At 41.8% G+C, this 69,349-nt stretch overlaps 8 protein-coding genes across 12 annotated transcripts in view; 3 read left to right on the forward strand and 5 right to left on the reverse strand.

Moving 5' to 3' along the window:
• Positions 1-674: 674 nt before the first annotated feature.
• On the reverse strand, positions 675-10,300 carry LOC135500060 (testis-expressed protein 10-like). Its single transcript, XM_064791200.1, has 13 exons — positions 9,552-10,300; positions 8,857-9,050; positions 7,492-8,418; positions 6,923-7,045; positions 6,314-6,521; positions 6,032-6,164; positions 5,404-5,573; positions 3,491-3,739; positions 3,171-3,274; positions 2,717-2,797; positions 1,863-2,217; positions 1,658-1,782; positions 675-1,456 (listed from the first exon to the last, which is right to left on the reverse strand). Exons 2-13 carry the CDS (start codon positions 9,043-9,045, stop codon positions 1,367-1,369), a joined length of 2,754 nt encoding a protein of 917 aa, XP_064647270.1. The 5' UTR covers positions 9,046-9,050; positions 9,552-10,300; the 3' UTR covers positions 675-1,366.
• LOC135500062 (transmembrane protein 19-like) lies at positions 9,716-13,040 on the forward strand. Its single transcript, XM_064791202.1, has 6 exons — positions 9,716-9,819; positions 10,310-10,426; positions 10,602-10,739; positions 11,369-11,623; positions 11,918-12,133; positions 12,411-13,040. Exons 1-6 carry the CDS (start codon positions 9,726-9,728, stop codon positions 12,575-12,577), a joined length of 987 nt encoding a protein of 328 aa, XP_064647272.1. The 5' UTR covers positions 9,716-9,725; the 3' UTR covers positions 12,578-13,040.
• A 1,706-nt stretch (positions 13,041-14,746) lies between these two features.
• LOC135500061 (dynactin subunit 2-like) lies at positions 14,747-19,514 on the reverse strand. The gene is made up of 10 exons (XM_064791201.1): positions 19,431-19,514; positions 18,744-18,809; positions 18,270-18,524; positions 17,850-18,007; positions 17,527-17,683; positions 17,236-17,340; positions 16,912-17,061; positions 16,558-16,660; positions 16,269-16,360; positions 14,747-16,008 (listed from the first exon to the last, which is right to left on the reverse strand). Exons 1-10 carry the CDS (start codon positions 19,467-19,469, stop codon positions 15,922-15,924), a joined length of 1,212 nt encoding a protein of 403 aa, XP_064647271.1. The 5' UTR covers positions 19,470-19,514; the 3' UTR covers positions 14,747-15,921.
• A 6,490-nt stretch (positions 19,515-26,004) lies between these two features.
• On the reverse strand, positions 26,005-40,880 carry LOC135500689 (serine/threonine-protein phosphatase 6 regulatory ankyrin repeat subunit A-like). 3 transcript variants are annotated; one of them, XM_064792300.1, is made up of 20 exons: positions 40,744-40,880; positions 36,844-36,927; positions 36,339-36,488; positions 35,877-36,077; positions 35,528-35,680; positions 34,831-34,866; positions 33,069-33,272; positions 32,793-32,879; positions 32,489-32,682; positions 31,957-32,109; positions 31,300-31,509; positions 31,038-31,149; positions 30,498-30,572; positions 30,144-30,345; positions 29,726-29,931; positions 29,195-29,490; positions 28,052-28,281; positions 27,522-27,684; positions 27,158-27,390; positions 26,005-26,917 (listed from the first exon to the last, which is right to left on the reverse strand). In XM_064792300.1, the coding sequence occupies exons 1-20, from the start codon at positions 40,852-40,854 to the stop codon at positions 26,796-26,798; spliced, it is 3,222 nt and encodes a 1,073-aa protein (XP_064648370.1). In that variant the 5' UTR covers positions 40,855-40,880; the 3' UTR covers positions 26,005-26,795. The 3 variants fall into 3 exon arrangements, with proteins under 3 accessions (XP_064648370.1, XP_064648369.1, XP_064648371.1); XM_064792299.1 differs by lacking the exon at positions 34,831-34,866 and adding an exon at positions 34,931-34,990; XM_064792301.1 differs by lacking the exon at positions 34,831-34,866.
• A 56-nt stretch (positions 40,881-40,936) lies between these two features.
• Positions 40,937-45,348, forward strand: LOC135500691 (bifunctional coenzyme A synthase-like). 2 transcript variants are annotated; one of them, XM_064792302.1, is made up of 9 exons: positions 40,937-41,116; positions 41,576-42,182; positions 42,521-42,735; positions 42,906-43,037; positions 43,418-43,550; positions 43,645-43,857; positions 44,130-44,227; positions 44,461-44,607; positions 44,967-45,348. In XM_064792302.1, exons 1-9 carry the CDS (start codon positions 41,099-41,101, stop codon positions 45,021-45,023), a joined length of 1,620 nt encoding a protein of 539 aa, XP_064648372.1. In that variant the 5' UTR covers positions 40,937-41,098; the 3' UTR covers positions 45,024-45,348. The 2 variants fall into 2 exon arrangements, with proteins under 2 accessions (XP_064648372.1, XP_064648373.1); XM_064792303.1 differs by lacking the exon at positions 40,937-41,116 and adding an exon at positions 41,237-41,258.
• Positions 45,349-48,382: 3,034 nt separating this feature from the next.
• Positions 48,383-55,301, reverse strand: LOC135500692 (insulin-induced gene 2 protein-like). Of its 2 annotated transcripts, none has more exons than XM_064792304.1 (6): positions 55,209-55,301; positions 51,307-51,574; positions 50,643-50,767; positions 50,089-50,255; positions 49,772-49,871; positions 48,383-49,444 (listed from the first exon to the last, which is right to left on the reverse strand). In XM_064792304.1, exons 2-6 carry the CDS (start codon positions 51,521-51,523, stop codon positions 49,403-49,405), a joined length of 651 nt encoding a protein of 216 aa, XP_064648374.1. In that variant the 5' UTR covers positions 51,524-51,574; positions 55,209-55,301; the 3' UTR covers positions 48,383-49,402. The 2 variants fall into 2 exon arrangements, with proteins under 2 accessions (XP_064648374.1, XP_064648376.1); XM_064792306.1 differs by lacking the exon at positions 55,209-55,301 and adding an exon at positions 51,735-51,996.
• A 915-nt stretch (positions 55,302-56,216) lies between these two features.
• On the forward strand, positions 56,217-61,499 carry LOC135500218 (tubulin gamma-1 chain). Its single transcript, XM_064791514.1, has 10 exons — positions 56,217-56,372; positions 57,224-57,336; positions 57,750-57,986; positions 58,236-58,442; positions 58,782-58,868; positions 59,067-59,216; positions 59,384-59,536; positions 59,686-59,847; positions 60,131-60,322; positions 60,556-61,499. Exons 1-10 carry the CDS (start codon positions 56,324-56,326, stop codon positions 60,565-60,567), a joined length of 1,362 nt encoding a protein of 453 aa, XP_064647584.1. The 5' UTR covers positions 56,217-56,323; the 3' UTR covers positions 60,568-61,499.
• A 3,293-nt stretch (positions 61,500-64,792) lies between these two features.
• LOC135500353 (uncharacterized) overlaps positions 64,793-69,349 on the reverse strand; it is a 23,881-nt gene continuing 19,324 nt past the window's right edge. The window contains exon 17 of the mRNA XM_064791779.1: positions 64,793-69,349. This exon is cut by the window's right edge and continues 348 nt beyond it. Within this exon, the coding sequence (XP_064647849.1) occupies positions 67,447-69,349 (1,903 nt within the window). The 3' untranslated portion in view covers positions 64,793-67,446.

A 69,349-nucleotide genomic window follows, 5' to 3' on the forward strand; every position in this document is an offset into this window, starting at 1 on the left:
GATGTGAAAAAGGAATGTACTCTTAAAGTACAATTGATTGGGAATGATTCCACACAGAGGGGGTTAATTTTGAGAAAAAAAGTATATTCTCTTCATAAGGCAGAAATTTTGCAAAAATAAAATATTCCCACGGTCAGAGCCAAACCGGATGAGAGGGTTAATGGCAACCTTGTTCCTAGGAAAAAGTTAAAAATTTCTCGTTACACTACACCTTCAATTTTCATTTTTTAACCCTGGGTACAAGGTTGTATATTAACCCTTGTAGGCCATTTAGGTCAGACCGTGGGAATTTTTTTTTTTCATCGTCTGGGAGAGTATTTAACTTTTATGGCGATATTAACCCCTTCTGGGCTGGTGGTCTCTACTATAATGTCTGTCAAGAAAGGCTGTACTGAGTGACGGAGCATCCTCCTCTTTCATCTGATGAAGTCAAGATCTTTACTGTCATTGCTTGTAGGTCTGGTCGGAGAGATAGGCTTAGGTTCCAGTAGTCTCCTCAGATCCCAATTCACAGTGCCTCTCCAAAAGCAATTTTTTGTCCAAGATGGATAAGAAATGAATAATGAATGATCATTATCTATATCGGTTTTTTATGAGCCTAGTACATGCAAGTATAGATAAAGGATCTATCAAATACCCCCCAACTTAACATTAATTTACATTGCAAATGAATGAATTAATTATTGATTTTTATTCAGACCTCAGTAAAAGGTACATGAAAATTCATTTACAATACACGTGGCTTGGGCAACTGGCGACGGTGGCGCGGTCTCGCGGTAAAACTTGGAACTGAAAGTTTTGGACAAATATTTCAGTTCTATACTCTACCGCGTTACGGCGCTACCGTCGCCCCTGGGATGTAATTTGACTATTCCAGTCGTTCCAGGAGGCTTTCATTGTACCCTTGGACTGAATATAGGTGCAGCAACTGATATTTAAACATTTAGATTAACAACCTCCTAGGCTAATGTTATTTATCGATCCATTTAGCACAGCACACATTCAGTAGGCCCTTTTATCGAGTCATCTCACTATGAAAATGAACTATTCACTGCTGGCTCCCCAAAGGTTGAGATATGTAAACAACAAACTTGCAGGTGGACTTTGCTTTTAAATAAAAATAATATTGGCAAGAATGAATAGACAAACACAAAGAAAGTGATTTCATATCAAATTCATTTTTGTAACGCTCACAAATTAAGAAGTTATAAGAACATAGGCCTAAAAAAGATTTTCAAGAAAGATTTCAACGACATCAATTTTAACTTCCATGTGCTTCACCGTTACGCCTGTAGTCCAGTTTCAAATATACTTTAGAGGACCATATCAAAATTCACCAACAGTCACCTCAACTTTTCAGATCAGATTATCCCTTCAACATAACAAGCGAAAGTTCGTACTTCAGGGCAGCGACTTGTTTTGAATAGCGAGAATAACCAGCACCAGAGTGAAAATCCTGAAAAATGAGAAGAATGAAACTGCTTAGAAAGATGAACAATGGTGTGCAAAGGTTGGACATCTGACCTGATACTGTTATATATTTAGCAAAACTAAACAACGTTAGCTCTGGTCGCGTCATTGCAGTCGACCGCCCAAGCTCCACCAAATTTCTCCAAAACCATTCCAGCACTTTCGAAAATGTAAATCAATTGCTCACCAATATTATTTGAACAGTCTCCTTGAAATGCACTTTGTTGGTGATGGACGTCTTCACCCTGTCGGGTTTCAGCAGATTTACGAGGGCAGACAGCATGTGACAGCTATCAGCAGGAACAGAACAACCTGGAATAACAAAATAATGACGATGTAGGTGAGCTAAAAGTTGTTTAAGAGGAGTCTGTACACCTCGATGTCAAACTTACCGTGCAACAATGATGACATCTGATCGACACATACGTCAACAAGGCCAGGTAGAACCATCATAACATCTTCCATCAGCACCCAAGTATCACTAATCTGAGCAGACGACAGCCTGCCATTGACAGAATGTGTTACATCTTCTTCCATTTGGGACGCAGAAACATTTGTTACATCCACCTCCATCTGAGACACGGCGCCCTCCTCCGCCAGGACAAGAGTCGTCACGGCAGCCTTGACAACCACCTCCGATAGTGCATGGCAGACTTGTCTTTTGATTGCAGAATCAGCCTTGTAGAGAGTCTTGAAAAGTTCGAGGATCGCAACTGCACTTAACAGCGACAACTCTGATGACTTTTTCTGAAAACGACACAACAAATTAAAAGGATAGAAAGAGGATGTGGCCAAATGAAATATCCCCACATGAACCATAAAATAAGGTTGATTTCTCTTTGGTGTTACTATTAAACGCAGTTAGGCTAGCCATACTATATAATATGTGACCCGCTCTACCAAAACTAGGCGCTTGTCGCATCTGAACTTGACAGGTTGATACGGACTTGTTGTTCATTTCCCTATTGTAGACCTTTTGTTGAATGTGACCAAATCAGTTTGTAATAGATTTCACAAAAGGTCAACAATAGGGAAATGAACAACAAGTCAAGTTCAGATGCGACAAGCGCCTAGTTTTGGTAGAGCGAGTCACATATCATCTTCTGTGTCCAATCTCAAAAACGTTAGTTGAGCTCCATTTCGGTTAGACATTGACAGGGGCTATTAACATGAGGAAGAACTCATAAAGACTAGTCTTTACGTATTCTTGATATCAACGCAGCAACACCATCTTCAAAACATTTACCTTGAACTTCAGTATATAGGAGAACGTAATGGTCCAGACTTGTCCAGTGTTTGGCCAAAGATTAAATAACTCACACACCATCTGAAATTGGAGTGAAAGGATGATATATTTTTAGAACAAAATCCAGAAGAGTCACACAAACTTCTCGCAGCTTTGTTAACCTGCTGGACCTCTCTAGGACTGTTCTCTGCGTGAAGCCCAGCGTAGACCTGGCCGGAGGATCAAAATGTCAAAAAAGAAACCAGGGGACAGTAGGGAAACCTGAAGGCCAAAGCCTGACTCATGACATCCACCGACCAAGCATTTGATGCTGTCGCTAAGAAGACCGCAGAGAAGATCATAACCCTGGACCAATTTAACCAAGTTCAGACAGTAGTATAACGTTCACTTTTGAATAGAGGCAATCATTCTACTGGGTTTTTGCGCAGCAAGTGTTGGAAACATTTACATGTACCTTAATGAGTTTCAGTTGTCTCTCCCATCCATGTGCATCAACAACATTCAGAGAGCAAAGAGGGCCTCTCTCAGGACTAGAATTATTGCAGTCCTTTTGACAACCTGTGACCGAAATAAGAAATGAAATCGTTTAAATAAGTATCTAGAAATTAATTACTTTGCCAGAACAACACAGCCCCAAAAACAAGCTATTTACAGCTATCATTGAGATAAACAGACAAACAATTTCTCATACATTTTAGGCCTTTTTTCTTGTTTAGTGACATTTTTTCATGAAATGGACTATAGGTCCACAAGGTAACTTGATATAACACGTACCAGTACAAAGAGACAGCATGAAACTAAGATAGGCAGACGCCTCGCAAAACTGGTTTTCATGGTGATGATATCTATCATGTAATATCTGCAGAAGATATCCGACGTTCGTGATGTCGAACTTTTCACTGCGACAACAACCCAGTAAGTTGACCAAGTCGCCCTTGTCCAATGCCGAGACGGAGGGTAGTATCTCAACCAGCTTCCTCTGCTGCGGCAAGCGTAACCTCAGTAGGACGCCATTCTCGGGATCTGAAATATAAGAGAGAATTTCTGCGTGCAATTGCCTATTCTAAAACACATTGGTTATGATGGTTCACTTTTATAATGGCTCTTGTATTAGCCTCATTCTCACCACAGAGGTTTTGTTAAGACATGCATAACCTCTTGAGTAGGTAAGCAGATCGTCGGCAGATTACGCCTAAAATACTGTTTGAGGTGTTCTAGAAGAGGGGTGTTTTATCTGAACGTCTGTTCTATACTCGATATCCTGATCATAAATGAAATGGCCAGGGCCATTGTGCTCACCTCATGTGGAGGAAAGATGGATAAAGAGCATGGTATTGTGTCATGTAGTGTTAGGTTTGATGTAGGTCCAAGCAATTACAATTTCCCCAAAATGGCCAATTTACAGTACATTCGACCTCTGTGACCTTGAAAAGTAGGTCAAATCAAAGAAGACCCGGGTGACACATTGAATGGTTGTAAGAATTAGATGTACCTATGATATAAAATTGGTGCCAATCGGGCAAGTAATACTAGGAATAATGGCATTTTGAAGAATTTAGGATTTGGCCCCCTCCCTGGAGGCCAAACGGCAAATCAGATCGCACCAAACTTCGGTACCCGAGACCACCTGACCAAGGGGTACATGTGTACTTAATTTGTGATCAATAGTCATTGCAGATAAGAAACGTGCCATAGTTACGGCCTGACGGCCAATTTACGCCATTTGACCTCTGTGACCTTGACAAGAAGGTCAAATTAAAAACCTGTGTGACATATACTGTATGGTGGTTAGATGTACCCATGATATCAAATTGGTGGCAATCGGGCAAGAAGTTAAGGAATAATCACATTTTTAAGGTTTTTGGATTTTGCCCCCTGGTGGTCAAGTGGTGAATCATATTGGACCAAACTTCGGTCCCTGAGATTACCTGACTAAGGGGTAAATGTGTACCAAATTTGGGATCAATAGTCATTGCAGTTTAGAAACGTGCCATCGTTACATCCTAACGGCCAATTTACACCATTTGACCTCTGTGACCTTGAAAAGGAGGTCAAATCAAAAACCCGGAGGATATATGATGCACCTTTGCTAGAAGTACCTACCATATTTTTTTCAAAATTTCCCGACTACTATTAAGGGAGATATTGCATATTTTCACTTTTAACGTTTGGCCCCCTGGTGGCCAAACCATGAAACGAATCGGACCAAAACTTGGTCTCCAAGGTGTCATTACATAAGGGTACATGTGTACCAAGTTTCAACTCAATAGCTCTAACAGTTACGAAACGTGCCCTGCTAACGGACGACGGACGACGACGACGACGACGACGACGACGGACGACGGACGCCACGGTATGGGATAAGCTCACCTCTGCTAAGAGGTGAGCTAAAAATAGCGGCCAATACTCAGAAACTCCAGTATGCAGTACTCAAGTTTTTTGTTGATCGATATTTTTTTGTAACTTGATTACCAACTGGAGGCAGCTGCTAAGCTAAAGGACAGGGCATGGGAAGGCAGAGGTGATGGCATACTTGAGAAAGTGTGTATAGTCAGGATATAGAGTATAGGCCAGGCCTGATAAGGGTGTTGTGAAGATTAACACCACTGAATGGGGATTTTGCTCAACAGAGGAACAGGGGCATTCTTCATCAACCAACACGGCTACCTCAAATAAATCTTACTCACCAAGAATACCTTGAAGATATTTCTCAAAGCTGCTGCTGAAGTCAGCATGTTTCTGAGCAGCGACTTTCCCCATTGCCTCCAGGATCAGATTCACTGTGTTGTCATTGTCAAGGCTACAAGTCAGGAGGAATTCTGGGAGTGAGGCTAGCCACTCTTGCATCATGGGATAGCTGAAACACAAACATATTCAGATTTCAAGTTGTCAGTTGGGTTAAGACCTCTTTGGCAACTTAATTATGGCTTTGTTTGGGGGCAAATTCTGGGGGCAAATGTCCAGGGTCAGAAGTCCAGGGGTAGTTGTCTCATACCCTTTGTTGTGAGGATTTCAACTCCACATTGCATTTGCACAATGTAACTTGGTCCTTCAACTGAGACGTAAAACGGAGGTTCCTTGTATTTGGTCTCTATGTCAGGGCAAGCAAACGACACTTCCATGTGAGAAACATGAGTAGCTTGCATGCACTCAATCTCTTGCCGTAGAGACAGCATCACTAGGCCATACAACCCAACCAGTGCCTAACTGAGAGGCATATTCAAATGCTCATCCCACCTTGAAAGAGGAGTACTCACTGGAAAATAACACCTGCGAGGCAGAGCAAATGGTGAAGAGGAAGAAGAATAACGCTACCTTAGGTAATGTTTCCTGGGCAAGATATCCTCTAGAATGAGGGTTAGGAAGTTACGTCGCTCCACGGACGCATGGTGGCTACGTCTGTACATGGACCAAACGGCTTCCAGAAGGTCACTCAGGAGCTTGGATCCTAAAATAAGGGGAGAAGATGGGAAAAGTTGCACGGTAAACCCTCGACACGGCAAACCCCCCCCCCCCCCCCCCCCCCCGACAAAAATAACATGCTGGCAAAATAGATCAGTTTACAGTTGCATTTTATAAAATTCTGCTTTCACCTACCCTCTGGAAACTCCACCTTAACCAGTCTCCTGAATATCTCCAATAAGAGTTGACCCTCCTCCGCAGGTAGTCTCGAGCCCTCCGCAGCAGTGATGATAAAGTCCATCAGATTGTGAACCCAGTGGTTGTGCCGGACTTCCACCAGCTTCTCTTGGAGGAAGTAAACCATGATTTCACTGACGCGAAGGTTCAAACCCATCACTGACACCTGGTGGAACACAAAAACCCTTTTTAAAACAATGATATACGTAGACGTACGAAATGCCATTAGCGCTTATCTAAGCATTCAACGACAACAGCGAATTCCAAGTTCTGTTGGCATGACAGAAGCTTCAGTTATTTGGGGCACACTCCTCCAGCTAGATACCATTAGCATTAGAGACGAGAGATCTAACTGTTTGGATGATCCAGGTATCGAAAATCTCTCGATTACAGTGGTCAAGGCAAGTACCTGAGACAAGAATCAGTGAGTACAATTTCACCGTCAGACAAGCGATCTTTTAAGAGTTCATCACTAATAATTATCCCAGGTCGAAGCAATAAAAGTCACTCGTTTGCGGGGTGCATTTGATGGTCACGCCAAGATTTAACACAGAACTGTGACACTACCTGTTTGATTTCCACTTTCTTTGACCGTTTATTCCTCGTCAGTACCTCCTGACCGGCATAAGGGAAATAGGCCATGAAATGGTGGACGAACTCATTCATGTAGGTGTTGGTCAGCCAGGACAGCTGAAATATAACACGAGAAAGTTTAAACTATTGCTACAGTAGACATGACTAAAATGCTTCCATGAAAACATAAAGCAATTTAATCCACCTATGGTATTTGCACCAAAGACAAGTCAAACTCTTCATCCCATTCATATAGTCAATCAGGTCTGCTAACTCCCATCTTCGTCTTTAGCATTCATTCTGCATCATGGAGGCGTTACTCTCTAGAAGTATTCCTCCTCCAAGGCAGCTTAAGCGTTTTTATGTGCCACTACGTTTTGGCACTAATTGACTCATTGGCCTCTGCCTTCTTCTTATCCTGCACTGAATGGTCCTGCAGAAAATGAGTGGCCCAAAGTTGTTGTTTCCATGACAAGCTAAGCCTACATTCCACGTCTAATTTAGAACAAGATAAGACAATGAAACTTTTGCCATAATTTTTGTAAGAGGAACCAAAAACTTACACTTATTTCTTCATGATCTGAGGAGAGTCCCTCCACACACTGCCACAGCAGCTGTATGACCTTGATGATGCTCAACATGGCCGCCAAAGTGTCCGCAGCCGGTGCGTTACCGGGGACATTCGCTATCAACTGAGCTGGTGAACATTCGACCCAACAGTCTAGCAACAACGGCATCAATGTCAGGACAAAGTTTTTCAACTGCTCTGGCTGGTTCAGGACATCCTGCTGGGGAAGTTTTTTCATCCCTTGCTGCGGTCGGAGTCGAAAACCATTGCAGAATGGTATTGGGTAACTTAGTGGAATTTTTGGTTGGTGAAAAACGTTACGACCTCCGCAGCTGATTTTTACGGATGTGTCCAACGTTGTGTTTTCCTTGTCCCTGTCCTCAACACTCTTGGCAAGGGCTTGTAAGAAGCTGTACAAGCGGTCTAAAACCTTCACCCGCCACTTCTGTGCATGAACCTTGGTGTTGGGATTAATTGACAATCTCCTTGGTCCTGCTGATCCAGATTTCGTTTGCTTTTGCGTCTGCTTCGAGATGAGGTTGATGAAATTTGGAAGAAGCTGGCTACAATGGTCTATCAGGACGCTAGGGTAGAATTTCAACAAAATGTCAACTACGTTTAAGGAATCCGCTTGGATTTGCTCATCAATATGCGTCATTGCACAGCAGAGGTGAGCGTTTATCACGGAAAAGAATGGAGCAAGCGAACTGGCTGTTGTCTTTGGGAATAACACATTCAACAATTTCAACACTGTCTGACGAATGACGCCATCTTTGTCTACGAATAGCGCAGATACTCTTTCGATGATCGTTGAAAGATTTTCTCTGCCGACTTCTGGGTGCATTATGATCAGTTCTTTCAGCCCCGTCAGGGAGTCATGTCGGACAGTCGTGTTGTAGTGCCGTGTTTGAGAAAGAAGGTCCTGGAACAACAACAAATAGGAGATGAAGAACAGAATCACAAAACAAATAATCTTAGTGAGCAAATATTTAAAATCCTCCAGAGAAAGTGAGGTGAAGTCCTTGCTGCTGTCATGGAGGAAAACGGAGCAGCACAAAAACTTCAGAGGATGAGTACTGATGACCTATGCTCCACATGACAGGGCTAGAATTTGAGGTAGAGGGGGCCTTGGCTGCCTTGCATTTGTCTGGAGCACTGAGGCCAACTGATTAAATTTCTACCATACAAGGGGCAAGTCAGTGATGGCTTTAAGTTTGAAGTGACACAACGCACGGGAAAGCACAGTGGCCATATCCACAGTATTACAGTTTAATCCAGCCCCGACATTATTCCAACCAGTAATTAAGCACGCAAAGAAAATTCAAATTTTAATGATTTAATTTCAACAACTTGAACTCACATTTATGTTTTGTTTGCGCTTGTTGCTAGGTTGCGCAGAGTCTGCCTTCAGTTGCTCCTTGATGCGAATACCCTTCGACTGGAAGCTGACGTTGGTCACATTGTCTGCCTGTGGTAGCTTCTTCCCAACCTTGAACTTGACTTTTTGGAAGTCTTTCTTCTCATTCTTCTTTTTCCTACTCTTGACCATCTTGTCTGTGACGAAAATATTCAAAGAGATAAAAATTTAACAAATACTCAGGTAGCAGACTTCGGACAATGCCATAAGCCACTGTGACCCTTTGTTCCAAGTGAAACACATGAGCAGATGAATGGTCAGTGCCAAAACGATGTTCTTCGAGATAGTTGATTGAATAATTATATAACACTAGTAGGCCTAATAGATATTGCCCAACTCTCTAGGCCGGAAGTTTCAAACTTCAACTTGGTCGCTGAGAGCCCTGATATTAAAACAAAAAAACTCTGCAACTTGCAATTCAACACTGTGCATATCATAATCCCAAAGCACAGAATCCACCTTCTGTCATTGAATGTTTCAATTTTTTCTTTGGCGACACCCTGTACAACACCCCTGTACATTTTACACGGGGAGCTACACGTGAGAAACTTCACACGACAAAATCGAGAGAACCACAATCTTACAAGACATAATTTATTACTTCTACATTAGGAGCATATCAGCAGAATGATACAAACCAAAATTCTAATCAATAAAATAACTTCGTTGATGGTGAAAACGCAAGTTTAATGTTTTCAACACGTGGGCTTATTTTTAGATTCCACCATTTTTTTCCTAGAAATTAACGCCCTCTAACGGCGCTTGAATAAACCAAATTTCCTGGAAACTTGTCCATGGATGAGATACAGGCAATGTTTTTAGTCTGTTCTCTTGCTGTTTTCATCCCAATTTCGCTCTCATTTTGGCTCTTAGACATCCTCATCGGTATCTATGGACGCCCAGAAGGTACTTTTGCATGACAACTCAAGAAAAATCAGAAATCAAGGGGAAAAGAAAGTCAAAGTGTCAAATTACCCATCATCATCAATCACAAGCACTTGCACGACATTTGGCTTTTAGCTTTGCCCAACCTATCTGAACTGCATCTGAAACTACTGGGATTGATACCAGATTGAAAGGCGTGATGCTGGCAGCAGATGTGGTGTGATGGAAACATGTAAACGGTCAACAAAGACGATGCTGTGGTTTCAGGTGTTGACCGTCGGTTCCGTCGCGCCTGTATATGACGTTACGAGACATTTTTGAATCTCAAATCGGTGATCTTAGTTGTGGGTCGCTGGTAGCATACCAGGGGACCGAAAAAAAGCCGCTGTCCTTGATGTAGCCTACAATCGCTACCTGCCTGGGGAAGTTCATTGCTTGGGAAAGTCAATGCGAAGACAAGTACCAGGCTAAAGGAGACAGGTTTTACAAAAGTTTATTTTTCTATTTCTAGGATTTGAAAGTGAACCAGTGACGCCATGGCGATGTCTGCTGTCCATTCTCATCCCAATCTTGGTGGCAAAATGGGGGCTCGCCAGAAAGAGTCTGGATGCATCAGGAGCTATAGCTGGTACGCATTTGGAAAACACCATGCCTATTCTGGTATGAACTTGAATTTGAACTGGAACACCTCGCTATTAAGGACAGGAGTTGTCAGTCCCGAGAGTTTCCTTAATAGAGATGTTCTACTTTACAATGAACACGAATGGCATAGCCCTTTAAATACCACAAACATTGTCTTGCAGGTCTGCTTGTCGGGTTCATACTGACCATCAGCAATGCCTGTTTCTTCGCCTCACTGCTGGCATTCTTTGTCCTCGGGTCTAAAGCTACTAAGTTCAGGAGCAAGAGAAAGAAGGGATTTGAAGATGATTTCAAAGAAGGTACAGAAATTACTTTAGGCCCCCAAAAAACCAAAAATATTAGACGATTTCAGATGCAGAAGCTGCCACAGTGCCAGCAGCTAACTCGAGGCACTTTTCATCATGCCTATCACTCCATATATCAGTTACCCAGTAATAAGTTTGCTTTGGAGCCAACAGTGCAAAATTTGAAGGAAATTCACTCTAATTGGGAGTTCACAGCCAAATTACTGTTGTGAATGACAGTAAAGAACTTCGAAAACACTCAAAAACATATATACATGTCCTGATTTCTGTTGAATCGGTCTGGAACCGGCCAATTATCTTAATTGGCTATGATAAGTATCAAGTGTTAGTGTCTGTAGGCCTTTTTAGGAATGTTTCAAGTTTTAGAAGTATATGTGTGCTCTAATTTTTTCATTTCTGATTCATAAACAAACTTATTGTTCATGTTCCAAAAATGAAAGTACAATTATGTCCAGTACTTGGCTCTTTGCTTTTACTCAAGTTCACAACTGTGATATTGCAAACATTTTTGTTGCAAAAAACCTGCAGCTATCTCTGATGGTACCGCAATCGCAACGAAAATTATGTCGCGGCATCAAGGAGTTACTGTTTGTCTTATTCTTCTGATTCTCTTTGTTCTGTAGGTGGCGAGAGGAACTGGATCCAAGTGCTCTGCAACGGCGGAACGGCCGCTCAACTCGCTGTCATCTACCTCCTCGATAACGGACCAAGCGAGACAGCCATAGACTTCTCAAAAAAATACAACGCCTCCTGGCTGTCGATGGCGGTACTGGGTGCCCTGGCGTGCAGCTGCGGCGATACATTTTCATCCGAGTTTGGTTCAGCACTTGGGAAGGGCAACCCAAGACTTATTACCACTTTGAAAAAAGTGCCAAGAGGTATGTTTTGATGATCACATCTACCACTTGATTAGATGTTAAGTTTTAAATAACATCCTAATGAATCTGGCGCTACCAGTACTACTTACTAAGACCCAATAAAAAATTGCATTACCACTCACTATAAAATACTTGCACTACCGTACCACTTGTGAGACGAAACTTAAGTCTGAGTGGCGACATAATTCCATATAAACACTTGAATTCATTTATCCTTCATTATCTGAAAATATTGCCTCAAAAAATACTTCCCGATTATGTTAATTGATGTTAATTCGCTGTCTTTAATTTCAGGAACAAATGGAGGAATCTCCTTCTGGGGCTGCCTTAGCAGTGCACTCGGAGGATTACTTGTGGGCCTGGCTTATTATTTGATGATGGTGTTCATTATGAGTCCCACCGTCTTGTCTATGAGCCCGGAGCAATGGCCGGTCATTTTGGTGGGAATGTTTGCCGGGATTCTCGGCTCAACAATTGACTCGTTACTTGGTGCAACACTACAATACTCAGGTAAATATTGTGAATTTAAAAGCGTCCTTTTCAAAAGTACAAACGCATCTAAGAGGGAAGGTGGCAAGAATTCAAGTGGTCATTTTAGTAGGTCTGTGCGTTTTTACCATTTTTTACACATGGAAGGTCCTAAAATTGGGAATACTCTCAAGCATGACACCTCCAAGTTCAGATCAACGACAGCTTTTTGAATTTGACTGTACAGTACCAGCATTACTTTCGTTCAGAAATTTAAAAACAAAAAATATGTTGATAGTGTCTACTTTTACCTCTTCAGGTTATGACAAAGAGAGAAATTGCATTTCACATTCCCCAGGGAAGGATGTCGAGTACATTTCAGGAGCCGCCATCCTTGACAACGATAGCGTCAACCTCATCGCAGCGTTACTGACTGCCCTGTTTACGCCAAAGATTGCTTTCCACGTGTGGTGGTACTTTACATGAAATTGACTGGTTTACATTCGAAATCTGGTGTTATTAGCTACATGTAGGTTGTGGATTTCAAGGGATGACTATGATGTCGTTCCATTTTGTTTAGTTTTATTTTCGAGTGCTACATGTATGGAAACTCATGGCCAAGTGGTTTACACTGTTGGCTACCAGGCAATAGGGCCAACGTTTGATTACAGGGAGAACCCAAGCTTTGCTTGCATATATATATATTTATGTAAATAATTTCTGTAAACAACTACTTCGTTATTTCAACTGAGCATTTCTTTCAGTTCTTGATATGATCAGGAGGTACAATTGCTTAGTTGCACTTTGTCACAGCTGTTAAAGGTGCTGTGTGCTGCAGCAAAAATAAGTCTTAGTTATTGGTAACAGTGATATGTGCATGTAATCCTTTGGTTTTGGAGAAAGCAAAGTAAGATAAGCATGTCTTCGCCTCCTGTTTTGTAAAACAGTATTTTTCTAGGGAAATAAAAGTAACTTTTCTAAAAATTCATTTGACTGTTTCCTTCAAAGTTTTTGTTATTGCCTTCTCAGGGATCATGTTATCAAGTGTGTACATGGTCTTTATACATACTAGATGTTATGCATTGAACTAACAGTACTTGAAAGTTCAATCTGTTCTACTGAAGACTGTCTACAGTTTCACCATTGTCCGCAATGGCCATTGTTCCCCTCAAATCTGGCAACGACTGATAGCATTGTCCCCACCGCCAAGTCACAAGTGTGACTCCGTCTTCGACCGGAATAAAGAGTGCATCCAAATGTATCTCTCTTGGTGGGGTCTTAAGACTTCCACTTGTCCTTGCAAAGACATCAGGTACAAGGAGCCTTGGTTTTACATCTCATTTGAAGGATAAAGCAATTTCGGGTGGAGTGTCTTGCTCAATGACACAAAGATAAAACGGCAGTGATCCCTCGCAACGAAAGAACAAAAGTTGATGCTGCAGTTTTCATCAAGTGCTGATATAACGACGAGGTGGCGTAGTAATGTCCAAACTTGACTGAGGGTCCGGATGTTGTCTATGTGAACAAATAATCAATACATCTGCCCAGTGAAGCCCAAAACCCCAAAACTTGACTGGGGGTCATGATGTGGTCTATGTTAACAAATAAACAATACATCTGCCTAGTGAAGCCCAAAACTTGACTGAGGGTCAGGATGTGGTCTATGTGAACAAATAAACAATACATCTGCCCAGTGAAGCCCAAAACTTGACTGGGGGTCAGGATGTGGTCTATGTGAACAAATAAACAATACATCTGCCCAGTGAAGCCCAAAACTTGACTGAGGGTCAGGATGTGGTCTATGTGAACAAATAAACAATACATCTGCCCAGTGAAGCCCAAAACTTGACTGAGGGTCAGGATGTTGTCTATGTGAACAAATAATCAATACATCTGCCCAGTGAAGCCCAAAACTTGACTGAGGGTCAGGATGTGGTCTATGTGAACAAATAAACAATACATCTGCCTAGTGAAGCCCAAAACTTGACTGAGGGTCAGGATGTTGTCTATGTGAACAAATAATCAATACATCTGCCCAGTGAAGCCCAAAACTTGACTGAGGGTCAGGATGTTGTCTATGTGAACAAATAAACAATACATCTGCCCAGTGAAGCCCAAAACTTGACTGGGGGTCAGGATGTTGTCTATGTGAACAAATAATCAACACATCTGCCCAGTGAAGCCCAAAACTTGACTGAGGGTCAGGATGTGGTCTATGTGAACAAATAAACAATACATCTGCCCAGTGAAGCCCAAAACTTGAATGAGGGTCCGGATGTGGTCTATGTGAACAAATAAACAATACATCTGCCCAGTGAAGCCCAAAACTTGACTGAAGGTCAGGATGTGGTCTATGTGAACAAATAAACAATACATCTGCCCAGTGAAGCCCAAAACTTGACTGAAGGTCAGGATGTGGTCTATATGAACAAATAAACAGTACATCTGCCCAGTGAAGCCCAAAACTTGACTGAAGGTCAGGATGTGGTCTATGTGAACAAATAAACAATACATCTGCCCAGTGAAGCCCAAAACTTGACTGAAGGTCAGGATGTGGTCTATATGAACAAATAAACAATACATCTGCCCAGTGAAGCCCAAAACTTGACTGAGGGTCCGGATGTGGTCTATGTGAACAAAGAACAATACAGCAGATGAAGCAAAGAAATAAATTTTCATACATCCATTTTCCAAGGTATTATCAAAGTGCATACATTAAGCAAAGGGTAGGGAAACCCATCAATGATACTAACAACAAGATCTCTGCTTGCAAGGTCAATATTCCAATACAAAATAACCCCATGTTACAGGACCGTGGCCATGGGCACCAGACCGTCACACATAATGTCATCATCCTTTCACTTCTTTTGGTATTTCACACATGGAACATTGCCATGGTCAACAGAGCACCACTGTTCATCATCAGCAAATATCACATCATTCAAAACATCTTCAAATATCAGTGAATAACATCATGACACCACCTGGAAACATGATGGCATATCTTCTGAATTCTCAGGGTGTCTGAGCCATATATTGCCCAAGGAGAATACAGAAGTCTGTCATGTTTGTGTGCATGATTTATGCTTATATCCTTACATGCAGAAACCATTAATATACCCATTTTATTACATAGTCATGATTAAAAGTACATCAATATTCCATTTCTAAACATACCTCAATATTCTCAAATTGATAATATATATCAGACATGGATTATCATAAGTAAATGTCACATATTATTATCCATATAAATAAATAAGCATGTACAAAATGTACATGATGTACATTACCCTTCAAACTGTAGCCCATAAACCAAAGAGAAAGGCATATACGTCACTGTGACCTCCAAATGAATTGAGGCTGCTCCCATAGACTGTTCACTTGTGGAGTTTTTCCTTGTTCTCTTGTGACCTTTTGACGCCACACACAAAATAAACCCTTTTGGGCCTACTGGACGTTCCCACTGTTTGTACCAGGGAACTTGCTATAGAGACAATGGAAACAACACCAGAAGTAGTCAAGGTAACGGCCTCTGGGTACAACACGCTGCCAAAGCAACGTCACACACTTGTTGTGACTACATCTAGAGTAAAGTGACTAGGTCAAAACTACAAGCAGAGGTGGCAGTTCCATTCGTCAGAGGTTCTGAATGCGGGTGCACAACATCATGCACATAAAGTTGCTCAACCTTATCAGGTGCTGCACTCCTACGGAGGAATATCATCTATTACAGTCAAAGTTAAATGCACCACTATAAGCAGCATGTTTGAAAGGTCCAGTCCCAGTTGTTGTGAAAGTCTTTTATATTAAGTTTGTGGCCAGGATGTTTATTTCTTGACGACCTTCAGCCGCTGATCGAGACTTGAACAATTCCCTTGGATTGTGGTCATATTCTCCTGGAAGTTGCTCTGCAGCTGGAAGAGGGGGAGAAAAAGTTAGTTGGTTTCAAGTTTAGAAGTTCGCCCCCTGCCTTTTTTGTTACATTACTGATGTCCTATCATTCAATCATCCCTCTGATGACGTCACAAAGTACTGAGATCGCCTCTTGTAGTTTCAGGACACGTGGTGAACCCCAATTTTGAGGTGATACATGCAGGTGATGTCCATCGGATACGTCACACCATTTGCTTAATTTCTCCGTACACGAATTAAACTTATTATTTGTTCTATTTACCTGTTTCAACATGTCGCCATGACTCTTGAGGCTGGTGTCAATCTGTTGCTGTGAAGTGTCAAGATGTGTCAAGGCCTGGCTAAACTGCAGGGCTGCAAGCAAACATACAGACTTAAGATGACCCCAAAACTAAATAGGTAAATGTTTAAAAAGATAAGGACCAATAGGCGCAAATTAAGTCAAATAAGCCCACTGGTAAAATGGGCACAATATTAGACTACCACCTTCCCTCTTTATCAATGAATCTATTGATAAACTCTTAGTGAGCTACACTTTAAGATACACCTACCCTGTTCATGGAGTTCCTTGAGTGCGACTAATCTGTCTAGGATATGAGGTACAGATCCAGCTATACTCTCCCATTTCTTTACAACATCATACAGGGCAGTGATCTGAAATCAAGCAAATGATAGCCAAACATGTAAGAATCTTCCTTGGAATGAAATGGCTGAAAATGTCAATCACTAGCATGACTGGCAACTTGACCTAAAGAATTAAAATCAACTACTGATTTCCATATACAACAACAGTCTGAAGAGACTGTCGTCTGGCAGACATGCGCACTAACAATTCAACCAAAGGGAAATGACATTATGGAATATTTTGTCTAATAATCAGAGAAGCATTTTAAAGCAATGGTTACCTTAGTCTGTTTATCACAGTCCTCCACCACATCCTTCTTCTCGGCAATGGAGTTGAGTTTCTGTAACAAGCCAACCATCCGACCTTCGATCTGATCCAACTGATCAGGGTCGAATAAGCTCGTCTTGGCAGTAAGGCTAACGACAGCACCCTGAAAACAAATATCGCGTTTAATTTTCTTCTTGTAATTCAAGGTTCTTGGGGGTTCGGATAGGTGTATATGTCATTGCAGCAACTGATATTGTAGAAAACCGCAGTCAACTGAATAACATCTATTAGGAAGTCTCCATGCGAACTCCTAAAATTTGCTTTGCAGAAAACTTACCACTAAACTCTTGTTGGCAGCATCCTTCGTTAGTGATGATAGTTTCTCAGGATTCTGTCCAATGACTGCCTCCAGGCGTTCAAGTCTCTGCTCTAAATCTGCCATCTGCAATACAAATTGAATCAATCAATTTATTTGACTAGTCATCACTGTTTACATTGACAACTTGATATATTTCTTTGAGTAAGGTCCAGTTTTAAGGAGAACCATAAACCACAAGCTCTTTCTGCGTGTCATACTGTTTAAAGAAATTTGTTCGAAGTCGAGAAAGTTTGTTTATAAAAGACCTACCCTTGCAGTGTTGGCAAACTTTGCCTGCTCAGGTTTGTAGAAAAGTTCATAAGTGATCTGATCACCACCAGCTGGTCTCTCGGGAGACTTGCCTTTACCAGGACTTTTCGCTCGCATTGACATCTGCTTGAACATCTCAATCTGGTTGAGAAGTCTCCTGAAATGATTACCAAGAATTTTATTTAATGAGGGACCATAGCTGGGGGGGGGGGGCGACCCCACAAGGTTTACCAAAATGTGTTCTTGCAGATTATGGCCAATTTTTCCGACTGACGGAGGACAAAAGGTGTATTGAACTGCAAAATAATCTTTGGACTGCTTACTTTTGTAGCGCCCCTTGTGGGTCAGCAAGGTCAACCTTGGCTTCAGAACCCAGGATGCTCTCCAGATGCAGATCAGCCAACTGGTGATGAAGGAACTCCGTCTGCTGGGCAAGCTGGACGGGAGAGATTTCATCCTTGGAAGTGTCTTTCATACCATCCTGCAAACAGAATATGAAACGGAAATGAAATGACATAAAGAAAGTCCCAATCCCCTCTCACAACCACACAGACACACATCTTTCTCAAGCAGACTTTCTTTGGTTTTTCAGAATATTTGGTTCAAAAGGACCAGCGATGCCACAGAGTTTATTGTACGTACCCCAGAACTCGCTGAATCAGCCCGACGCCTGCAAAACAGTCAGGGATGACACTGGAATTCAAGTTAGGGAAGTAGAACTTTACTTTAGGCCACATGCTCACCTTTAGTTTGTTGACTTCGTCTGCCAGCTCCCTGATCTCATGCTGGATCCTCTGATATTTCTGGAGTGGTGTCTCCGCCTCCCTCTCACCAACAATCTCGTACTCGGACTGGACCACGTATCCTGTCCGACGAGATCTCGAGATTTTGTCGGAGAAGTCGAGACCTGAGGAATCCAGCTGCTTGCCTTTGAATTTTGTGAATGATTCGCCAACATTGATGGGGATCTTTTCGACACTTTCGCTGTCAAGTTCCTCCTGAAAAAAAGGAAAGTTTCTCTGTTTATTTGTTAGAGTGTCATCCCAATGAAAGACCTGATCAGTCATATATCAGGTCCAGGCACAACATCAACATATCTAGAGTAAGTTTTGCAGAACAACCAATTTTTTTATCATGTCAGCTGGCAAAACAATAATCCTGTAGTCGTTGAACTGGTTAGTGGGATTGAATATTGGTGTGGCCTATTTCATACTTACTGGTGTTTTAGACTGATCGGACTCAGGTAGGTCGCCACTTTCATAGACATCTGGCTGATCTCTTGCCTGAAAAACATACAATTTTGTCATGAATAAAATGGCTGAATGGAAAAAACAACTTATTGCAGTAATGTCAATAATTGTCATTATGGATATTTAGGAGACAATATCAGTCAGCTAGCTAGTTTAAACACACAAACAGCTCATTAGGCCTAGGCACTAACACAATTAACACAGATCGTGACAAAATCAATGTCTTGTTTCCTATCGACGTAGGCCTATCGCCAACAATTTTCTTCTCCACGAACAATTCAAAGTATTGTTTCTTACAATACATCATGTAGGCCCTATACATACATACACACTGGTTGACGGATTCAACTTTGATCAATGGGTGGTATTTGCTGACATTAGACCCGGTGTAAGCAGTCTGACAGCCCACCACCCCACCCCACCCCACCCCACCCCTTTTTATTTGGGGACCTGTCGAAATTCAGTTTTTATCCAAAATGTACACAAGCACTGCACAGCTGTCACAAATCGATGCTTCTTTTTCATGTGTTTACTACAAAATGAAACCATCCAACCGCACAAACTTTGGTCCCCCAAAAGGAGCATAGTCTACTTTTCTTGTGTGCCGATTTCAAGGGAAATCAATTATGGCTAAGAGAGCAATTTTGCACTTACAATGCCAGGTAACTGAGCGTATTTTGGATCGCTTGCCATCTTGTCAGTGGTCGCGTTCCGTCGTTCTCGTGATTTTCTCTGCTTGAGCGCCCTCTATCAAATTTAAAGGGCTTTCTAATGAAAAAAGGTTAGGTTCCATAAAAATCTATATTTCTCGCATTTCTGGCAATGAAACACAATGTCATTGATGCGTAATGGTCTTTCAATATTCAAATATCGATTAATGGCCGTTATCTACCCCTAAAAGCTAAAATAATCAAGGTTTTATTTTTTTCTATGGGAAGCCTCCGAGGTAAAAATTACTGATGTTTTTTACAGGATGTGCCAAAGAAATTCGATTCTGATATTTGAAATATGTTCGTTTTAAGATGGCTAGATATTGTTCTGCAACTGCATACCTCTGTATTGCTGTTTCAGACAGTTGACCAGGAAGTAGTCCCTTTACCACAGTAACATAGCTCTGTCGAAGATGTCCACGTGGAGCAAAACGGCTGTCCTCGGTCTTTACCGCTCTCTCCTCAGGAAAGGCGACAGTCTCAAGTTCACTGATAAGGAGTATTATATTCGGAGAATCAAGCAAGAGTTCCGAACCAATCAGCACGAGAAAGATGAAGAAAAGAAAACATTCCTTTTAGAGGTACAATTTAGCTGTCTCATCTATCTGTCCTCTTCATGTGCCTGTGATCTATCCTTGAGCAAGGTGGGCTCCATCTTTATCACAAACTCAATTGTTAACACTTTTCTTTCACAATCTCTGTACAAGAACTACTGATGGAGAATAACTTTCTGTCCACATCTGACATGCCCAATTTAGTCGTTTGGTAGTGTAAATAATTTCTTTAAAATCTTTTTCAGAAGGGTCACCATTTCATGAAGAAGAATGCAGTTGTATGACGACACTCAACCAACAACGAACACCGAGGTCATGGTGCTGTGTTGATATGTTCATTGCTCTCAAAAATTGAACTAGTTTGGATTTATACCACGGACAATGTAATAATCAGGTTAAAATAACTGCTATGGAACCATTTTCCCTTGATGGAAGCAACTGTGAAGTGACCATCAACAAGGATTGGATCATGAACTTTACAGAAAAATTGTGCTTCGGGGTTCTCTACCCTGCATTAATGACCAATCTATACATGGTTTTAGGCTGGCTCCAGACCGGCTGCCATGTCTAATTGCCACGGAGATGTGATATGAGTGGCCTCTTTTCACCTGGGTTCTCCTGTCCGACATCAGGATAGTGTACTGGTAAAGAAGAAATGAAGGACATAATAAATATTTTAATATGTGAAGTAAAAATCTTTTTCTATTTATTCAATCTTACTTAGCTTCTGATTCAACAAACTATACAAAGTTTAAATATTCTTCTCTTTAATTTATTGTGCAATAGTTCACAAAATCCTATACAACGATCAACTGACCTCAACTCCGCAATATTCAAAGTGAACGACACAAATATTTACCAGAACTTCTCAATCCGCACTGTAATTTAGCTCATATTCACCACATTCAGGATTACAATGTCCAATGTCATGAGGGGTCGTCCAAGAGCCACTTCCATAAAGAAAAGAGACCACTTGTGGCTTTATGAAGTCACCCAAGCTTTCCAATGAATCATACACTACAGAGTCTAAACTTCAGACAGAATCAAGTCGTTTGCATGAACTTTCCGTATAACACTGTCGAGGATAAAATCTTGGATAACTTTCAAACCTGGTTAGTTCCGAACAGAACAGTGTCAAATAGTTACATATCAAACTGGGATAATAAACAAGTAGAGACAGAATTCTCTGTAAGTCGCAAAGCTATCATTTGGAGCATCCAGGCTCCCCAGGTGGCGACTGTCCGTTGCCTCACGTCACCAGAGGTCTTCACGTTCAATCAAGCATTGTAGCTCTCTAAGAGCGTAAAAAAATGGCGGTGCCGGAGGTAACCGACAGTCACTACTTGCAGGCTCTCTTTTGTTTGTACATTGTCATTATTCCAGTACATTGTACCGGGAAATATATAGAGTAGTGTACAGGACTTCCATGGGACAGGCTCATGAACTCACAGTTTTTCTCAAACGACATGATTGATACAAGGACATCCGGGGAACTGGCCTTGTAGCACCACCAGCTCTGCACAGCTCACTATAAGGTTTGCATTCGACTTGAGAACATAACATTATGAAATCTACAATGACCCATCTTTGACCATTTAGTTGAGTGATTTGGTCCCACCAACCCAGTTGCAACATTCTATAGGGAAACAAATCCCGAGGGGAAATGGAAATGGAAAATGAAATGGCCAGGGCCATTGTGCTCACCTCATGTGGAGGAAAGATGGATAAAGAGCATGGTATTGTGTCATGTAGTGTTAGGTTTGATGTAGGTCCAAGCAATTACAATTTCCCCAAAATGGCCAATTTACAGTACATTCGACCTCTGTGACCTTGAAAAGTAGGTCAAATCAAAGAAGACCCGGGTGACACATTGAATGGTTGTTAGAATTAGATGTACCTATGATATAAAATTGGTGACAATCGGGCAAGTCATTACTAGGAATAATGGCATTTTGAAGAATTTAGGATTTGGCCCCCTCCCTGGAGGCCAAACGGCAAATCAGATCGCACCAAACTTCGGTACCTGAGATCACCTGACCAAGGGGTACATGTGTACTTAATTTGTGATCAATAGTCATTGCAGTTAAGAAACGTGCCATAGTTACGGCCTGACGGCGAATTTACGCCATTTGACCTCTGTGACCTTGACAAGAAGGTCAAATTAAAAACCTGTGTGACATATACTGTATGGTGGTTAGATGTACCCATGATATCAAATTGGTGGCAATCGGGCAAGAAGTTAAGGAATAATCACATTTTTAAGGTTTTTGGATTTTGCCCCCTGGTGGTCAAATGGTGAATCATATTGGACCAAACTTCGGTCCCTGAGATCACCTGACTAAGGGGTAAATGTGTACCAAATTTGGTATCAATAGTCATTGCAGTTTAGAAACGTGCCATCGTTACATCCTAACGGCCAATTTACACCATTTGACCTCTGTGACCTTGAAAAGGAGGTCAAATCAAAAACCCGGAGGATATATGATGCACCTTTGCTAGAAGTACCTACCATATTTTTTTCAAAATTTCCCGACTACTATTAAGGGAGATATTGCATATTTTCACTTTTAACGTTTGGCCCCCTGGTGGCCAAACCATGAAACGAATCGGACCGAAACTTGGTCTCCAAGGTGTCATTACATAAGGGTACATGTGTACCGAGTTTCAACTCAATAGCTCTAACAGTTACGAAACGTGCCCTGCTAACGGACGACGGACGACGACGACGACGACGACGACGACGACGACGACGACGGACGACGGACGCCACGGTATGGGATAAGCTCACCTCTGCTAAGAGGTGAGCTAAAAACACCTTCAGTTCAGAAGATGTAAGGTAAAGTGGTACAATTCTAGCACCTTCAGTGCCGAAAAGAACTGGCAGTACACATTATGGTATACAGAGGCTACAACTGAACCAGGGTTACAATTGTACCACCTTACCTTACATTCTGCCTTGCAGGGGTAGGCAAGCCCAATATATGCATCCAAGCATTGGGGGTGAATAAGAGGTTAACAGGTGCAAGAGCAAAGCCAGGGGACAGAAAACCTCTTCTCGAGTTGCAGGTCAGTATCAAATTGAGACCTCCTTCATATTGTGGACTGATGACATTCACTAGTATATTAAGCATGGGGCTAAAAGTGTGGTAGATTTCACAGTTTAGAGGAAAGCGTTGCTGAACCTATCAGAAATAGGAATTATGACAGTACTCCTGCTGAAAATAGTCAATGGGAAACAGGAATACGAGTGATACCAACCAAGATCTTACAGCATTGACTTGAATGACTACATGCGAGTCGAGTTAATAAGCCAGACTCTCGAAGACTCAATCATCATTACGATAACAACTATGTTTCAGTGTGTGGAGCTGTGAACATGGAACATGCAAGTATGAATTCACTCGGAAACCAATTGAAATCATTTCCACTCTACAACTATTCTACATGCACGGAAAGTCGAGACCAATTCGAAAAGGAAATTCATCACTATAACAGTTGTATCAAATTGCCTACTGTGAAGCTAACTTCTAGCACTCGATAGCTTACCACTCTTACTCTAAGAGCAGTGGAATGCGTCTACAATCCAGACTACAATTCGTTTTAAATATAACCTAAATATTTACTGCTATCACTACTTGTTAACAAAACAATTCACTCGATTCACACAATTCATTATCAACCTATCCAACACTTATGAACTTCTGTTCTCAATCCTTTCCCAGAGAGACAGCACTGCGTGATTTGAAGTCTTTTTCTAAGCGTTTGCTAGACTCACGCCCAATCTGTTGATGAATCAAATTGTTCTTAACAGCTGCTCTTCATCTCCACAAACATGATAAAGATGGTTATGATCCTAAAGTTCCTTGAGGCAATAGGTTGTTTCTGACAGCAATCTAGGACACCTCCCCCAGGCTGGGCTCAATGGTCATGGCCACCGTATTGCATGGGCAGACCTGTTGTTGGAATTGTAATCAATTTTGTAATCCAATCTTCCGATCAAATAAAATGCTTGTGAGCTTAGGCAGGATGCACCAAAAGCTCACTAGCACAAATGCAAAAAGAAAGAGAAAGGTCTGAGTTGAGAACAGAAGTCCAAACAAACCTCGATAATTCTTTGCAACGTGGACAAATTTTCATTGTTCTACACAGTCCGATACCATCAATCTATAAACCATATCAGACATCTACGCTGAGACTCTCGAATAAAAATAAGGACCTTCTATTTACATTTTATTACTGAAATATACACTCTGAGAGAACGCAATGAAATCACTCAAATAGGGCAGGCTCAAAATAGTGTGGCTCCAACAAGCGAAATTTGAAAAGCACACAATTTTATCACTGATTTTAGATTCTAAATAACAGTTAGAAATATCTTTTTAAAAGAATTCCAAACTCGGGATTGAGAAGAATTTTTAACTTTAATAAAAACAACTTGTATCAAAAACAATAATCATTCCATTTCATGGAAATGCGGTTAAAGTTTCCCGCCAGGTAGAGACACACCATAGAACCGCCAAAATAAACATGCTGCCTAGATAGGGCCAGAACTACTGGTCCATTAACCCCCATATCCAATAGTTGGACAAGCCAACCTGCATGCAACTATACACAGTTTGGGATCACACATTCGAAACCGGAGGGGTGCAAGCCTGATATCATTCAGTGCATAGAAGGAGTGAAGTGTCACTTGTTCAGTTATAGCTAACCCCTGAAGAAACCAAATTGAGTTGGTCCAAATCTCTGGAATTAATTAGTCAACCAGTTATTTTTTAACACAAACTTTTTAAACTGTTTTACCAACAAAAATCTGGTTGAGTTCATTTTGGTTTCAACAGAATAATTCAACTGCAATATTGAGATCCCGGGTAGATTTCAATACCAGTAACACAACGTCGAAAATATTCACAGAATTCGGATGATAACACAAATCAAGTCTAAAGACATCAACCTCGTTAGCACAAAGCTTTCACACACTTGGATCGAATTCCACATTTCAGTTTGAACGCCATTTCAAAGATTTAACATTACACTTAGTACAAATCGGGTTCAATCAAACTCACTAAAATCCGCTAGCCCTCAAAGGATAGTTCAATAAACAACAGCTTAACAAAATGGCACCTTTTCAAACACGGGGTACGACCGACAACAACCAACAAATACCCTGTTACTTGCAACACCATTATTGGTAAAATTTCGAAACGAAAACCTTCAAAAAATTCGTGGATCGTAAAAAAGATGATGTAAAAACTTCCCGCAATTTTCAAAATGTGTCTTGATAGGGGCTGTTCATTTAACAGCACCTACACACAATTTTCTAATTTGCAGTACCGGTACTATCATTCCACCCCCTTTACGCACATGCATATGTTCGTTTGAGCCCGGATTACCAGATTAAAGGATTAAATCCTCAGTGTGTTGGTGTATGCAGTCAATGACAGTGTTGACGTCACAATGCTTTACAATAAAAAATGGCCAGGGCCATTGTGCTCACCTCATGTGGAGGAAAGATGGATAAAGAGCATGGTATTGTGTCATGTAGTGTTAGGTTTGATGTAGGTCCAAGCAATTACAATTTCCCCAAAATGGCCAATTTACATAACATTCGACCTCTGTGACCTTGAAAAGTAGGTCAAATCAAAGAAGACCCGGGTGACACATTGAATGGTTGTTAGAATTAGATGTACCTATGATATAAAATTGGTGCCAATCGGGCAAGTCATTACTAGGAATAATGGCATTTTGAAGAATTTAGGATTTGGCCCCCTCCCTGGAGGCCAAACTGCAAATCAGATCGCACCAAACTTCGGTACCTGAGATCATCTGACCAAGGGGTACATGTGTACTTAATTTGTGATCAATAGTCATTGCAGTTAAGAAACGTGCCATAGTTACGGCCTGACGGCGAATTTACGCCATTTGACCTCTGTGACCTTGACAAGAAGGTCAAATTAAAAACCTGGGTGACATATACTGTATGGTGGTTAGATGTACCCATGATATCAAATTGGTGGCAATCGGGCAAGAAGTTAAGGAATAATCACATTTTTAAGGTTTTTGGATTTTGCCCCCTGGTGGTCAAGTGGTGAATCATATTGGACCAAACTTCGGTCCCTGAGATCACCTGACTAAGGGGTAAATGTGTACCAAATTTGGTATCAATAGTCATTGCAGTTTAGAAACGTGCCATCGTTACATCCTAACGGCCAATTTACACCATTTGACCTCTGTGACCTTGAAAAGGAGGTCAAATCAAAAACCCGGAGGATATATGATGCACCTTTGCTAGAAGTACCTACCATATTTTTTTCAAAATTTCCCGACTACTATTAAGGGAGATATTGCATATTTTCACTTTTAACGTTTGGCCCCCTGGTGGCCAAACCATGAAACGAATCGGACCGAAACTTGGTCTCCAAGGTGTCATTACATAAGGGTACATGTGTACCAAGTTTCAACTCAATAGCTCTAACAGTTACGAAACGTGCCCTGCTAACGGACGACGGACGACGACGACGACGACGACGACGACGACGACGACGACGACGACGACGACGACGACGACGACGACGACGACGACGACGGACGACGGACGCCACGGTATGGGATAAGCTCACCTCTGCTAAGAGGTGAGCTAAAAACGCAATGAAACTTCCTTTTGCCTGGAACCAATTACAACTTCAGAGTCCAAACTTAATACAGCTCTAACAACATGATGATTGGTTTGAATGTGATTTCACTCTGTGGCTTGTCCCTCAGTAAAACTCGGAGTCTGAGCTCTGAAGAGATCCAGGTCTTTCTTTCAAGTCTGGTTGGCTGCCTTCTAAACTGTCGAGATTATCTGGAACGTCTGTTGCATTTTCGTCACAAATTTTGCCTGAAAAGGGAGAAAATAATACCAATTCACCACCAGGATGACGTCGAGAACTGATAATGGATAAGAATAAGGAACTTCAGAAATGATATATATCGTAAAAGACCCCGATTGTCAGAATTGGGTACCAAATTGACCCATTCAGTCACTTCAGCACAGATGTGTGTGGTCCCAACACTCGACCCAATTTCATATCCTGAATTATAACGGCAAAGGACGGCTACGACGAAGTTTCAAACCTACCATTGAGTGTCACTGTGCCTCCTAGGCTTCTGCTCTTCATCATTATGGAATTGGTTCCAAACGGCATCATGTGCTCCAAGATGAGCGCCAGGCAATCTGCCACACGGTTATTCGCAGCACATGCCAACGCTGGCGTGTGTCCACAGTCGTCCACAACTAAAACACTGGCTCCTTTACTAATCAGCATCTGAACGGCAGACACCAAGCCATTCTTCGCGGCTAAGTGTAGCGGTCTGGAAACAAGAATTTTAAAGACTTATCATACACGTATGATGATGCTGGATGAGACGCTTCATATACAGGTGTTATCACATATGGTTTGCTAGTGTGTCATTAGGAAAAGCAAAAATGAAGTTTTACTCACGTTTTGAGTTCTATATTTGTTTTATTCACAATCGACTTGTCGCCTACTTTATCCAAGAGCAAGAGGGCGCCACTCTCGTCATCGAAAGCACAGGCATAGTGCAGGACGGTGTTTTTGTTTTTGTCGGTTATTGACATGTCAGCACCATTATCCAACAGAAGTTCTGAAAGTAGAGAATACAAGCAGAGTGAAAGCAGAATTAAGGCAAATGGTTTTCTTCTTTTATTGGTTCGTCCTGACTGATCACAATTTCAGAGCATTAGTCTTGTTTGGGAACTCCCCCTCTTCCTCTGAATAGACAAGTGTGAAGTTGCATACCACTGCAGATGAAAGTCATTCAGGGGAAGTGCCTATATCTGCAGCCAGACGGGAGAAGTCCATCACAAGTTACTCACGTTTCTTACTTTAATGGGGTCATTCCTTGCACCGGCAAAGGCACCTTTTATTAACTTTCAAGACAATACCTGTGCATGTAACCTTGACTTGTTGAAGACAGACAAATTCATGAGTATCCATTCAAAAATCCTTACCTATAGCACCACAGTTTCCATTCGCTGCTGCCAACATGAGTGGGGACCGCCCAAGTCGGTCCGTTATATTGACGTCTGCTCCGTTGCTAAGCAATAACTGTAACGATTCACACTGCTCAGCAAACGCTGCGGCATGGACAGGAGTCCGACCCTTGTCATCTTGCGTGTTGGCGATTTTTTCTCCTAAGGTATCTAGTAATAATTCTGTACATGTATCTATTCCGTTTATCCTGTAACGATGAGATAAGAAAACTGTATGAGTTGTTGATTCAAGTCACCAGATTGCACAAGACCTATTGACCATCCTGAAAGGTGTTTTGTGGAGGGGGAGGGGGTCTCAGTCAACAAGATTTGCCTTGATGACCCATTGATAAGACTGAAGGACAACAAGAATTTAGGCCTAGGTGGGAGCGGGCATTGTTGAAAGTCAATACACCATGTATTGGGCTAGGCCTGAATCTTTCAACATTGAGGTATGGAGCAAAATGATATTGAAAAAAAACAAACAAACAAATCTGTTGTTTCCTGCCACCCTGTTGAAAGTCAATACACCATGTATTGGGCTGGGCCTGAATCTTTCAACATTGAGGTATGGAGCAAAATGATATTATAAAAGACAAACAAAAAAATCTATTGTTTCCTGCCACCCTGTTGAAAGTCAATACACCATGTATTGGGCTGGGCCTGAATCTTTCAACATTGAGGTATGGAGCAAAATGATATTGAAAAAAAACAAACAAACAAATCTGTTGTTTCCTGCCACCCTGTTGAAAGTCAATACACCATGTATTGGGCTGGGCCTGAATCTTTCAACATTGAGGTATGGAGCAAAATGATATTGAAAAAAAACAAACAAACAAATCTGTTGTTTCCTGCCACCCTGTTGAAAGTCAATACACCATGTATTGGGCTGGGCCTGAATCTTTCAACATTGAGGTATGGAGCAAAATGATATTGAAAAAAAACAAACAAACAAATCTGTTGTTTCCTGCCACCCTGTTGAAAGTCAATACACCATGTATTGGGCTGGGCCTGAATCTTTCAACATTGAGGTATGGAGCAAAATGATATTATAAAAGACAAACAAAAAAATCTATTGTTTCCTGCCACCCTCTAACGCAGAATACAGTCTTTTGAACTTACACAGCGCAATGTAGAGGTGAGAAGTTATTTCCGAAGAACTCCTTGTGCTGAGGCTGCTCGATTAGCAACTCAACACACGTGTCGTGTCCGTTGTAACACGCCCAGTGGAGCGGTGTGTACGTCTGCCGGTCCAAGAGGTTGTCAATCGGGCCGGCTTGGATGAGGGAGCCGAGGAGCCCGACGTGCCCGCACGCCGCTGCCAGATGTACGGCTGTGCGGCCGCGATAGTCACGTATGGAATGGTCTGCGCCGTGGTGGAGTAGCGCGTCGATGCATTCTTCATGGCCGTTGGCAGCCTGAAATGGTAATCAATGAAATGATGACATCCTTGTGCCGTGTCTTGTTCCTGATGAGAAACAAACCTCTGATATATATGAAAGCCTAAGACAAAAGAGCCCAACACAGAGCTAAGAATGAAGACAAATACTCCGGGATAAATTTTTGTACTGAAATCAAAACTTCAGTTTAACCTAAGGGGTGAAGCCAAATTCTTCATCACTACAGAGACTCTGAGGTTTCTTTTCTACTCACTCCACGATGAAGGGCAGTCCGCCCAAACGCGTCCATGGCCTGAATATTAGCGCCCTGAGAGATGAGTAATAAGACTGCATCAATGTGTCCGTTGGCAACTGCGATCATGAGTGGGGTGCGATCCATCTCATCGAGACAGTCAACAGTGTCGGGATCCTCGCAGTTCTGGATGAGTAACTTGAGACAATCAGCTTGACCATACGCAGCTGAAAAAACGGTGAGATTTGAATTATTTCTTGACAAATTAAGACTCCTTGTGCCAGTTTGGTTAGTTTTTTGGGAACACACAGGACGACACACTCTACATTCATGTGGTCACAACGGCTAAGACAACAGATCTGAGCTGGCAACACGATCATCCCTTCGACCAAATGAAGCATGTCAAAGGGCTAGCGAGCTTCCGGTTGATGTGACTTACCCGCCGTATGAAGTGGAGTTGCCTTCGACACACAATCTCTAGCCAAGATCGTCGCGCCAGACATGATGAGATTTTCGCAGCATTCCGTGTGACCGCGACATGCAGACAGATGGAGGGGCGTACGACCCTGATTGTCCTGAATGTCTAGGTTGATGATGTAGTTCATTAACACTTGGATGGCTTCGACGTGACCGCTGTATGCCTGAAACATAAACATAAACATAAACATTGAAAGATGAGATACAACTCATTCATACATAGGGGTTGATCAATGACCAATACCCTTCATCAAATATCTATAAGTCCATTTTTTGTGGTTTGATACTCTTAAATGTGTCAATTCTGTCAACTTACGGCTAAATGAAGGGGAGTGGTCGGTGGTGATCCAGCACCATGGCACAGGAGGTCTGTAGCTGCTAGGTCTAACAGCTGGAAATAGAAAATCTTATGATCACACAATGTTCAAACAAACATTTTACAGCCATCACCAGCTGGCACGGGGATGCCCAGTCGCCCACTGCGCTCAGTGGATGCCCTGCTGAATCTTCCACCCAGCAAACTGCGCATGAGAGTTGCCCCAAACAACGAACGAAATAAGGCTGGGAAAACGATCGATACTGACATCGGGATGAAGAAGGGCCAAGGGATGAAGAAGTAAAGAGTTTCAGCGGGCCACCCTGCCTTTTCAAAATGTTCTCCTTTTGCCCTGCTTTTTTCATCAATGGCCACAGCATCTCCATCTCCTGCCTTTTTTAGACTGAGCCCTCTTCTGCCCTGTCTTTTCAGCTTTCAAGCCGTACCACTATGAAAGAAAATTTCTCCTCGATGGGACCCCAGATGTTTCTCTGTGAGTTTAGCCCCGTTTAATTTCAAAATGTGACAGTTCTTTCTTACCATTTCTAATGCTGTCTTATGACCGTTGAGTGCAGCGTAATGGACGGCATTGTAACCCTCGCAATCGCGGAGACAGGCGTTTGCATCGTGGCGAAGCAGATGTTCAACAACCCTGCAGTAGAGAAAGGTTCAAATAATATAACTCCTGAGAATCCATTGGTACATTTTTGGATCCTCCAAACACCCTGATATGAAAAACTTCCAACCGAAACCGTTGTACAAGTAATAAGACGACAACAAGAGACCCATTTAATCTACTTACTTCGCTTCTGAATCAAAAGCAGCGGCATAATGCAATGCGCTGCATCCTCTCGAATCTTGGATATTGATGTTCGTGCCGGCCGCAATCAACGACAACACAGACTGGAGATTTGTGTGAGCTGCGGCGTATTGGAGCGGAGTCCGTCCGTACGCATCTCTAATACTGAAGTCTGCCCCCGCCGATAGGAGGAAGTCCACCACTTCTACATTGCTGGAAAGTGGAATGAGAGTTTAACAGGAGGCAAGTTTATTCCGGATTTAGTTGAGAGGAATTCTCAATATAAGCAAGGTATTATTCATGCCTGTATTATAAAGTGCCCAATTTCCATTGAACAAGGATGTGATTTAATGGGAAATATCCCCGAATTTGATGGAAATACAAGAAATATAGTGATAAAGGAAATGTACCGAACGGACCCCCAAAATATAGGAAACATAGGTAGAGTGGGACTCTGTCTAAACATGCAAGGCAAGACAAAGCAGCAATGCGGTTAGTACCAAGTGCTTTGCCTGAAGCTTTTAGGAATTTGTGAGATCGCCTTATATTTTTGTCATTATGTGACATTACGCTAAGGCAGAGTGCGGTGACATCAAAAATGTCGACAGTGATCACCTGGTAGTGTCAACACCAAACCTGCAAAGGAACTAGGGGGCTTACCCTTCACATGCAGCGGCATGCAGACATGTCCTGCTCAGCTCGTCAGCCATGTCAATCTCAAACTCGAGAGAGCTGGCCAACAGCTTCTTGACGCAGTCCAGGTAACCGTTGAGAGCGGCCAAGTGGATGGGCAGCATCCCTGCAGGCCCCTTCCTGCAAGAAGAGTACAAGAACACTCTTAGTTGGGGTGCCGAGGGAATTATGACCTGTATTGCTCAAATTTTTACACAGTTGCATGAAACATATCGAAAGCACAAACCACATTTAAAATCAAGTTAGTAGCACATATTTCGCAGCTGAAGTCGTTGATGACCTCACAGTTGTTAAGATTTTTTTCAGTCAGACATGCACATGCTGTGACTTGTAGCAGTATTATAAGATTCACATTGGAATTTTATGATAATATTCAATGTACAAGGTCAAGAGGACATAGACTACGAGTCATTTGGAATTTTTTAGAGCTGCTCGTTCAAAATGGTAGGAGACAAATATCAATAGTTTCATGGACAATCTTACTCAAAAGACTATTTACCTCAGCGGGTTAGCCCTGTTTGACAATAGCGTATCGATGAGTAGCTCATGGCCGTAGCGCGCTGCTATGTGTAGCGCGGTGTTACCCGTCTTGTCGACCGCGTCCACGTCAGCACCTTTCTCGATAAGTGTTATGGCCCTGGTGAATCTGCCATGGAGTGCTGTCATGTGGAGCGGAGTCTTGTTCTCATGGCACTGAAATATAACAGGGGATATCTCAATATGGGCGATCGTGATACATCCATCGAGGCTTTTGGAACACCAGTCCCACACTTGGCTTGCCTTCTGTTGATTACAAGACCTACCTTGGCATTGACGTCTGCCTTCTCGCTGACGAGTATCTCCATGCACATCGCACCATGGGTCGACGCCGCTGCGTAATGGAGGGGAGTCTGAAATAGACAAGACAAATGAGACGTCATCCAGCTGCTTTAGATAAAGTGTGACGGCAATATGGTGTCCCAGTTACCATGACACTAGCCTACCCGACTACCATCAATGCGCAGAGTCACTCAAAACAGAATGGCAGAGTTGAGACTGACTAAATCTGGATGATCTTTTAGAAGAATACGACTCCTTACCTGTCCTTTGTGATTGGTGACATCCAGCAATGCTCCATGCGTGAGTAGCTCCCCCACGACAACATCTTCACCATTCAGACAAGCAACATGGAGGCTTGTGTTACCGTAGGCATTGACGGCATCAACCTCGACACCGAGGTCCAGGAGAAGCTGCACGGCACTGACCTTACCGCCGGCACAGGCCACGTGGAGTGGGGTGTACATCTGAAGGAGAGAGAACTCAACATTACTTAAATACCAAAGGACATTTGTTTCTGTCCTGCAAGGGTACGGCAGTTCTGGTAGACATGGAAACGTTTGCCAGTATCATTATACAAATATTAGCATTGTCTTTGATAGTGGAATACCCTTATTGGTTGTCTTCAACCAGTCAACTATGCAAATTTTGATAAAAGTTCCTTTCATCTTGTGTTGTACCGAACACAACTCAATTGTCATCTGACCAGCAGCACTACATCAATCAGTCCCAATCAAAATATTAAACCCAGGTCTCAGACCCCCTCAGATCTTAACCGATCCAGTAGAGAAGTTTATTTAAATCAGACTGAAAGAACTTTGACAAGGTATTCACATCTCGAAAATGTATACCCCAGAATCTTGTGTTAATCCAAGCGCATTCCACAAGCATGTTATACTCAAGACAATCTGTAAGGCTGCATGTCCACTGACTGTTCTCTTTCGGTGTGTTTCCCTGTTTTATGTTTGGTTGTGACCTTGTGACCACACACAAAATGAACCTTCGTTAGGCTTATCGGCCGTTCCTATTTATGGTTGCACCAGGGAACATGTCATAGAGACAAAAGAAACAACGCCACGCGAGAACAGGCTTGGATATGCAACCTTAGGACAAATTTTTAAAAGCGTTTATCGCGATATCTTTTCCATGCTATAATTTTTCTCTACATATGTCAGTAGGTATTTACACCATGTACATTTTGATTCAATTGTTCTTTAGCCTTCCACCAAAATAAGCTTCCTTTCTTCAGTAATGATTGCGATAAAGACGCATAAAATTTGGCAGTTTACCATACCAATGGCCCTGAAGCTAGCCTAGTACTCCTTAACTCAGGCTTCTACGACTATCACCCTCCAACACCTGCCAAAGGCCTATGCTGAAGCCTTTCGGGTATACCCTTAACTGTCCTCTGCAAAATCACCACAAAGCTGAAGACTCTCCAAGTATCATAAGTTCTGGGCTCGAAGAGTTAAAATAGACTGATTGCAAACTTTGTAGTGTTTTAGCAGATTTATAACTTCTGACAAAAACCTGTCAGTTTTTAACACCTGACAAAATTGGGGAGGGAAAGAAGGGCCAAGGCCTTGAGGGGGTTTACACCTGAAACCAAACAGAAATTTGCTGGGAAGCAAAGTATGTTAAAGTGCTGTGGTTTTCATAATGAGTGTTAAGGCTGCTTGCATAAGGACTTAGGGAACGGCATGCATCCATTAAACCTTTGGTATAACCCTGAACTGTAACTTGGCCTAATCCACATGTCTTTTGACTCCAATCAGGTGAGTCTATTGTGGCCTATGACTCTTGTTGCCTGCAATCGAATAGTTGTGCATGAACATTGCTCGCAATGGCTATCATCTGAGTCGATTAGTTTTTCCAACAATTTAAAACTTTAGTGAAACACCATGCATTTGAAGCTTGAGCTGAACCCAAGAATGTTACATTTTTCTCAGTACGACACAAGTTTTCCGACTCTGCAATTCGCTCAGAGAAATCAACCCAACATGCAAAGATAGTGAAGACGTTTACAGCAGATCGCTTGTCCCTGCGCGCCCCCGGAGAAGACTGACCACCGAAGGTTACCAAGATCATGAAATGAAAGGGGAGCATTCAGTAAACGAGTCCTCACCAGTGAGTTCATATAATTTTGCGCTACGGCTAATCGGACTTGGGCCCACCGTGAGTTAGCCTAGGTGATAAAACTAGAGTTAGTGTCTAGAGGCTTATGTGCAGCAAACGATGACTCTGGTTCGTTACTGATGAATTTGAAGAGGAAAATAATCATGAGAATTATGAGATCTATAAAGAACATGTATACACATGCAGATAGATTGTGATGAGCTACATAGGCATGCATTTGAGGCCTACAATTAAGCAGACTATATCAAACCCCCCTTTTAAGTCAGTTATCTAATTTGGCCAACAAAATTATTTCTACCTTGAGCAGAGGAAAAGGTATAACACGACCATGAGCTGACTTTCTTAAACTAAGACAGGCATTCTCAATCAGTTATTTCATTAAAACTAAGATCTACACATCAGTTATCTAATGGGCCAAGAAAAGTCAGTCAAACTTGAGTAGAGGGAAAGCTACTGCTCACAATAGTCATGAATTGCCTTTCTCAAAGACGACCATTTTGATGGTGGAACTGACATAAACCTTGCACGCCTAACAAAAAAACAAAACAAAAAATCTTTGAAATTTGAACTTTTTTCCAGCACTCACCTGCTTATCTCGACACGTCAACTCTGCGCCGTACTTCACTAAGATTTTGATGACCTCAACGTGACCCATATAAGACGCCCAGTGGATGGCTCGCCGGTCCTTCTTGTCGAATGCATTGATTGTAGCTCCTCGCTCAAGTAATAACTGCACCATCTGCAAATTTGAGACGGGTTAGATTGGAATTCATCAGGTGACATCAGATTCAAAATTTAAAAACATAATTCTCAAATCATCAGAACTGACTTCAACTACTACAACTACTTGGTCTGTTGGGACACGTTTGAAGCTGACCCCATGGCTCCAACAGCAAATGCCACAAGTGCTTTGCCCAGACCACAAACATACTTACATCGGCATGGCCATTGAATGCAGCATGATGAAGACTCGTTCTCCCCATCCGATCTGACACGTTCACATTTGCCAACAATGGTATGATGTATTCGGCACACTTCAGCGCGTTGTTTGCCGCTGCAACGTGGAGGGGAGTCTGCCAATTTTTGTCTCGCGCATTGACCTCAGCTTGGTGGCGTAATAACGTCTCGACACATTCCTAAAAGCAGAGGATAAGGTATCAAAAGAACAAGAGATGACAATTCCCAGTCTAGTCTAAACTGAACCAAGCAACCAAGCCATTTCTGGCTCACCGTGTGACCTAAAGTAATCGACAATGGCCACTGTGAATTAAACTGAAACCCAGCTTTTACAATAGGCAAACATGCCATAAGGCCGATGATGATGAAACCTTAACCAACAATGCCTGTTTCCCCTTAAGACTCCAGCTTTCTTGGTGGAAGTTGAACCCTTTGCTTACATCACTCTTTGAGCAGCAAGCCCGGTGCAGCGGTGTCAGCCATTTGTTATCCTTCGTGTTCACACGAGCACCGCTCATAATTAGGAGTTCAGCTATTTCTGCCTCGCCACAGAATGCTGCAGCATGAAGGGGGCTCCTCCGCTCGGAGTCCTGGAAAGAACCATTATATTTTCAGTTACATTTCAAAAACAGTTCATGCGGTTGCTTGAACATGTTGACAGGTGATACAAACTTTAACTTAGACAGTCATGGACATAAATATACGTTTTCAAAGATTATCAGTCAACTGCCAGCGACGTAGATCTACGTTTGAGATTAGTTCCTCAAGAAACAGTCAGACGTCTTGCTAACAGAATAGCTGTCTCTTCAGAATTGAGCGGGAATACACGGTCATGCTGGTATTCTCAAGCCATCATTACATGTACATGTACACCTTATTCACATCATTTTCTTCACTGTCTCTTGAGCAGTGTAAAACGTCTAGGGATAAAAACTGAACTGTTACCTGATAGTTGACGTCCTCCTTCTTATAAAGGAGAGCTCGCACCTCATCTGGGTCGCCATGGAAACATGCTTGAACCAATGGAGGCTGCAAGAACAAAATCGTCGAGAGATTTATATATGAAGATATTTTATGTTATCAGATGCTGTCTCTCCGATACCAACCAAATTTGCCGATTGTAATGCAATCCCATTCGAGTAGGACCGCTTGATCACACCACTGTCACTGCGCTGGAGAACAAAAGGGTCAAACCCCCACTGGATGACCTTTTGCCCATTTTTTACTATCGCAGCCTCATCCATTGAAGTGTACTGTGTCAAAGAGGTCTCAGATAGCTGTCACCAACAATAGTTTGTTTTCTTACCAAAGCACTGACATAATGAATCAAACAGGACGTCACTCTCCATAGCAGAGGTCAGGATTTTTGTAAAGTTTGATTTTGAGAGATGTGACTAGTGTATGGAGGACCAGCCATACTTGAATTTGTCGCTGATACTACTTTCTGGAATGTTCTGATGAGATCTTTGACCAAGACAAAGCAATGTGAAAACTGAAAAGTATTTGCACACCACAATAAACCTAGGGCAGAGAAAAAATGTATTTTGGAGCGCACCGATTGCCATGGCAACAAAAACACGCTTCAGGAGTGGATTTTAATTTCGACATCCACGTCTAATTTGGGCACAAAGCGTCAAAATGTCCTTGCAATTGAAAGCCCTGATGCAAGAGTTAATCAAACAAATGGTAACCTATCAAGCACCAGCTTTGGTTTTTGTATTCTAAGGTGATAGCAAGTATGCATTGGTGATAGCAATAATGGATTAAGAGATCCATACACTGCTGGTGATAGGGATATTCATATTCCATGTATTTATGTCATAAGAACCATGAAAATAATCCCCTTGATGTTGTTTTTGGTCAATCGGAGAACACTGGGTGTGATGCTGCACCCGCCACAAACTGTGTCATCAGTGTTCGCCTCACTCTTTCAGAAAATGAAGGAGGATCTGTTTAACCAGTGGCAGTCAGGAGAGATTTTACGATGTATGAATAAATTGATACCGATATGTAATCAAATATGACTAACAGGACATAAGATTTAAAAGTCACAACAAACTATTTCATGAATTTATATGAACTGGCCTCATTTTTACAAATTCTAGCTAACTAGCAGTATGATTGGTCACCATATGATTCCTGTATGTTGTTCCTAGTGTTATGTGGTCCTGATATTCCCCAAAGACGATGATACCATTATCATCATATGGAAGGCTGCAGTCATCATTATATGTATTCCCAAGAAACTATGAATCATTACTCTGTATTTTCTAGCACAGCGCAGTTAAAGTTAGGGTTTATCATCTAAATTAAATTACAACCGAGGTTATCATGACACCCATAGAGTCCGACCCACACGTCCAAAGCAATTCCTTGACTTACATGCATGTTTTGGTCTCCCTTTCGTCCCATTCACATTTCTCTGAATTCCCAATTCACGCTAATATCAATCTAGGACTATATCCCCACCCCAGTCCTATATGGTGTTATAGCGCAGGCCCCATAGGCTTATCTGCACTGCTATGATATGAGTATAACGTGCAAAACAACCAAGCATTGTGATGAGAGCAAAGAATAATTTCTGTCACAGCCAAATACAGAATACAAACAGGCATTGTCAATGATGGACCTTGCTCAAACGGGACATATCAGTGACAGTGGTGTAGTATTTGTACTCGAAGGAGAAGCAAACATACTTTAGAAAGGTGCTTTATAAGATTCTATTCTTGAGAGCTTTGCATATTCAGCAGTGAAGGGTTAAAATGTAGACGATACCATAACTGTGGTATCCAACTACAGTGGAACCTCCCTTAGCGGACACCTCTCTATTAAGGACAACCTCTCTATTAAGGACACTAGTTTTAGTCCCAAAGTGGTTGCTTCTATTCAATTTGACCTCTAATCAGGACACCTCTCTATTAAGGACAGCACTTGTCAGTCACGAGGGTGTCCTTAATGGAGAGGTTCTACTGTAATTATGTTTTAGACCTTTTCTAAAGACATGAGTAGCACAAAACCAAAGCAAATTTTGGCCTACATCATGTGAGACAATCTAAATTTGAATACAATTTTAACTGTATATGTAACTACAAGTTGTGACCTTGCATAATGTTGCATGCCAGTAAAATGAAACATATAATTTTCCTCTAAGGTCACCTTCAACTGGGAACTACAAATACAATTCTAAACTTGTTACAAACTTCATTCAACTAATCTATTTTCTTAGCAATTAGAACGACTCGAAACTCGAAAGAGATACATGTAGGCCTACTTCAATAAAAGTATACAGAAGCGATTTGTGACAGCTTTATTTCTTAGTATTATTGTATTGTAATTCCCAGGACTTAACAAAATACGTTGAAGTATGTAGAGTAGACTCTTTGAGATTTGGTGGGGATATAAATTTTTGACATCAGATTTTCCCTATACAGTATATATCATCTACAGCGGAACCACTCTTAGCAGACACCCCTGTTAGCCGGACCACCTCACTATTAAGGTTGGTTGTCAAATTAGCGGCAACTCAAACCCAGCTCAGATTCCCAGGTATTAACCTGAGAAAGATTCTGGTGATTTCCGATTCTTATGATGAGTAACAAGAAGTACAAGTTGTACTGGTCAAATGATCCTTGGCAGGTTTCAACACCTGATGCTGAGGTTCTAACTACTCCATGATGGCATGAATCACCTACATTCTGAAGCCAATTTAACTTTTTTCATTAAAAAAACATGATTTTCTAGTTTCAATTCGTAGACATGCCTCTCTACATGTAGCCTGGTGGTAATCGTAGTGAGAAACATTCTTATTAACCATCAAATATTTTGAAATTCGAAGACTGGCAGGCACTACAAGATAGGGGTGAAGAGAAATACGATTGCAGTAATCGCAACAGTTGCAGCAGTTGTAAGTCCCAAGGGTGTCCTTCAACAGAGAGGTTGTAATGTACACTCATGATACTTGACATAATCTGACCTGAAATACACACTCACGAGTCAACACTACTTTACTTTCACTTCCTACTTTCTCTTCCGTTCTTAACAACGGAAATCAAGTATCAGATGTCAGACATTACATGTTCTCGAAACCATGTAATGCCTGACATTGATTTTTGTTCTGTGGCTGAACTCAGTTTTATTGCATGAGATCTGGATTCCTGAAGAGAATCGACGTCGACCTGAACTTTAAAGACCATATCCCATATTGATGACGACATTGGCACCGAAAACTAGAGGTGGTGGTGACAGCAATGCAGACTGATCTTTCAGTATGACGACGTCGAATGCTATTGGATCGAGGGGCTACGTCAGTCTTCAAATCTCATCCCACGTTGTGTCTTACGCCAGTTATGGTACTGTCGGTAGGCCTACGGTACAGCATGTTCGAATCACGAATGGATAAAATTGACAACATTTCAAACTTCACACTTTTTAACTATCAATCAATGATGTATCCTGTACTGCCACGGCTAAACTTTAGAATCCCCGATCGGAAATGACGTAGTTTGATCGCATTCAACTATAAATCCATTGAACAGTGGTGCTTGGTTAGTCAACCGATGACCTTTTTTTGGGGTGTGATCGGGGATTCTAAACTCGTTCCACTGCCACTCATGCAAGATGCATCAAGCACAAATATGTTTATTATCTGGAGACAATTTCAATGCCAATGGCAATGCATGTATATGTGGGTGTACGTGTACACTGTACTACATGTATGCATGTACTAGTAATGTAGTATACACATGCATAGTACATTTTTACACTGCAAAACAGGTCGTGGCAATTTTGGAAATTGAGGTTAGAAATTCGGGCTCTTTCATGCCGTCTAAAACGAGTTATAGCTACCTCATTAACAAGCATCTGTTCCACAACCATTACTTGGTTCGTGCTGCTCATATACCGAGAAACAGCCGACACTGGGCTCCTGTTCGGGAGGTGGAGAGAGAATTTCGACATTTGGCTCAACTTTTTGGAAAGCTCACGACCGCCATGACAGAAAATAAATTCTCGAAATTTGATTGGTTTGCAGGTGCACGTGACACACCTGTGTTGACCTATGAACCCGGAAATGAATGAAAAGAGCAGAACAAAATTTCATCATGATCATGTTCATTTTTCTCTAATTTTATGCAAATAAAAGACAAATGAATGTATACTTTTTGGTTGAAAGAATATTGGTGTTGAAATTTAGTAGTTGACGATGTCAGTATATCAACAGGTTAGTTAATTTAGTGACTAAATCTGAAATTGTAGTCGTTGTCATCAGTGTTGTGCATCTTGACACACAAGGTTTTTTGAGATAACAATCCTCACAGTAAGCATGAGGTTTTCCTGCACTATCTAGAACACCGGCATGTAAGGTGGGTATTTTTGACTCGCTAGGGACTAGCGTAAGAATTAAGATGTCATGTAGGTCACTGAAAAGGCAGTTAATATTATTATTAAACACGGTAGTATGGACAACGCCAAGTGGCCAGGCCATATGACAAAAAAAAAATACATGTATACTAAATTGATCACCAGCAATAATTTATCAATGACTTGGCCTGCTCTTACTAAATGCACTCGAGAAGCAAAAGGTGCAGGTGGTGCTTTGCCCAAGGACATAGTCATGAAGCCAAGAAAAATAATCAGCTGTGAATTGAATAATGTTAACTCAGTTCCATTTACTTTGCAGGCAACTGAAGCACCAGATGCCCAAGACAAATCCAAGATGTTCAAGTCAGGAGTCCTTGTTTTGACATCGTCAATCCTCCGAAAAACAAAAACCCTTGCTCCACTATTGAGCAAAGCATCACAGTCGGTAGATGAAACCCTCTACATATATCTAGATCCAGAAGCAAGCAGCCAAAATGATAACCGTGTACCTCTTACTAAAGGAATACAGGACTTAGTCATTCAAACTTATGTTAAAGCCTCAAGAAGTGCCTTAGATGTCCGCTTCTTTTTGGACAATTTGGGAAAATGTTCACCAAAAGTTACTTTCAAGAGATTTCCTGCTGTTGCGATATGTGAAAAAAACACTGACATCGCAAAGATTGTGAATTCCAGACTTTTGGTTAATCGGACAAATGTCACCATATTGCCAGTGAACAGTACTGAAAGTGGTCAAGATGAGGAAATTGCAGATTTATCCGATGGACCTTTGAAAACCTATGAAAATGTCATCCTTGGAGGAACGTTTGATCGACTGCATAACGGGCACAAAATATTATTGTCACAGGCTTCTTTGATTTGTAACAAGAGATTGACAGTTGGTGTGACCAATGGCAAAATGAATGAGAGTAGGTATAGTTTCTACCAAAAACTGATAAAACCAATCTTTATTAATTCTTTGTTCTACCCAGATACACCATTTCATTTAAAAATGGCCCTCTGAACTTTGGTGATTTTGCACAGAAACTGAAATATTTGAACAAACTATTAGATTTTATCTGAAAATTCAGGGACTGAAGTATCAAAAAATATTTCACTTTGCCAGAATCAGACGAGGCATGACCAAAAAAGAGCCACTTGAAGGAAACCCAGGTCCCTAACTGCATTCTAGTCAACTGATGACTACCAATTTGACCCCTCCTGGCTAAAGTCCCTTTAAATTATTTGGCTTTTTTTCTTTCTTCAGAGAAGTCCCTGTACGAACTTATGCAGTCCACGGACGAAAGGATCGGTGCAGTTAAAGAATTCTTAGATGACATAAAGCCGTCTTTATTCAACGATGTCGTCCCTATCACCGACCCGTTTGGACCAACTATCACGGATGAGAATTATCAGTGTTTGGTCGTGAGCCAAGAAACACTGAAGGGAGGCAATATGGTGAACACAGAGAGAAAGCAGAAGGTGAGTGGAAAGTGTTTGGTCTTGTTGCAGGCACCTATGGTGATGACCACCACAAACAAGCAACCTTTGTTGCATGTGATCTTCATCGCAGCTTAAATTGCTTGTTTACGGGACACTTTAGGCCCACAGAAATAAGGCAGTTGATAGTACTCGTTTCATCATAATTTCAGGGTTGGAACATGTTGGAGCTGAATGTGATAGATTTAGTTGAAGACGTCGACCATTCTCCAGAAGAAGAGACCAAGATTAGCTCATCCTCTGGCAGGAAGCGGTTATTGGGTACGCTCCTCAAGACGCCAGTGGTAATAATTGTAACATCCTCAAAAGTCAATACAAGTACAGTGGAACCTCCCTTAGCGGACACCCCTATATCAAAGGCGCCCACTCTTTTAGGGATGCTAATTTTGGACCCAGATTGATTGTTTCCATTCAATTTGACCTCTCTAGTGAGGACACCTCTCTAATAAGGACAGGACTTGTCAGTCCCGAGGATGTACTATTAGTCTTATACTTGAAGCAACCAAAGAGGAGGGTTTAAGGTTTTTATTGTGGGTAGGGATGCTGCTACCTTCCCACACAAAGCATGGGAGTTGGTTCTATATGATATAGAATAAAAAATAAAAATGATTCATTCTGTATTTTCATCCCATTAATTTGGCGTTTCCTTTACCAAACATTTAAGTTTGACCCTCCATCAAGAACATCTCCAGATGTGTATGTCATCGGCCTGACAGGAGGCATAGCAAGTGGCAAGTCCTCGGTGTGCAAGCGGCTGAAGAAACTAGGAGCAGCTATCATAGACTGTGATAAATTAGGTATGAATTAACACTTTCCATGTGGAATTTCCCAAATCCTGTCCAGCATCTCAGCATTGCCAATACTGTTATTTATTATTTCATAATCTTTCAGGTCATGTTGCGTACGTCAAGGGAACGAAAGCATTTGATCAAATTGTTGACGTTTTCGGTTCGGACGTCGTCGGTTCTGATGGAGAAATTCACCGAAGATCACTCGGCGCTAAAGTATTTTCGGACAAGTCCCAGTTGACTAAATTGAATGAGATTGTCTGGCCAGCCATAGAGGAGTTAGCGAGGAAGGAAGTTATGGAACATGTCAGCCAAGGTGAATTATTGCTGCCTTTTTTTACTATGGAATGTGACGGGGCGGGGTATGGTTTAAGTGTATAGATATTGAACTTCTTATGCAAAACATCATTGCTCAATACAAGACACTGACAGATCACTTGTGACCTTAGAAAAGTCACTTTATTCATCACTATTTCATCTATTTCTCCTTCCTTCCTCATTTGTCCACGGCATCAAGTTACCTGAGAGAGAGGGAGACTTTAACCATTATGCCACTGGTCTCAATCGCATTTACTTTTTACTTTGCAGGAAAGAAGATAGTGATCTTGGATGCTGCAGTCCTCTTGGAGGCTGGTTGGCAGAATATGACGAATGAGGTGTGGGTGGCTGTTATTCCAAGAACTGAGGTAAGAAGGTTATCAATTGTTCCTTGATCATTTCAATCACAAGCGAACAATCATTAAAAGCACAATAAAGTGCTTTCTTCATCACAGTGCTTTGGCACTAGAGAGCTGAAAATTATTACCAACTGAGATCCTACACTTTTCCACTTATTCCATGAGGAAATAATTCGTGGCTCTTTCTACCATTTAGTACATTTCTACCATTTTGTACATCATGAAATATTTTGTCCTCATAGGCTGTGAAACGAATCATGGAAAGAAACAAAATGAGTGAGGAAGAAGCAATGAAGAGGATTGACTCCCAGTTGTCTAATACTGAGAGAGTGAGCCAAGCAAACGTTGTGCTATCGACGTTGTGGGATTATGATGTCACTCAGAAACAGGTAGTTGTTATGAAATGATAGATTGGTAAAAATCCGCCGAGCTCCGTTAGTTTGCCCTTACGCCAGTTGGCCAAAGTTGACATCTGAGGTCTGCTTTTCATTGTATTATCTTCCTGGCAGCCTTTCCGGTGGGTGTGCACATTGCATGGGTTATGTATTTGAGTGCTTTCATTTCTGAGTGTTTCCCCTCATTGTTTGGGACGCTGAAAGATAGATTGAAACGCTTTACTGTGTTTCCCCCTATTGAAAACTTATTGTGTCTTCAGCCGTCTATTGTTAGAACAGTCCTGTTAGAATGTCATGACATGTCGAAAACAAGCATTGCATTATTCACAGACTCAGACCATTCCTCATTTCAGGTGGAGAAAGCATGGGAACTGCTCACGAAACGGGTGCAAAGTTCAAGCAAACTCTAGAGGCTCAACCAATACCGATTTTCGTTGCACCAGATGGTCACAGGCATGTGAAGATACCAAAATCAACCTGTCAATTAGTGCTTGATCAACCTAAAATAACACGGACAGGAAAAATTTTCTGTGCATGTACCGGTTGAAGAGGCCTTTATTACATGTAATAGGCTTGTGTGAAACAGACAAACCAAAACAGGCTACAGTGTCTACTGTATAATATACTAGCTCATGAGACACACTTCCTATGATGGCATTTATCAATGACATTTCAAGTTCCGTCGAAATCATGATGTGCTGTTATGAATGAAATAAATTGTTGATTTTGTGACTAACACTGTCGTCAGCTTCTTTTGGAGTTTCGAGTTACCAGAATCATTTTGAAGGATGACTATGATCTGTCACATTGCGCGACATGCTGGTTGGTAGAGGGAGACTGCCATTGTTACAGTGGTCTTCAAACAAGAGCCAGCTGCCTCCTCCGGGCTGTTCTATTTCGATATAACTTACTGCTCTGACAACCATACTGCAACTACACATTCACTGGCTGTTCAATCCATCGCTCTGGAACTCCAAGAGTCATCATTGAGTAAATGCAACTTCTTGATTGGATGAATGTCAGGATCATCGACTGTTCCAACCAGGATGACGCGTCGGGAATAAATTTACTAGGAAACGGATATTAATGTCACATGACAACGTAAATATTTATTTACTCTTTCCCTGAAAATGTTTATGTACACATATTTTACAGAGTGAGAGATTATCCCGACACATTACACAGACAAAATCCCCTCGCCCTCAAAGCTGCCCATCATCCCTAGCAACATAATTAAACAATCCACTCTTGAAAGCACAACAATGTATTGGGTTGCTTCATTACGTTTGAACGAGGGGTGAAAGGCTGATACATGACACAATCACATGATAAACAAGATAATTCACCAGAGGAAGGGTTTCCATTGAAAGTAATTTACTTGAGAAGTTTTTGGCACCGGCCACGGATGCAAGAATGTCATGCTATTATTGAGATATCATGAAGTGTGCCGCTAGAGGTCAATGAAATGGCCAGGGCCATTGTGCTCACCTCATGTGGAGGAAACATGGATAAAGAGCATGGTATTGTGTCATGTAGTGTTAGGTTTGATGTAGGTCCAAGCAATTACAATTTCCCCAAAATGGCCAATTTACAGTACATTCGACCTCTGTGACCTTGAAAAGTAGGTCAAATCAAAGAAGACCCGGGTGACACATTGAATGGTTGTTAGAATTAGATGTACCTATGATATAAAATTGGTGCCAATCGGGCAAGTCATTACTAGGAATAATGGGTTTTTTGAAGAATTTAGGATTTGGCCCCCTCCCTGGAGGCCAAACGGCAAATCAGATCGCACCAAACTTCCGTACCTGAGATCACCTGACCAAGGGGTACATGTGTACTTAATTTGTGATCAATAGTCATTGCAGTTAAGAAACGTGCCATAGTTACGGCCTGACGGCGAATTTACGCCATTTGACCTCTGTGACCTTGACAAGAAGGTCAAATTAAAAACCTGTGTGACATATACTGTATGGTGGTTAGATGTACCCATGATATCAAATTAGTGGCAATCGGGCAAGAAGTTAAGGAATAATCACATTTTTAAGGTTTTTGGATTTTGCCCCCTGGTGGTCAAGTGGTGAATCATATTGGACCAAACTTCGGTCCCTGAGATCACCTGACTAAGGGGTAAATGTGTACCAAATTTGGTATCAATAGTCATTGCAGTTTAGAAACGTGCTATCGTTACATCCTAACGGCCAATTTACACCATTTGACCTCTGTGACCTTGAAAAGGAGGTCAAATCAAAAACCCGGAGGATATATGATGCACCTTTGCTAGAAGTACCTACCATATTTTTTTCAAAATTTCCCGACTACTATTAAGGGAGATATTGCATATTTTCACTTTGAACGTTTGGCCCCCTGGTGGCCAAACCATGAAACGAATCGGACCGAAACTTGGTCTCCAAGGTGTCATTACATAAGGGTACATGTGTACCAAGTTTCAACTCAATAGCTCTAACAGTTACGAAACGTGCCCTGCTAACGGACGACGGACGACGACGGACGACGACGACGACGACGACGACGACGACGACGACGGACGACGGACGCCACGGTATGGGATAAGCTCACCTCTGCTAAGAGGTGAGCTAAAAAGCAGGCCGTCTTTATCAAGACAAAATACCAAACATTGCAAAAGTTTATGTCACGGCCACTTGGGCAAAGTTCTAGGGTTTATTATCGGAATGATATCAGGAGTGCCGCCAGAGGTCAACAAGTAGGTTGTCTATCAAGAGAAAATACCAAACATGGAGTAATAACGTCATCGTTACGACTGAATTTTAAATAATTTGGTAAACAGTTCAAATCATCCATGTTCATTTGAATTTGTGACAAAGAATTGGATAAGTTTGAATAATGATTGGAGACTGCCACTGCATAGTGCTGGAAATCATCCGAGACTTTTTGAATATCAGGCCATGATATATTACGCAATTGTTACACAACATTCCACATACTTATGTGACGTGTACCAGTAAAAAGAAAACAAACCCATACGCCCATGGGGTCAATAATATGTTGAGCTTCATTATGACAAAGTAATTTTTAAATATAAGGCTTTTGACTGAAGATCATTACAACTTGAACTGACCACAGACGTTGAAAACATGACAGAAGTTTATAATAAGAGACACTACTCTCGTTTGCGAACTGGTCTCTTTTTCCCCAAATGGGGTGATTTCCAATGGAGCAAATTTTCAAACAAGTTGTGCCAGTGCACAAAAGCAGCTCCACATTTCAGCAGCCCCCCCATATCAATTTACAAGTTCCACTCCAAAATAATCACCGTAAAAATAAAACTGGTAGCGTCGAAACCGTTCCTCACAAGTTAAAACATACAATGTTTACATGAGTGAATCAATGTATTGCAAAATGAACTCATTTAACATGATTTAATCGACTACTACACTGTACATAACATGACTGGCCGCAAAAACTACACTGGCATTTTAATACCATTTCGACATCACACAACTAAACAAAGATATGCCATCTTTTTGAGCATTGTACTAAAAACCATATCCTAAAAAACTTTTTCTACACTGTACATCAAATTTCATTAAGTGCTGTTGGCTATTCATGACAGAACAGTACAGTAAGGGTAACGTGACACTGTGCATTACAGTACTGCAAGGGTAATGTAACCATGTCCATTACAGTACAGAAAGGATAATGTAATGCTGTCCATTACAGAATTGACAACTGTCAAGTACTGTACTGTAAAGTACTGTACTGTCAGGAATAGCAAACAACTGTGGTATTATACAAATACTTTTGCACATTTTGTGCTTTTACATTCTCCAGGTTTTCGACACCTCTTTTTCCAACATGATTACCAAAACATTCTCATCTAATGCCCACAAATCACTTGAATTAACATGTCGCATCAACCCAATTTGTCGCTTTCACATTTTCTACAAAATAAAATAATGGCAGTTTTTTTGTTACAGTAAAATTTAGACTTCACCAAGCGAAAAATCTTCTCCCCTTTTGACAAGTACCCATACCGCTGGCACCAGAATGAAATGTACAGAGATGACACAGACAGCATATTCCTGGTTCCCATAGGAAATTGACAGGTTCAATGTGATTTTTCAACACTCATTGTCTCAGGCAGATTGATATAACAAGAGTACACAGTACCCTCTTTTTTATTTTACAAAAATGGTATTTACATCGGAATTTACAAGACAAAGCTGTAGTTGAATGGCAGAAAAAGGCTAAAAGATGCAGCAAAAAATGTCCACGTTGCCTTTTCTGAGAAAACCAAAAACCTCTTAGAATCTGCTAAGTATCCTTGAATCACATTGGACTAGAGTTAAGTTTGGTTTAATGATTCAACAGTGTCGCAACTCCGCTTGCAAGAAACTCACTTTTGGCACCAGATCTCACAACAGCACCCGAGAGAATCACTTCTCCAACTGACCGAGAATCTTATCCTAATCTTGTTTATTCAAGGCAGGCTTCCCACCTTACAGAGCAGCCTGCACTGACAGTGCCGGCAAGTTGGAAGGCCTGTCTAATTTTCAGAAAGCTGGGGAGCCGATTCCTCGGGGTTAACATAGATTCATCTCCTGAGATCTGTTCAGTTCAGCTCCTCAATTCGTCTAGCAGACGCTCAATGACTTCTCAGTTTCACTCAAGATTCTCCTCCAGTTGTCGTTCTACGACATTGCAAGCCAATGAGGTCAGTTCGTTAGTCTTTTAAAGACAGCAGTTGATGACCAGGTATAAGCGCAAGGAACAATAGACTCTTAAATGAGTAGATAGGAGGTGCCACTCAGTCAGTGTGCTCCTTACTTGCGTCATCCATGGAGTCATACTAGAAGAAAAACAAAGAAAACCGTTAGAATTTATTAGAATTTACTCTCCACGGGAGAAAATATTTTTTGAATGAATAGTTGATTGATCCTTTTGCGGTGACACAATTGACATAGACATGTCAATTGTAGGAATGAGTGAGTGAGTAGTTGATCTTGCCTCAAAACCTTTTTAAGTGGGCCTGGTGTAAGAGACAACAAACATTCCTCTATCAAATGCTTCAGTTATTCTTATATAGGTGAAGGGTATAAGTGAAGTTTGAGTTTGTTTGAATTCAAAGGCAATGTGGCGATTGTTCCAGTCTTTTCAAAGACGGCGAAAGACTTACCACTGCCAACTGTCGTCCAATATTGCCCATGGTTACACCACCGGAGAAGAATATACAGGGCAGCCATGATCGAACGTACAGGAAATCTGGCTCTGTATATCTGTAAAATCAAGGGATGTATGCATGTAAGGGACATGGACACTAATTTTTACCCGGTTATTTGCTTACTCGAAGGATTGGAACAGGAAGGACAGAATTTACCAACAATTTATTCCCATTTCACAAAAAATAACACTGTATGTAGAACAAGCCTCAGGATAGGAGACTTTGACAGATTTTCGCTTTGAATGGTTTATTCTTGATATTATTTTACTCACCTGTAAACTCCATTATAAACTAATAGTTGTGTGACGAATGTAGCAAGAACGGCGATGCCTACACCGAGACCGAATCCACTCCTGGATCTATCAAAGAGCCACCACAACCCGATGGACATCGCAGCCAGGGACAGAGATAGCTGTAAGTTATTTGCAAAGGCGATTTTCTGTAGAAACGGTTAAGGCAAATACAATTGTATAAAATCTAACGATGATGATACCCCATGTACTAGTAATCCAAGCCTTATCAATTCAGGAAGGACAATACTATATAATGCTATACAAGGTGGATGCATTGTCAATTGTCAAGAGACCAGGCCAAATCAAGCAACGTCAAACTTATTGCCCCACCAAACAGAGTAATACTATGGCCACGGTCGCTGAGAAGGACTTTCACTTTCATTTCAAAAAGAATTCTAACAAGTTTTTCGAATCGAGGTCAAGAGAAATAGTTTTTGGTGCCAATAATGTCATCAATGGCTGATCGGGTCAAAAGTTCGAGTCGATTCTCTTCAGGAATTGAGTCAATGTTGTGATAGTTAGTAAAAGGATACAGCACTAGCATGATTGATTCCAACAAAGACGGCTACACATCTCATAACACTCGACCATTCTCTCTTGTAGTGATGCACCTCTCCTAATTTTTGGTCCAAACAGGGATAAAGCAGTCCTATAACGGCTGAAATCATAAAATGGAAAATTAACAATAATCTTTTTTCAAACGGTGCATACCTAGATCTGACTCCTGTTCAAACAACTTGGTTTGTACCCTTTCCAGAAACACTTTTATATTCAAGTTTCTCTCACTTCTGAGTTCTGTACCCGGTAGTCACTTTGCCCAGATGTTGCCCTCTTAGTAGTCCCAGCTGGTTGGTATGAGATGGACCAAATTGATACAGACTTAATCATTCCATGCAGAAATACAGACTGTAGTCTAAACACTCATAGACAGGTCACACATCTTTCAGACTTTCCACCACCGACTTGACTTCTGACTTTGAGGTAGAATTACATTTAGTGTTCAATAATTGACTGACAAACCTCTTTTGATTGATGAAACTTCTTCTATCAAAGGAAATGATACTACTTGAACTAGTAATAGTATTAGGTAGACGATAGAAAAAGTGCCATTTTGAGTGTCGTTCTCAAAAGGTAACCATGCTCTTCCCCAATTTTTGCTAACAATAACATACATTCTGGCACCCAAGTTTTACTCACCAGCGGCAATGCCACAGCTCGGAGGCACCCACCAAGCAGATGAGAATAAACTCAGCAACACCTCTGGAGGGAAGAGCGTCACGTTTCGTTGCACCTGGAGAAGATTAAGCACCAATGCGAAGAACACCCCCACGCTGAACAACAGCAGGAATCGCAGGAAGAAGTTACGTATCGACGTCATCAGGGAACTGGTAGGCGAGCACTCCGTAGCAGACATCTTTTATTTAAGTTTTGGGCCCCGAACTATCGAGAATGATTCAGGAGAGACCTGTAAAGAGAAAGAGGGAGGAAGGAATTATTTTTTAGTAAAGTTTTAATACAACTCAAGTCAAAATATCAACAGGTTTTCTGCTGGGCTGGAAAAACACTCAATATGCCCTACGTACATGACTTTTTTTCCAAAGCATGTCCAACGTGAGAGCACCTACCAGTACCAGTGCCATATTGCACGCACAGTCTTGAGCCAAGTTATATTTTTGAATTGAATGGACCCGTCCAGTCACTATACCAAAGGCAATAGATTAGAAATGCAAAATAACACTTTTATAAACTACACAGCCAAACAGAAGATTCTTTAAATCCACAAGCCGAATCTGGTATGCAACACATCCATACAGGCTGTAACTATCATAACACTATGACTCTGTGCTCTGCTCAACCAATAGACAACAGCCATCTCCGTCTCGCAAAAATCAATATCGCCCATTTACATTATTCATAAAGGGGTGGATGTAAATTATGGAAGTTTGTTGAATTAGATGGTACAAATTCAATAGTGCTTTTAAAATCATTAACAGTTAACAGTTAAGAACAACACAGTCCTCTAACTGTGCATCATTGTCACAGCCAAAATTTGACCCCTACCCCTTGCCTAATAGTCACCTTTAACAGTACGCACACCAATTTGAACCCCTAGCCGTCCCCCTTTAACAGTAAGCATGGAGTCATGCGGTGGTGTGATGGGTGTAGCTGGCAGCTCAGTCAATAAGCGACATGAGGTTGTCATCAGGCCACTTTATTGATTGACAGGTGTTTCCCGTGCAAAATCTATACAGAACATTGATTCAAGATACCGTATTATATCTTTCCAGACTTGCAATCTGAATAATTTTTTATCAAAAGTCTGTTAGGTCCAGGATGGCTGGAAATCTGTGAAGGCAGGGCAGAAAAGGGCCCAGCCTAAAAAAAGGCAAGGTGCAGTGTCCTGCTCTTGTTTTAATTGAGTAAAACCAGTCACTGCTGCTCTAAGCTTGGCAGGTTGAGACAGATGGTGGTTTTTTTCCACTATTGCCTGCCTTTTGTGGATCAGAGTACATCAATTTCTTCTTCTATCATCTCAAAAAGAGAAAATTGAAAAGGCTGGGTGGTGCGCTCTGCAAAACTCTTTAGCGAAAAAAACTAGTACTCACTCGGAGGACAGAACATATGTGACCCGTCACAGCAAAATCAAGTGCATGTCGCTCTGAGCTTGGCAGGTTGAGACGGACTGTTTGTTCATTTCTCTATTGTCTGCCTTTTGTGAAATACGAGCACACCTATTTCTTCCATTATCTCCTGGTGTCATTTAGGATCATCTTCTGTGCGACATGCGCCTGGTTTTGCTGTGACGGGTCACATATTAGTTTTGAAAAAAGTCACACGAACTGTAATCATAATGTAGGAAGTTAGAACAAACCTGATCTGTTGAAAATATTCGAAATCTGAACAGAGTGACCGAACAAACACACTGAACCAACACTCTCAAAAACTATCCAAATTCCAAAGAGAATAAATTCAGAAGACGAATCGACAACGACAAAGTTATTGTAAAATAAAACAATTCAGGAAGATCGTGATCATATTTATAATCCAAAATCAGGTCATTTCCCACAATTTACACATTGAAGTCACCCCACCCGTGATGTCATCATACTCTAGGATCAACCTTAAAAAACCGGGTGATCAGCCTTTATCTGGCATATTTCTGTGAAAATATTAGGCAAGGTTTGTTTACTATTGCCGTATTTATCTTACAACTGTTGCTAATGTGCCAAATCTTTCATAGCTTATCTTTTACGATTGATTTGAAATTGATCCACTGATCCGTTGTTGACATTCATGGCTAAAACTGGGTGAGCCATCACGTCACCCGATATCTGACGATCATGATTTGTCAATCTATGAGGATAAACAGTAACACTTTCTAAAGAATGCAGGATTAGCCCAGATTGTTGTCTTCTAGTGAGTAAGATGATGATGTCTAAGGACTAAATTCCTGGATTAGAATGTTGAGGATTATCAAATCTCATCAACTGATAAATAGTGACATGCATGACACCCAGAGTCACACGGACAGTGTCTCGAGAAATCTCTGTCCCAGCTGGCAGTGGCATAACACACTTTGAAACTCCCAAAGTCCAGCAACAAACACCCTCGAAGTTTATCTTTTTTGGTCTGGAAGACAGGATTAATTCCGTTGTGACCACTCAAATTGAATTGTGCCTGACACTTGTCAAGACCCATGATTGATATGAAGGTTGCCTTGTCCGGAAAATGGGATACTGAAGTGAACACTCTTTAAAATAGAAACATCACCCGATAACACACTTTGAAACTCCCAAAGTCCAGCAACAAACTTACGAGACCCTTGAAGTTTATCTTTTTTGGTCTGGAAAACACGATTAATTCCGTTGTGACCACTCAAATTGAATTGTGCCTGACACTTGTCAAGACCCATGATATGAAGGTTGCCTTTCATGTCCGGAAAATGGGATACCGAAGTGAACACTCTTTAAAATAGAAACATCACCCGATTACCACTCAACAAAACCATATCAACTCTCAACATTGTCAACCCTCACTGACCCTTTGAATTGATGCCAAGTCTTGGAAGCACCTTGTATACCTTGTCTTAACTCGGTCACAACCTCAACTGTCACTGTCGCCAACGTGTTTTCTAGTTACTTGCTGTATGGACTGTAGGTGTCATCAGATGGTGTCATGGACGACAGATAGGCTTGGCGAGTAGGTTCAAAAGAGGACAATTCGGGAATGGGGCCAAATCAGTCATGCAGTACTTTGTATTTCAATCAATTAGTAGGTAAATTGGTTAAGAGGTTCAAGTACAGTGACAATGAAAATGTCAGTGGCATATCCAGAATTGACCTTTTCGACGAATCAGCGCCAAAACAAAATAAAAGGGGAAATGCGCACTCTCAGACAACGTCCGAAGGCCTCAGCCAACTTTGGACAGTGCCATAAGCCACTGCCGTGTCTGTGACCCTTTTTTGTTCCAGGTGAAACACATGACGACTGCAAACTTCTTCGACCATTCGCAAAATCGACATTGACCGCCATATTGCCATTGATCAATACGACACTTAAGAGGTTGGCCCAAGTGGTGACAGTACGTTTTAAACTCGCACAGTGCCGAAATTAAACAATTTTTAACGGTTTAGACGATGATGGGAGACTGCTAAAATGTGGAATCTCCCACCTATAGCAAAACAAGGATGTTATCTGTCATTCCCGATTCGACATGTATTAGCAGTCTCCCTTCTGAAATTTTTCAATTTCGGCATTGTGTGAGTTTGAACCATACCATCATCAGGCATCACAACTACCTGGCCAACTTCTGAAGTGTTGTATTGTGGCACATCATGACATGCAGTCCCTCAATAGTATGTTAAGGCAGTATGAGGATGGAGAAGCAGATTGGCCAATTTGAAAATACATCATGTTTGCATTCATTATGCATCATGTATACACACATACACGACATACGTGCATGCAGGTAAACAGCTGATCGCGCGCTTAACATGCTACACACCGGGAAAGAAAAATCTAAATTATGGAAAACTATAGGTAAAACGAGCAAGATACTCTGGAAAACAAAACGGATAAATACCAAGACACTATCTCACCTAAAATGATGACCATCAGTAGGGCTGAGCAGCGATAAAACTTATCTTTGTTTGAGTTCATCAGCCCCAAGTGGATGAAGTCACACGATGTCAACAAACTCGGATGAGCCGATGCAGCCAATCAGAGAAAAGTTGATTGGTCACGTGCCGCGGGTACGCTGAGGTGATGACTTGATTGAAAATGTACGTGTTGGAATAGACGATGAAGCGGTGGCTTTTTCAAATAAGCACACTTCAGCTCTAAAAAAGACAATTTCCAACAATTTACCGCAAAATTATTCTAACATAAACTCTAAATGATAACACCAGCAGACAGAGGTACAAAAATGAGCCATGGTTTTCTTTATTCATCTTTATAACCGGATAGTATTTTCAGCGAAACATCGGGTGATCGTAAATTTTTATGAATGAGTTGCACCACTTTCCTTTCGTGTCTCGATGTTTTGACTGGGGCATTGATTGGCCTTATTTGCATTTCCATGACAAAGGCGGCTGTGTTGTCTCGCCTTAGTAAGCCAAAGTAAACAGATAGCCACGTGCCATAAGGAGATTGAAAGGGCTGTCGGCGTTCATTCTGACAGGGCCCGTCACAGTCCACGTGGTTGATGTTGCATCCTAAGGAAATCGGGGGTTAATGTTTTTCACGCTTAGAACGGTTAGACAGTGGCAATATAATACCATGGTATAGTGCGCTGCTTGTAACATGGATTGAAAAGCCTTCTTTCTTGATATGTAGGTCGAATGAGGCTTGACAACGATGATCACCATTGATGACGCTTGGAGAATGCCGTATAGCGATTTCATTCCTTCCGACGCGGCCGCTTAGCTGACATCCAACGACGGAACCCGAGCATCTGACGAGGACGATGAAACAACCAACCTCTGCCAGCTGGTTATCTGATCTCGCGAGACTGGTAGTACGGGCTCGATTCATACTGGGCATGCGCTTTAAGGCCCGAGATCGCGGCGCTAGAAATCGAACGCACTACACGAGAAACGTCCCCGCCATTTCTCAAAATTTCCGAAGTGGAAGAAGTCTCCTTCCTTTTTCGCTGCAAACTCGTAATCCAGTCAAAATTATAAGCGGACAATAATTCAAAACGAAAGATAACACAATGCCACGTGAAATCATCACTTTGCAATTGGGACAATGTGGCAATCAAAGTGAGTTTTGGGACCTTTTCGCTCGGTTCCTGTCAAATATAAATTCATTGTGCTTTGTCCTGTACATTTTGTAGTGCAATGAAAGTTGCATGAATATTTTTACAATCGAATGGAACTTTTTGTATCTTTTTTGGGGTGCTGATACCCAAATTTTTCATATACTTCTGTAAAGAAGTAGGGTAGTTTATAAGAAGAAGAATGTGCCAAGTTTGAACTCGGTGAATGTTACTTGACTCCATCTCATTCTCAGCTTAGCCAGGCCTAGGCCTACTTTCTGACTTGGTTGGTCTTTGCCACTGACTTTGGTCTTAGAATTGGACATTTTTCGTCTTCAAGAACCGAGTCAGCCTGTGAGTGTGGCTGTGCCTTTACTGCATTAGCTGTACCACAGTGATATGATATATATGACGTATTATCATTCTCTCTAAGAGTAAGACGTCATAGATATCTATGACGTATTATCATTCTCTCTAAGACATCATAGATATCATATCACTGCTGTACCAGTGACAGTGTACCATTAAAAGTGTCTCTACCTCTGACTGGCAGCATGGCACAATATGATATCCTTGAGGCTGACTTTTTAAGTTAATTTTTTTGAGTTAGGGGGTCACTCCCATCACACAGAAAGGAGTATTTGCATCGAGATCAACCATGTCCAAGAAAAGTCAACAAAGGGTGGTTATTTCTAACAAAGCACCAGGACCGCAAGTAATGGGTAAAGCAAACCATCTCTTCTGTCATTTTTGCTTGCAGATGGTGACTTGACCATGGTGACACTGTGACTGCTTACATTCTAAGAATCTATGTAACTCATCCTTCCTAATTATCACATTTTTCTGCTTTTTCAGTTGGTATGGAATTCTGGAAGCAGCTCTGTGCGGAGCATGGCATCAGTCCTGAAGGAATCCTAGAGGAGTATGCTACTGAGGGAACAGATAGGAAAGATGTCTTTTTTTACCAGGTGAACACAAATAAATCAGTATTTCTACGAAGTATGATAAAGTTTGGAAGTGTAAAATGATAAGTTTTTGGTTTTCTTGTTTCACATAGTCAGTGAGTCACACATGACGTTGCAATGGCATGACGTCTTGGTCTGGGTGTGCCAAAAAAACACCTTGTTAGAAGTTGGATCTCCAAATGTGATCTAGATCTTACATATATGTTGGCATCTGGTGTTTATTATTCAGAAACAACATGCATGTTTGTGAGATAAGAAGAAATGTTAAAAATTAGGACAAGAAGTAGTATTGAGAGACGGAAAAAGTGAAGTCCTCATAACTCCAAGCTCTGAAAAAACATTAGGTTTAAAAGATAAAATGGAAGTGTGACTTTCAACCCGACTATCGATAAAGTAACTTTCCATTCCTCTTTAAGGCCGATGATGAACATTACATCCCACGGGCAGTTCTCCTCGATCTGGAGCCGAGAGTGATCAACTCCATCATGAATTCCTCCTACGCCAATCTCTACAATCCAGAGAATATCTATCTCTCAAAGCACGGTGGTGGCGCCGGTAATAATTGGGCAAGCGGATATTCGCAGGCCGAGAAGCTGTATGAAGAGGTGTTTGACATCATAGATAGGGAGGCTGATGGCAGCGACAGTTTAGAGGTACAGTAGAACCTCTTTATTAAGGATACCTTTGTGACTCACAATTTCTGTCCTTAATCAGAGGTGTCCTCATTGCAGAGGTCAAAATCAATGGGAAAAAACCAATTTGGGACCAATGCAACGTTTGTCCTTAATGGAGAGGGTGTCCTTATTACTCACGAGCCCTCAACAGTGAGCATCTAATTTCGATCTCTCCCCACTCGGGGGTCTGGTGAACATTAATAAACTTTATTAAACATTATTTTGCAGGGTTTTGTGATATGCCACTCCATTGCCGGAGGTACTGGATCTGGCATGGGGTCCTATATGTTAGAAAACTTGAATGACAGATTCCCCAAGAAACTTATCCAGACGTACTCAGTCTTCCCAAATCAGGATGAAATCAGCGACGTCGTCGTCCAGCCGTATAACTCCCTCCTCACTCTCAAGAGATTGACACAGAATGCGGACTGTGTGGTAAGTGTATGTAGGCGTCAGTGATGTCGTCCTCCAGTCTTATTGCTAACTTCTCTCTCTCAACAGGTTGACACAGAATGTTGACTGTGTGATAGAGAGCACTTGATCGTCCAGCACTCAAAAAGAAAACTCAAAATCGACCACTGTACTTTTGACTGAAATTTCTTTTACCTCACTAAATGCAAAGATGCTGGTGATATCAATAGATCAGATCAGATCAGATCATCCTTTTATCTTTTTTCCATAGTTGAAACCTATTGCAAGTTCTACATGACTGTCCAGAGGCAAGTCTTGGCCACATTTATTATGTATTTCAATGGATCTCCTTTGTTTTTCTAGGTCGTATTGGATAACACTGCTCTCCATAGAATCGCGGCTGACAGATTGCACATTGAGACTCCATCATTTGCTCAGATTAACCAGCTGGTGAGTATGAATTCATCAGGTGTAATGAGGAAGTGGGCCTTTGATAAATCCCTGTATATGCCGGGATGAGCGTCTCTGATTTTTGGAGGCTTTCCATTTTCACCTCCCAAAAAGGGCTTAAAATAAAGTAAGAATCTCTTGTTTGCTCAGCACTTTAGCAAATGCTTACAAAATGTCTCGACCTTTTCTTTCTTCTAGGTATCCACCGTAATGTCTGTGAGTACGACGACACTCCGCTACCCGGGATATATGAACAACGATCTGATTGGTCTAATAGCTTCGTTGATTCCGACCCCGCGACTTCACTACCTCATGACGGGATACACGCCACTTACGACAGATTCACAGGTAAAAGCCGTGGGATGTAGGCTGCTTTCAGAAAACCTGCTTCTCTATATCCATGCTCGTTTGAACTAGTTCTTTAATCGTTGAAATGCACTTTTGAATTTTGTAAAAATGGGGAAATTGAAATGATGATAGACGCATGGTTTTAATGGAGTTTGTTGCCATTGCAGGTTGCTAGTGTACGTAAAACGACTGTGTTGGATGTGATGCGTCGTCTTCTGCAGCCAAAGAACATGATGGTGTCCACTCCCGTCCACCGCCAAGCACAACATTGCTATATTTCAATTCTGAATATCATACAAGGCGAGGTTGATCCTACACAGGTAAGTTGTTTCTAGCTGTTGCTGGCAACTCCTTGTCTAGTTTTGCGCACAAGGTGCTAGGCATTTGGGGACCAGTCTTGCCTCTAATTAGGAGAGCAAAGAGTTTCCTCGCCTTTAAGAAACTCCTGATGTTGTTTCTTCGTTCACAGGTTCACAAAAGCCTCCAGCGTATTCGAGAGCGAAAATTAGCGCAGTTCATCCCGTGGGGACCGGCGAGTATCCAGGTGGCGCTGTCGAGGAAGTCTCCATACATCCAGTCAGCTCACCGAGTCAGTGGTTTGATGTTGGCAAACCATACCAGTATCTCCACGGTAAGTATTTGTTGGACACATACAAAATGATATAATTTCAAATGAATATTCTTCTTCTATTCCAGAGACATAGTCATGAACGTTTCGCAGATGAATGAATGATGTATACGCTATTATGATTCAGACTTTTAATGTCTCCACCAATGAGTGGTCTTGCATACATTTGAGCATTATAGTTCTCTGATAGATGGAAAGACAGAAATAAGGGGTGGTTTGTGACCTTACCAACAGTCATCACCTGGGAGTCTCCTGTGTCTAATGAGAAATCACTTCTCATTTCCAGTTATGCGAACGAACTCTCCGACAATTCGACAAGTTGCGTAAACGCGAGGCTTTCATGGATCAGTTCAGGAAGGAGCCAATCTTCAAAGACAATCTGGATGAGTTCGATGATTCGCGCGAGGTCATTCAACAGCTGGTTGATGAGTATCATGCGGCGACGAAACCAGATTACATTTCGTGGGGATCGCAGCAGGTTAGTAATAGCAGTTATCTTGATTCCTCTTTGACGACTTCTAAAATGTAAGTCTCCTTAAATAGCTTTACCAGACAGAATTTCCAATGAATTCAGTTGAACAGATTTCTGACAGTCATTCATTGAAGCGAATTTAAAATGTGTTTGAAGAAATTCACTTCTTCAAGCTCACTGTAATTCAAGACACTGTAAATGTAAATGTACTAAAACTTCATTTTATTTTCTATTTTCAGCCGGCAGTTTGATCTATCGAATTTGCCTTGAGGAGATTGTATTCAAAGGACGATCGGCATTTGGATTCTGATTCGCTTGCATCGAGATTGGGCATGCAGGAAAGAGAGAATAATTGAACCATGTAATGTGCTCGTCGAGCATTAGATCAAAGAATTTGTTGACTCAGCATTCCTGACCCATTGTACTTAAAGGGACGTTGACAAGGAAATTTCAATTTTGAGTCCTTGATATAAATGTGGATAACTTGAAATGTGCACTTCTACATGCACAGCAGTGGGTTTAAGTCGTCCTATTTTGCATTGACTGCTGGACAGTTGCAGGTTGCTCATGAATGTTAAGGTTTTCACTGTGTTGCATTTCGTCAGTGTGTGGCGATAGATTGTTATAGGGGGAGGGCGATAAGTAGGGCTTCTGGCAGCATCGCCGACAGCTGATGACATTATGTCCTCTGCAGTAAGTTGCAAATGAACTAACACACCGAGCTAACAGCTAGCAGATGATGTCACAACAATGGTATGGACCTTGCGAGATGAGATTGGTCTTGCTGTTGTTGTTTCACCCTGTGTGTTGTTTTTTTGCCTGGTATAAAAAACGACCTCTCAATAGGCCCTAAAAAGATACCCAAGTGTCTGTGCTCTGTAGCAGACTTGATCATTGTAAAACTTTCCCTGGCTGGTTTAGGGACGTAGGTTAAGTTTGAAGGGGGGTGGGGTTTAGGTGACCAAACGACACATTTTCACTGAAACTTAAAATATCCAAATATCGTAATCGGAAATATGGAAAGGTAATTTGTTAACATTGCTCGAAACTTATTAATCTATGCATTGTGTCTTATGTAACATTGCTTACAAGAAGAAAATGAACTGCTGTTTTGTAACCCACCAGATATGTAAATATATTGTAGATAGTGATATTCTTGTTCAGAATACAGCAGTAAACCAAATATATTTGTTCTCATCTGAATGGACCTGCTACTAGATCTAGTCCCTTATCCCAAACAGCAAGAATATTCAGACCATTATGGCCAATAAGGGGCACAGATCTGGCCACCAGTGGAACACACCAGCATTCAAACTGTCCTCCGTTATCATTTACCACCAATGGCCCACTGATGCTTTCTGTCGGGGACAATTCCTCCTTCTTCACCAACGTGGGAGACAGGGGACCAAGTTGTGACATGGGGGCTACTCCTCAAGCAACTGCCTCTCGTGAAACAGGAGACTAAACCAATATTGTGAAAGAGCGGGGTTCACACCTGCTTCATCAGCCAAAGGGCGTGAGAGACACGAGACACTACCTCCTGCTTCACCAAATACAGAGTGTAAGAAACAATGGGCCGAGCTGTGAAAGACGGGAGACAATTCCTCCTGCTACACCAGCAATCGGTTGTGAACAACAGGGGGCTATTCCTCCTGTTACACCATTAGCCAGTTGTCAAAGACAAAAGACTATACCACTGGTTGTGAAAGACAAGGGTTTATACCTCCTGCTTCACAAGTCTGTATTGGTGTAGCAGGAGGTACAGTCCCTTGTCTCTCACAAACAATGGCACGTAAAGCTGCCCCTGTCTCTACAAGGCTGTCTCTGCAACCTGTGCTTGATGTAGCAGGAGGTACAGTTCCCTTCTCTCAACATGTGGCTGATGAAGCAAGACATGTATAAACCCCAGTTTTTCACAACCAGCGGTGTGGTCCCTTGTCTGTCACAACAAGTGGCTGGTGTCGCAGGAGGAATAGTCCCCCATCGTTTCCCTGTCTTTCCAAGCTTGTGACTTCTGTAGCAAGACAAATAGGCCCTTGTCCACCAGCGGTATGGTCCCTTGTATTTGACAACAAGTGGCTGGTGTAGCAGGAGGAAAAGTCCCCTATCGTTTCCCTGTCTTTCCAAGCGACTTGTGACTTGTGTAGCAAGACAAATAGGCCTTTGTCGCTGACAAATTGTTCCTCTGTCTCGCACAGCCTGTGGCTGGTTAAGCAGGAGGTATAGTCCCAGAGTCCAAGCATCAGTGGGTCTTTTGCTTGTGGTCTTTTGTGGCAATGAGAGGATCAAGGGTCAGTGCGAGGCAGTGTTCCCCTGTCTCTTATGATATGTAGCTGGAGCAGCATGAAGTACAGTCCTCTGTCTGCCACAAATTACGTCTTGGTGTAACAGAAGAAATAGTCACCGGTCTTTCAGAACTTATGGCTGTTGTATCTAGAGTGGAATAGTTGCCAATATTGTTGATGTAATAGGAGGAGGTATAAGGCCTAGTTCTTCACAACTTGGCCTCCTGTCTCTCACAACCTGTGGGCGGTGAAACAGGAAATACACAACCCCTTGTATTTCACAATCAACAACTGGTGTAGCAGTAGAAGTAGTCCCCTGTCTTTAACAACTTAATTGGTCCCCAGTCTCTCACAACATGTGGTTAAAGACGCTAGAATTATAGTCCCTAGACAATATCTGGTTAACATAGGAGTAGTCTTACATTAACCTTTGATTAGTGAAGTTTGTAGTCTATAAACCCTGGTCTTTCACAACCTGGTATTGTCCTTCGTCTTTCACAACCAGGTTCTGGGGAACAGGAGGAATAGCCCGTCTTTCACAACCGATGTTGGCGGTGTAGCAGGAGAAATAGTCCCATGTCTTCCACAGTCTGTGGACGGGTGTGGCAATAGCAATGCTGGTAGTTCCCCCGGCTTTTGCAAATTTTGGCTGGTGATACAGGGCGTATAGTCCAATGTCTTTGACAGTTTTTGACTGGTGTAGCAGGAATAGTCCCCCGTCTCTCAAGCTGGTGAAGCAGGAGGAAAAGTCCCATACAGCAAGCGTCAGAGGGCCAATAGTGGCTAAAGAGAGGAGAATGGGGCAATAGCAGCCCCTCGGTGGCCCACTGGTAAGGGTTGACCAGAATGACAGTTGGTTCCCTGGTGACTTCTGGCCCGATCAGTGCCCGTTATCAGCCTCAAGTGGCCACTCATTCTTGCTGTCTGGGATGCCGTTGGGAGCTTCTATCTCACTGTGCTTTTTAAGACAATCCCACTAGGCTACTCTAAAAGCCTATTTCCACCCTGGAAATATGAAATGGCCAGGGCCATTGTGCTCACCTCATGTGGAGGAAAGATGGATAAAGAGCATGGTATTGTGTCATGTAGTGTTAGGTTTGATGTAGGTCCAAGCAATTACAATTTCCCCAAAATGGCCAATTTACAGTACATTCGACCTCTGTGACCTTGAAAAGTAGGTCAAATCAAAGAAGACCCGGGTGACACATTGAATGGTTGTTAGAATTAGATGTACCTATGATATAAAATTGGTGCCAATCGGGCAAGTCATTACTAGGAATATTATGGCATTTTGAAGAATTTAGGATTTGGCCCCCTCCCTGGAGGCCAAACGGCAAATCAGATCGCACCAAACTTCGGTACCTGAGATCACCTGACCAAGGGGTACATGTGTACTTAATTTGTGATCAATAGTCATTGCAGTTAAGAAATGTGCCATAGTTACGGCCTGACGGCGAATTTACGCCATTTGACCTCTGTGACCTTGACAAGAAGGTCAAATTAAAAACCTGTGTGACATATACTGTATGGTGGTTAGATGTACCCATGATATCAAATTGGTGGCAATCGGGCAAGAAGTTAAGGAATAATCACATTTTTAAGGTTTTTGGATTTTGCCCCCTGGTGGTCAAGTGGTCAATCATATTGGACCAAACTTCGATCCCTGAGATCACCTGACTAAGGGGTAAATGTGTACCAAATTTGGTATCAATAGTCATTGCAGTTTAGAAACGTGCCATCGTTACATCCTAACGGCCAATTTACACCATTTGACCTCTGTGACCTTGAAAAGGAGGTCAAATCAAAAACCCGGAGGATATATGATGCACCTTTGCTAGAAGTACCTACCATATTTTTTTCAAAATTTCCCGACTACTATTAAGGGAGATATTGCATATTTTCCCTTTTGACGTTTGGCCCCCTGGTGGCCAAACCATGAAACGAATCGGACCGAAACTTGGTCTCCAAGGTGTCATTACATAAGGGTACATGTGTACCAAGTTTCAACTCAATAGCTCTAACAGTTACGAAACGTGCCCTGCTAACGGACGACGGACGACGACGGACGACGACGACGACGACGACGACGACGACGACGACGACGACGACGACGGACGACGGACGCCACGGTATGGGATAAGCTCACCTCTGCTAAGAGGTGAGCTAAAAATGTGGAAACATGAACAATTCATTTATATTACATTAGTTTATTATCTCACTATGTCTTTCCGACTCAGACCTGTTAGTTACTGTACAGACATATAAACAGGTGGTGCTCAGCGCTGCAAAGCTTAACAGCCACTTGTTATTAAAGGAACACTGCAGTGTATACAATTCAAAAATGTTTTAAGCTACACAGTCCTTATTATGCAAATTAGCATCTCCTCGATTCTTGAGGGCCTATGCCGTTGTCAATTTGAAATTTTGTAACTGAATTTGGAAAATTTCCAATTACGTAGATAAGTATTGAATAAAACTTTCAACATTTTCCAGACCCACGATTAACTACGAACAGCATCCCCCTTTAATGAAACTCAACATATCTCTCAAGTTATCTTATACAGTGCTCTAGAGTTCCAGCTGCGCCCTAAGCTCAGCAGCCCCTCTTTCTGATAATCCAAGTTCCGTCCCTGACAGAGTCACCCAGAGACTACCAATTGGGCCTCCTAGTCCCAGGATAAATGAAACGTTGCACTAGCGTCATGTTTTGCTGTTCATGGTCCAAGTGTTTGGCCTTTAAAGATGGCGGCGATGATGTCTTCGAAATGAAGGCAGCTGATCTTTTGTTTACAGCACTGAGTTAAGAGTATACAGTTAATTACAGTAAATACTTTGAAAATGAACACACAGTTTATGCACATGTAAATCCCTGTACAAAAAGGTATTGAAAATCAGGTAGCAAAGTTTGCGAACACGACAATTTTGGCAAATGAATAAATTCTTTAACTTATATTTTCCCTGGGAGGGTCACTCCTGATTTCTCCTGTCCCCTGCATCCCGGACGGTATTACTATTACATCCAAAAAGGTTAAGTAAAGACTTGACAGAATATTTACCAGTATCACGAGTGAAAATGCCCTAGATTGTTTTGGGTGGGCCCGAGTGTGAACGGAAGAGGATAGGGACTGATGATGTTCAACTTGAGCGGCCAATATGCAGGTGGATGGTGCGTCTTGGCCCTCCTCTTTTCCAGGAATATGTTTATTAGTCTAGATGAAATGAGGGGAAGTAATGAATAGCAATTCACAGAAGTGCCATTAAACATCAGCTGTTTAGCAAAAATGAATGCAACTACACAGCGAAAAACACTTATTTGAGTCCAATGCTAGAAAGTGTCCACATCACTGTCAATAGCCCATTACAAGAAGCATAGCTCCCTGCAGTGACAACACATCTAAACTACTACGCAATGAGTATTAGGATTAAATAAATACTATAAAAGCATCAAGCCATAAATATATGAACTGTTTCAAAGACTTGAAGTCTGCAGATTTTGGCAAGTAGCAATGCGTGTCTTGCAAACACTTCTCCTCAAGCGAACGACGCAACAATGCTGCAATAATGACGAAAGTTTGATCAATGATAATTCGCCTGATCCTGTTTTGACCGACGGCACAGCTTTGCCACAAGATTAATAGTGCTTGTCGTAAGTGCCTTGTACCCTTGAGGAGGAGGTGTACAAGACATCTATTGATCGTTGCATAAGTTACAAACTAGATATGTCGCCTTCACCCATCAGAAGTACACAATATGTTATACTAATATTCTAATCTATTGTCACTGTTAATCGACACATTATGCCACATATAAAACATCCTTAAACTAAAACATTAAGTACGGCAGTTTTCACCAAAAATGTGATCGTTGCATAAAAGTAAAACCATCAGTTTAAAGTCGTGTACACAAAATATGGCACATATAAAAAGCTGAGAACCATTTTGATAAATTGAGTTCAGTTTGGTAAACGTTTCAAAGATGATGACATTCGTTATTTAGGTATCCTTTAAAACCCTTATACATAGGTTACCCTTGGCAAGTCTATCTTCAAAGAAATCATCCTAAGTATAAAATTTAGAATATGAATTGATATTGATTGTTACCTTTTGATATGGTTTACTGGATATAGGTGTCCTTGATATAGGTAACCTTACAGGTGTCTTTATTTGCCGATACCTTTATATATGTGGGTCACATGTGACCTTGATATAGGCATAACCTTATAGGTAACTTTCAAGTGACCTTGATATAGGCATAACCTTATAGGTAACTTTTAAGTGACCTTGATATAGGTAACCTTGAGTGACTTTGATAAAGGTAATCTCAGTAAAGGCAGAATAGATAGCACTGCTTGCTATCTGTTTCTAGTAAAGGTGACCTTGATTAGGTGACCTTGATTATGTGACCTTGATTAGGTGACCTTGATACAGGTGACCTTGATAACCTCGGTAACAGGAGATCTTTGCAATGCAACCTCGATACAAATACTTTCAATTGAAGTAGATGACCTAAAACAATGGTCCAGATTCTCAAAATTCTCGCCAACAGAACTAAAATTTCATATTCTTCCGTTTGGAAGACACATATTGCATTACACAGAAACATACCAATTGTTTCTACGTTGGATTCACATCTAGATTAATCTAGCCTAGAGTCATTTATTTACAAAGCAAACAGCCCTTCTCAATCTTCAACAAAAGTCAACTCCTTTTTGCCTCAGGGCTTCACTCACAAACAGTAATGGTACAGTGTTGTAGCTGTATTCAGCTTCAGAAGTAAATCGCCATGTCCTTTTGGGCCACTGTGATTTCGCCAATAAATTGAATACAAAATGGGGTTTACAATATATTACACATCAAGTACCAAATCTTTGTCAATCTTTTCTCTACTACTCATCTTCTCTTCACCGCTGGTTGCTTTTTTCTTCTTTTTCTTCCCACGTTTTGGAGATTCGGGTTTCTTCCGCACGTCTCTCCCTCCACTCGCGACAACATCCGGGTCAACGTTTTTATCCCGAGAATTCCACGGTTTGACCTTTGACCCTGTGTTCAAATTTGATCGAATTCCCATTGGGAACTGAGTTTTTGATCGTGCGGGTTGTTCGTTTGGCGAAGTGTCTGGACTGTATGGATTGATATTGCATTCTGGGGAATGCGGTATCCGGGCGTGCGATGGTGACAAATCGTTGTTCATATTTTCTTCCGACGAGAGTTCGTCTTCATCTAATTGGACACGAAAATGATCAGCTGATAACAAATGCGGTGGGAAAATTGGGGAAAAGGTTTTGTAAAATTCAGGCGAATTTGATGAATTGCTGTGAAAGTTGTTTGTCAATGGAAGATTGCTCGGTTTCGATGGCCGATCGTCAGGTTCCTGCGAAGCACATGCACTGTTCGCCGGTATGTTTTGTTTCGGCAAAATAACGGGCCTGTATAGACTCGTACTCGCGGGCCTGCTGCGTGGTTTTCGAGGCAACCCAAGATTTCCATCTTGCGGGGAAGCACAAGACCTCGGTCGGCCGGTTTGTTGAGGCGGATACATTATACTTTCTCCCGATGAAGGGTCTTTTTCAGATCGGGGTAAAAAAGAATAAAACTGCTGTGGAGCAGATCGTACACCATCAGGTGGCCCACCTGGTGGTGCATTTTGAACTAACTTTCGTTCCATTTCTGGTCCAGTTTCACCAGGTATATTTTTGGTAGGCACTTTCTCAAAATGTCCACTGAGCACTGCTGCAACTGGTCCACGTCTCGCTGGGATATTGCTGCGGTTTGGTGCCTGCCAAATCCTCGGGATGTTATCTTTCTCCTCTTTTGGGCTGTCAGGCTTAACGACACTCGAACAGTTACTGCTCTCGCTACTAGAGTGCGCTGGTGAAGATGGTGGCAATGGGACATAATCAGGCCGCGGTAAGAATGATGATAACTTTCCAATGTTTTGATTCAGGCCAGTCTGTCCAGGGATTATAGGCTTTTGCGGTGAAAACTGCACAGGCGGGAGTCGAGGTGGTGGCGTAAAAATGGGTTTATACGGACTTTCGTTCGGACTTGCCAACGGACTACAACCACTTTTCAGAAAACTTTCTCGCGGACTTGACACGGGCGAGAAGTGTGTACACGTAAACAGATTATCCTCCGGGCTAAACTGAGCGTGATGTTGCGTTTGCAACCCGATGTGCAACGGAGAGAAGTTCAGTAAAGGCCCACAAGGTGGCGCTGGAGCAGTTAAGACAATTGGCTCTGGTGAAACTGGAGACGGTATTTTTTGTGCCCCGTTCAAACTGTTTGTACTCCGCGCAGATTCACTACTTCCCGATTCCGACCCCGCTTCTTCCAATGGATACAAAGGATTGTCCGTTATATGAACGGGATGAGAGTATAAAGGACTAGTCTGCACGTTCGCATCAGTTTTTACATCCTCGGGGCGTAGCAGATTCTTTTGGCACAAATTAGGATTGTCGCAGTCCTGTTTATCCTCCGTAGCAGGAGGCGATTGTCTCACAACTTGTTCTTCGATATTTTTAATCAAATCGCCAATATTTCGTATATGAACGACTTTCCCTTCGGAGTCCACATGCTCTTTACTACCTGGCGACCCAGTACCCATCGGCGATTCAAGAATTCGCGAATCCAAAGTCCCCGACCTCTCCCCACCGTCGGACTTCAACAAGCTTTCCCGTTCTGTATCCATACTCTCATAATCTGAACAAACACCAGAACCGCATTCCGACCCTGACACAACTTTGTCAACC

The sequence above is a fragment of the Lineus longissimus genome, chromosome 16, assembly GCF_910592395.1.
Source record: "Lineus longissimus chromosome 16, tnLinLong1.2, whole genome shotgun sequence".
In the NCBI taxonomy this organism is placed as follows: Eukaryota; Metazoa; Nemertea; class Pilidiophora; order Heteronemertea; family Lineidae; genus Lineus; species Lineus longissimus.

Excerpts from the sequence above, each read along its gene's own strand:
- LOC135500691 (XM_064792302.1), top strand. Across the intron at positions 43,551-43,644 it reads CATAGACTGTGATAAATTAG|GTCATGTTGCGTACGTCAAG; the intron begins GTATGAATTAAC and ends ATAATCTTTCAG. Across the intron at positions 43,858-44,129 it reads TATGGAACATGTCAGCCAAG|GAAAGAAGATAGTGATCTTG; the intron begins GTGAATTATTGC and ends TTTACTTTGCAG.
- LOC135500689 (XM_064792299.1), bottom strand. The coding sequence starts at position 40,854 with ATGTCGAAATTCTCTCTCCACCTCCCGAACAGGAGCCCAGTGTCGGCT. Across the intron at positions 36,928-40,743 it reads AACAGATGCTTGTTAATGAG|CCTCCATTGGTTCAAGCATG; the intron begins GTAGCTATAACT and ends TTGTTCTTGCAG. Across the intron at positions 35,681-35,876 it reads CATTCAATGGCCATGCCGAT|ATGGTGCAGTTATTACTTGA; the intron begins GTAAGTATGTTT and ends TCAAATTTGCAG.
- LOC135500062 (XM_064791202.1), top strand. The coding sequence starts at position 9,726 with ATGTTTTTAGTCTGTTCTCTTGCTGTTTTCATCCCAATTTCGCTCTCA. Across the intron at positions 10,427-10,601 it reads TGCATCAGGAGCTATAGCTG|GTCTGCTTGTCGGGTTCATA; the intron begins GTACGCATTTGG and ends ATTGTCTTGCAG. Across the intron at positions 10,740-11,368 it reads TGAAGATGATTTCAAAGAAG|GTGGCGAGAGGAACTGGATC; the intron begins GTACAGAAATTA and ends TTTGTTCTGTAG.
- LOC135500692 (XM_064792304.1), bottom strand. The coding sequence starts at position 51,523 with ATGTCTGCTACGGAGTGCTCGCCTACCAGTTCCCTGATGACGTCGATA. Across the intron at positions 50,256-50,642 it reads GAATCAATCATGCTAGTGCT|AAAATCGCCTTTGCAAATAA; the intron begins GTATCCTTTTAC and ends CCGTTTCTACAG. Across the intron at positions 49,445-49,771 it reads TTGGACGACAGTTGGCAGTG|TATGACTCCATGGATGACGC; the intron begins GTAAGTCTTTCG and ends TTTTTCTTCTAG.
- LOC135500060 (XM_064791200.1), bottom strand. The coding sequence starts at position 9,045 with ATGGTCAAGAGTAGGAAAAAGAAGAATGAGAAGAAAGACTTCCAAAAA. Across the intron at positions 8,419-8,856 it reads AGCGCAAACAAAACATAAAT|GACCTTCTTTCTCAAACACG; the intron begins GTGAGTTCAAGT and ends TTGTTGTTCCAG. Across the intron at positions 2,218-2,716 it reads CCTATATACTGAAGTTCAAG|AAAAAGTCATCAGAGTTGTC; the intron begins GTAAATGTTTTG and ends TGTCGTTTTCAG.
- LOC135500218 (XM_064791514.1), top strand. The coding sequence starts at position 56,324 with ATGCCACGTGAAATCATCACTTTGCAATTGGGACAATGTGGCAATCAA. Across the intron at positions 56,373-57,223 it reads GGGACAATGTGGCAATCAAA|TTGGTATGGAATTCTGGAAG; the intron begins GTGAGTTTTGGG and ends CTGCTTTTTCAG. Across the intron at positions 57,337-57,749 it reads AAGATGTCTTTTTTTACCAG|GCCGATGATGAACATTACAT; the intron begins GTGAACACAAAT and ends TTCCTCTTTAAG.
- LOC135500061 (XM_064791201.1), bottom strand. The coding sequence starts at position 19,469 with ATGGCAAGCGATCCAAAATACGCTCAGTTACCTGGCATT. Across the intron at positions 18,525-18,743 it reads CCGATCAGTCTAAAACACCA|GAGGAACTTGACAGCGAAAG; the intron begins GTAAGTATGAAA and ends CCTTTTTTTCAG. Across the intron at positions 17,062-17,235 it reads CTGCCAACAAGAGTTTAGTG|GGTGCTGTCGTTAGCCTTAC; the intron begins GTAAGTTTTCTG and ends ATTTGTTTTCAG.